We start from the raw sequence: 60,948 nt of genomic DNA on the forward strand, positions 1-60,948 counted from the left end.
GGACTGGCTGACTCCAAAGTACAGGGCATTACAGTAATCGAGCCGGGATGTGACAAAGGCATGGATTACTGTCTCAAAGTGTTCATGTGAGAGGAAAGGTAAATTAAATGTAGGTACATTTCAACATTTTCCTCCTGCTGTTGTGCTTCGCTATATCAAAACAAAGGAAAGACTATATATTTTGTTTATTTATAGCAGATTATGGTATAATTTTAATGGTCTCGGCCCACTTGACATCGACCAAGGCCGTATGCGGCTTATAATATGAAATGAGTTTGACACCCCTGCTTTAGACCGTAGATTCTTCCTGTTGTTACTTCTTTCGGGCAGTTCCTCCCTTCAGTCTATTTACCAACTTAGGTACTTTGCGGAGGATTGAAGTCTGCTGATGGACTCAGCCAGTTAACAGCCTTCCCTTCCTTGCCCCTGATGAACTCCGTTGTTTTAGCGGTGTGTTTTTGGACATTATCTCATGGGGGCCCTAAAGTGCAAAACACAGCAGTAAGTAACTAAACACAACAACAAATTTGAAAAAAACACAACTGCAAATAACTATTTACCACAACAAATAACTAAACACGACAGCAAATCGAAACCACAACAACTAATAACGGAATAAAAAAATTCAAACAAAACACGCAGCAAATAGCTCATCACTTTGAAAAATCTTTCATGGACCGCTCCTTTAAAATCCCTAATCCGTGAATGGGACAGTTCAACCAAGACATGGTTGAAGAATCAAAACGGCATCAAGAGTCAGAAGGGGTATCATCTGTCCATCGGTCAGATGTCACCCTCCAAGTGCATGGAATTCCATCCATTATCTGATCCACTTAGCCTCACCAGGTTTGCGGGTGTGCTGCAGCCTATCCCAGCTCTCTTCGGGCAACAGCTGAGGTACACCCTGAACTGGTTGACAGCCAATCGCAGGGCACACAAAGACGAACAAACATTCATGCTCACAATCACACTGAGGGACAATTTTGAGCGGTCATTCAACCTACCTTTTGTGGGAGGAAACCGCAATACCCAGAGAAAACCCACACAGGCACAGAGAGAAAATGCAAACTCCACACACAAGACAGCTGGGGCTGGAATCGCACACACTGTGAGGTGGACATGCAAAGTCGTCCAAAGTGCCGCCCAACATGAATAAGTCGGTTCAATATGATCAAGTTGATTGTTGTTTGACAAATGGCACTGATGAAAGTGGCATATTTTTGAGTACCGGTAGCTCTGTGTGTGCCTTCAGTTTTTAAAACTTCAGTTTTACTTTGGTTGTTAGTTTCATCAGAAGATCTTATTTATGGAGTATCTAAAAAAACCCATCACCACCAACAACAAAGAGTGAATTTCTCTTTTGGGTCAACCAAAAATCCACGGTATGTAGCTATGTAAATGAACAGGCAAACCTCCACAAATGTGACACTTAACCTCTACAATAGCACGCAATTCATTGGATTGTTGACCTGCTTGGACCTAAATTTATGGACAAGATGACCGAGCATGAGACAACAAGATTTAGTATTCAGTGGCTTTGATAGAGCCTTTAATTGGCAAGATGGGAAGAATGCCCGGAATCTTTCTTTAATTGCTCCGTCGTGTCGCTGCGAGCTAGGTGGTCTCACAATATCTTCCAATGTGCTCTGTACATGCTGTGGCTAATTGCACACAAACAAAAAGCTTGATGACTTATGGCCAACCACTTCCCAAAGCATACATTTTCTTTTTTATTTCTCTTTCCTCCTTTAAAGGCATCTTGCGGTTACGTTCACTAAGAAAGATCCATTATCTTTTGGTCACACTTACATTATAATTTGTGTTAGAGCCGTAAATAACCCCATTTTACACACCAGATGGCGAAAAGTTCATTAGAATACATGAAAGAATTTGTTTCCAAAATTAAATTGCTTGTGACATGTGGACAAAAAGACAAAATGTTCCAGTTCCACAAACACTGCCGGTAGTGTCAAAGGATCAACACCATGACCACAGCAGACTTCTAAAACAGGAAATCATCTTAACAATTGAGGTAGTTTAATTACAGCGAGCAAGGTAGTTTCACTTGACGTTTTGCTTATGTTACAATAACAAATAGCGGTATCTGAACCTTTAATAAATAAAGTGCCGGTAAATGTTATAATGCTATTGCAAAAGTTGTTGGGCTCTAGGGAACCATGAGAGAAACAATTATACACAAACAGAGAAAACATGGAACAGTAGTAAACCTTCCCAGGTGTTGCCGGTTTACAAAAATTACCCCAATAGCACCCGCCCAACCCAAAAATAAAAGAATGATTCCCAACACATTTGGGAGGATATTCTATGCACTGACCAGATGACAATTGCAACCTTTCAGAAGGTTTGTGTCTAGTTATGTCTGGTGAAAATATAACTCATTATTTGAGAGAAAAAAATATCACATCTTCAGCCAAACGTGGTGATAACACTATTACCACTGGGGCTGCTTTATTTCTTCAGGACCCGGACGACTTTCTGTGATAGATGAATGAATTCTGCTCTCTACCAGAAAAATAATTTCCTGGCCTCACGTGGGATACTGGAGTGGCACAAGGATCCAAAACATACTAAGCAAGTCAACTTCTAAATATAAAAAAAGAAAGATAGGAATGTAGGTTTAGAGGCCGCCTAGTCAAAGTACAGACATGAATCCGATCGAAATGCTGTGGCATTATCTTAAAATGACCCTTCATGCTTAAAACCCCTTGAGCGCTGAATGGATGCCATTTTGCAAATAGTGGGACAATATCTCCACACAGATGTGAAAGACTCATTGCCAGTTACAGAAAATGCTTGTGTGTGTGTGTGTGTGTGTGTGTGTGTGTGTGTGTGTGTGGGTGTGTGCGGATATTTTTCTTCTGCAGGAGATTAGCGTAGGTCTTGGTTCCATTTGAAGTTTTTTCTCTCAAGCCAAGTGACAGCAGCAGATGTCTGCCGTGTTGAAGGTTTCTTTCCTGAATTTTCAAACCTTCTCTTGGAATAACAACTTAAGTTGTGGAGTAATATTTTAAGTTATCAACTCATTTTCCAAAGTGTTTTTTCCTCATTAGGGTTACGGGTGAACTGAAATTGATTCTAGTTGTCTTTGGGCAAGTGGTTGGGAACACTGTGGACTGGGCGCCAGTCAGTCGCTGTACATCAACTTATATTAGTAGTCATACTCATACAATTGAGAAGCAAGACTTCTCAACATTGAAGGATGACTTGCCAATCAGCTTTTAGCTTTGTTGAAAGCAGAGTTGACTGAGGACAACAAACAAGTGACAGCGGACTCAGAGGCTCCAATTCAGTCACCACACACTTGGCACATACGTTTTCTTGCGGCTGCTGCAACTATGCAGACTATGTCAAAAATCGTGCGCGCGCCTTTGTGCGTGTGTGAGTGCGTGTGTGTGTGGGGGGGGGGGGGGGGAGTGTGCACGCATGCATGTTTGTGTGTGAGGTCTACAAGGCTCGCATGCAAGTGCCCATGTATGAGACCCCACACTGAGTATATTATGTTCATGTTGATCTTGGTGGTTTTGTTTCACTCTTGCTATGTGTAACTGAAGGTCCATATGTGTGTGTGTGTAAAGCACACAGGAAAAAGTCTGGACTAGATGCCAGCCATTGCAGGGCACATAAAGATAATCATTCACACTCAATCATGCTCACATGTATTGGTAATTTGGAATGGGGATGGGAGACTGGATGGGGGGGGGGGGGGGATTAATAGACATTTGTCCACTTCGGAACTTGTGGATTCGCCTACGTTTCTTTTTCCCCCAATATTTTTTTCAATGTTGGGTTGGGGGTTACTTCTAGGGAGGGCCAACTTCCCTTTGTTTTGTCGAAAATGATCATTGGAGGTTTATCAGCGTTAATTGAAGATTTGGTTTTGGTGAGGATTTACCCCCCCCCCCAAAAAAAAAAAATAGTAAAAAAAAAGAAAACCCTCACTGCATTCCAAATGCAATCAATTGCAGGTTGTCATTCATTGGCAGGCCAATCCCTACACCAGCATACTCCATGAAATAATATTAAAGTTGCAGTTTCACCTAAACTATGTAATTTTTTTTAATGACTTTTGAATGAAATGCAGGATGAGTTACTTTATGTGGAAAAAAAGCACAAAATAAATTCATGTCTACTGTTCAGTAGTTTTTACCGTTTTTGAATGGGAATTTTTTTTGCACGAGATCCATTTACACATAAAAAAATCACAGTAGGTAATTGGGGAAGGTGGTAATTGTTCAAGCCTTTTTTTGGAGAAGGCTGGATCTGCTATACATGCTTCATGAGGTGTATTGTGAAAAATTAAATATACTAAGATACTATGATGTGCAGGGACTAAGGTTAAATTAAAAACAAAAAAGACAAACACATGTACCTTGTCCATATTGAAAATTGCATTTTTGTCGTACATCTGGTGAGGAAGTGCATATTGACCCGCATAGCACTGATGAAAAACATATCCCTCCCGCGTTTAAGTTGCCATTCCGTGATTTAGAGCCTTTAATAAACCTAACATGGATGTTTTTGGAATGCGGGAGGAAGCCAGAGTACTTTTGTTACTCTTGCAGTGTTTGCAGATAGTGAGGTAAATAGACAGACTGACCGATAACCAACTTTCCAAATGGTATTTGTAAAACAGTATGCAGTAAAGGTTCCGTTTAAGAAACAGCTGACAACAGCACTGCACCCGCACAAAAAACACACACATGCCCACACCGTACAAGCAATAATCCCTTCAGTGTGTGCCTGAGTGACAGAGGGTGTGCGCTCGCTGAACAATCACACACATTTTCTACATCCCAGCATTGTCTGGCTGCGCTTAGTTCGCGCCGTGTCAATACACTTAACAAGTCAACACACGTAAAACATGCGGCACTCCATCTGACAGAGTTAATACAAATCTAGAGTGTGCGGGTGTGTGTGCGTATGTTTTGTGGATGAAAGGCAGTTTCTGGGAATTGTGCTGCTGCCACAGTAAGGACCTGGAGGGTCGGGGAGGGTGGGGGGGGGGGGGTCGTGTGTACATGTCTGTGTGTGTACATATATTCTTTTTTACATGGAGATTCGACCAGTTTTTCAACACTGCGGGTTCCGCAAAGCGCACCCCCTCATTTGACCTATATGCAACTTTGCTTGCTAACACACACTCACACACAATAATGAGGGGCAGGCATGCTGAAAAGGGACAAAGACTGTTACTTCAAGACAAAGCTGATTGAAAGTGACATAGACTCGCCAGAGCTGCTGCATGATGTACAGTGAAACCTCCAAGGTCAAACGCATTTCATTCTGGGATGTTGGTCACCTTTTGATTTGTTCATATCTCAAAATAAATTTCCCAAAGGAAATGATACAAATAGAAATGATCTTTTCCGATCATAAAACCTTAAACTGTACAAGTAACGTTATAAATTATGGGATTTGAGAGATTTGTCTCAAAATTATTCACACAAATTCATCCGCGATTTTCACATTTTTCAGATCTACAAATATAATTATGATTTTCACATGTTTTTATTAAATTGTGTGTACATTTACTATTTGTAAATATTACATTTATAAACAAAGTGGATACGCGCATTCATTTTTGACACAAACGTCACAGTGTTTCAAGATATCCACGTCAGATATTCAGGTGTTGATATGCTATCTCTCTTTCGTTCACAAGAGGGCAGTGTTACGGTCTCCACTGAACAGGAACGAGTCATCTACCGCTTCTTGTTTAAAAAGTGGAAATTGAAAAACGGGAAACCACCGTTTTTGTTATCTGATTACGTGTTTATGGTCACTCCATGCCAAATCACAGAGTGGGTTTAACCAGGATTGTTTTGATTTGAATGAACCTTGCTGTACGTGTTGACGCCGATGGCACAAAACAACATCTCACATTTTCAAGCAATCAGAACAGGAGTTTCAGGGCAAAGTCCCACCTAATTTCAACAGGGGCATGGCCACCTTTTTTGAACCTTTCTATCTCAGGAACTACGAGGGCAATCTTCACAAAACAGGTATTGTTGGAAAGAGTTTTGGAAAAGGATTGCAACTATTCAGTCAAAGGATTGATCCCTACTTTTATATATTGCCATTTTGACCTATTATTTGACCATAAAATCGACCTTGTGGAGATTTTAGAGTAACGTGTTTCAGCAATGTGTTCCCGGCATCACTGGCCCTGAGTATTAGTGCACCCTTAATATGCATGTGGTCAAAATGGGTCACTTGCCTAAAGGTTTTCTCCCAGTCGCTTGTGATGAAACCTCTTATATGACATCCTAGCCAAGTCAGGAGTTGATCTTGAAGCACCTCTGTTTTGTTCTTGCAGTGATGTGAGGTCTTGCCAACAAACTGGTCACATGATATCCAGACTGAGATTACTGGACTCATTTACCATCAGAGGAAGAATGCAGCCCACAATGGCTAGAATGGCTCCATCCATCCTCCAGAGAGGACACTTCCTGTCTGACATCATCAGCTCCGCTCGCTGAATAGACTGGGGGGCAGGCAGCGGTGGGTGGAGGACAATTACTGGTGCCCAGGTTTTGGTCTCGCAGCGGTATATGAAGGACAGCAGACATTTCCTGCATGGGAGAGTCAATGGCAGAGACTCCATAGATCTAGTTGAAGTAGAGAAGCACTTCCTGGCGTCAGAGGTGAATTTGAATGACTCCATAGATCACAGGGAAAGTCCACTTCCTGAATTGTGCCACTGATAACTGGAACAAACACTTCCTGCTCCAGGTGGGTCTAATGTGCTAGCGCATTGTTCTCTGGTGATCTGATACGAATCAAAATGATGCAAGCATGGATATTTTTAAAAAGAAAAAAAAGCTTGATAAGCTCAGAAATGTATATACAGTACAAAAAAATATAAGACCAATTAAAAAAATGGTGAACAATGTGCAATAGTGTAAACAATGTTTTAATAAAAATCAGGTGCTATGCGTTCAGTTTTAAATGACAACGGTTTATTCAGTGTTCATGAGTCTGACAGCCGAGAAGCTGTTGTTCATGTGTTGGGAGGTTCTGGTCTGAATGTACAGTAGCTTTCTTCCTGAGGACAGAGGGTTGATCAGGCTGTGTCCAGGCTGAGGAGGGTCAGCTGTCATCCGACCTACACACACCTAAGTCATGGAGATGTACATGTCCTGGTAGAATGGGCGGTGACACTGATCACCTTCTGAGCAGTGCGCACAGTGCGCTGCAATCTGTGCCTGCACAAGCATGTCATGCTGTGATGTTGGAGGTGAGGTTACTGCACCAATATCTTGATTGGCAGCCTGAGTTTCCTCAACTCCCACTTGAGGTCCGGGGTGACGGTGGTGGCTGGGAAGTGGAAGGAGTCCATGATAGAGATGGCTCAGGGGTACTATGGGCTGCGAAACCTCCAATGAAACTCCAAATGAACTCTTTTGTTTTCTAATTTACTAGTATTTTTATTTTGCAATTTCGCATTTCATTCGAAATAATCAGGATAGATAAATAATTTTCAAAAATGTTCTTAGGCTTGTGGGTTTTTTTTATTTTTTATTGTCAATCTCAAGATGCCTGTAGTGTACTACATTTCAATGGTAATTTGTGAACTGGCCCTCAAATATTTGTTTTGGAGTAAATATTTCATGATGTCCACGTGAAATTCCTTGTGTGCATTTTCTAATTGCTCAGTACGATTAAAGTATATTTAGTACTTTTAGTAAAGACAGTAAACACAAAAAACAAGCACAAAGCAGGTAACACTGACATCCAGCGGAAATAGTGAGTATGTGCACATCTCAAACGTACTCCGTGTAGGCGTCATAATACAATAACGTAACTCGTAATAAATTAAGCATTTTTTGAAAACAACAACAACAATGCCAATACCACTACTGATGATGATTTGAATCTACCAATTTATCTTTAAATAGGGAAGTTGTCGAGAAGAAAACACAACAAAGCGATGCCATAAGCCGGAAATGAACGACAACTCCCGGCATGCACCTGCCGCTGACCAGATGACAAGGCCGCAGCTGGGCGCCAGGGAACCCGGGAAGCCAAAAGAGCAACCAGCATGATCAATTGTCCTCGTTCATGAAATTACAGGTGGATCACGCTTGACAGTCCACTCGACATGGCCACCCAACCAGATGTGGCGCGTATCGGCAGAAAACTTGACAAAATGGTCCACAAGAACAACACGGTGAGTGAGTGCCCAACATCTCTTCTGATAAAAGCTGACATCATCAACTGTTAAAGGCAACGAAAACATTCGTCATAATTAAGAACTAAATCAGACCATTGATTGGGCAAAATCGCTGAGTCCGAATCACTTCCACCTGGAATCAAACTACACTCAAAAAGCTTAAACGCATTGTATTTATACATTATTTCAATAAAACATAAATTCAAAGGTAGAAACTGAAAAACACGTGACATTTATAAAATGAAATGCGGGGAATATTTTGGTCATTTTTCATGGTCTGTATATAAATGTTTTAAATCAGTGCTTCACAGCCAGGGGGTTGCAGGGTTTATACGTGGAACATTTATTTCCAAGATAAGTAAACATCTTTCGTGATTTCAATTTCATCAGCCCGTCAATGAAATGCAATAAGTGCGCTACAACTTTATTTCCCTGGGAGACATTATCCTGTGACTCATCCGTACGTGGGTCAAAAGTATTTCATGAAATCTCAGATGACTGACAGGTTTTTTTGCCCCCCCCCCCCAGAAAAAAACAACAAAAACGAGTGGTAATCAAATGATCTATTCACAAACATAACAAATGTAACCTAATCCTGGTTGGTGACGTTTATTTGATTCGAACTGCGTTGTCATGGGAGTGCGTTTGCAGGCATTTCTCCCTCCAAAAAGGTATTTGGGTAAAACTTTAGCTCACATTTTCTAGCAAACATGTTTTATACAATACAATACAACACATCCTGATTTATATAATGCTTTCACAACAGCTGCAACAAAGTGCTTTACAAAACGGTTAACATAAAGTAAATGAACACAACACAGAACATAAAAACACGGACAGTCGTGCAATCTTAACCACTTTTACCTCATACGCTTTGTTGTTTGAAGCAGTTAGAGATGAAAAAGGAGAGAATCAAAGTGTCTTTTCACCAGTGGATGAAAGGCGTCATGCTGAAAATGTGTACACGTCGGCTATAAGCTAAGTTTCAAAGTAAACAAGAAGCTGTAGCGTCCGTCAAGTTAAAAAAAGAGATTGGTACACTTCTCCTGTCCCATGTAAATCCGTTTCAATTCCAAGCGGAGACTCTCAGACCCAAATACGTATCCGCGCTCCGTGCCGACGCTCCTCACTCATCATCCTCAACTTAAGCAGCCATCCATCCAGTCGCAGTAACGCAGACTGTCCAACAGCACAGACACCTCCATTGAATAAAATGGGTCTGTGAAAAATGCTGCCCATTACAGAGGCAAAAACACAAGTGGATGTGCAGCACCGACAGTCAAATTGCGCCAACATTCCTCCCAATCAAAATCTGTGCTGGTACAGGCGTGCTGCCGAGAAGGCGCAACCACCAACACAGTTTCTTCTCCTTTGACAAATGTCGCAACAAAAAAAAACCCCACTGAAATCAATCCCCATCAGATTCACACGACGTAACACCAAACGCCATGTGACAAAACAAAAGACAAAAACAACAATAACAACAAACAACCAACAAAAAAGTAAGGCTCTTGAAGAGCACTTGCTGACGGCTGCCGACTCGTACGCCATATTGGATTTTTTTTTAATAAATCACAAGGATTGGATTAGTCTACTTTCCTTTTACAGAAAATTAGCATTATCAAACATGAATTGAGTGACAGAATGCAACCACCCCCACCCTCATTTCCCTGACCTGACCTAACGTCCCCTGTTAGATGTGATCATCAAATTCCAAGTGGGATATTTTGAACATCCCAACAGTCTTGAGATACACGGCAGGTACATAAAATGTGGAATTCAGTGTCACAAATGTTGTCTTGCAGGATGGTGCTTTGGAACTGCTGAGCGAATTGAAGAGCATGACAATGTCTCTGGAAACTCTGCAGGTTGATTTTAATTTAACCCCCAATGATTCATTGGCGGTAGCACGAGTAGGTTCAGGCTTGAAATCTGAGCTCTGACCTTGTTGCTCTCGCACGTTCTCCCTGTCAAGTACTTAACAAACTAACAGGAGGCACTATAACCCCTGTCTATAAAAGCGTTTTCACTGAGGCGTGGAGCTGCTAATGTGGAGTGAAAATATTTTGATTGGCAAATGTACTACATACATTCAAAGATACTCTCAAACACGTTGAACATACTTGGAGGCTAAATGCTACAAATGTTTCCCAAAATACCACAGGGTATCGACTTTTGTATTTATTTATTTATGTATTTGACCTACATTATAGTAATATGTTAAAAAATTAAACAAGTAAATATGCTTCATTTGTAATTTTATAGTTTTATTATGTTTGCAGTGCATTGTTTACATTCGACATTTTATCCCCTTAATGCCACGGCTATTGACATGTGCATACCCTGTGGCATTATGGGATAAAAACTTTCTTTTCTAATAATACCAATACGCTAAGAAATGAAGTAAACATTGTTTTTTTTCTTAATTTTCTGGTTATATTATGGCTTTAGCGCATGATTTACGTTTGGCATTTTCCCCCTTGCATATGCAAGTTAATACCCTGTCGCATTATGGCAAAATGCTACATTTATAGTATTTAGCCTACAGGAACGTTGGATCGTATTTGTGAGGACGTTGGAACGTATGTCAATACGCACTTGAATACGTTTGAACATATGTGCCAGTGAAAGGTTTTTACTTCTCAATCTTTTTATATTGTCCCCCACTGTTGCCAATGCGATGTGCTGTTTCCAGATAAAAATGGGGCCGTTTTTAATCTCTTAATCTCTGCGTAAACTCATGAAACTTTGCACGCACATGAGGCTTGCGGCATTTATTTGAGTTGTTTATTGTCCTATGGGCCAGTACCCCAATGTGCTTGTACCAGCGTTCCTTTATAGCTACTTGGAGCTACAGTTATCAGTGGTGTTATTGGGGCGAAAGAAAAGTGTTCATATTGTAGTACGTACTGTAAATGACATTGAAAATTACATTTTGGAAAATCTTCACTCTGACCCAATCGAAACACTTCAATTTCATGTCATGTCATTTGTTCAGTCCACCAGAGTTGGAATGTCGGTGAATGCTGTGAGGAAAATAAGTTCAGATCAGGAAGTACAGAATCTGGCCAAAGTCCTCATCAAGTCCTGGAAGAAATTAATAGGTGTGTGTTTTTGTGTATGCAGCGGAACCTCTTGAGTCAAACAGAGTTCTTTCTTTCTCATACCTGTCAACTCATTAGGTTTAGCCATAGTTCATACGGATTTTGTGGTGAATCTTACGTATATGGCCGTATCGCACAAATCATACGGATTCTGAAAATTTCCGTTTCCCCCCCTCTGACAGGTAGTTCCGTTTGCTTTTTCCCAGAACGGCGCTCGTCTACTCGAATGCTTTCATTTCCGGAATACAACTCTGAACACAGTAATGCCACTAAGTAGAATGATGATTAGACATTAACCAGACATTCTATTATGGAGATCTACAATAAATATCATTGAACATTTCGTGGGTTTTTTTTCTCTGCCGTTAGTTTGACATAAAATGGTTTGGTATGTTATAAGGATTTTTTGCTCTTTATACTGATTTTTTTGGTAGTTTATACAGGTTGGCGCTCCGAAAAGTTGACAGGTATGCTTTCTATGAATCTGGACTCTCATCTTTAAGTGTGCAGGCTTTGTTTTAAGAAATGTGGGACGCGAAAAGGCCACACTTGCCCTCGAGGCAATTTCTTCCACAACATTTTGGTCAAATTCTGACGTGTGTGACCCCTGCAGCATTCAACTTTGGAGGTTCCTCTGTATTTATGGAGTTTATGAATAGTACATCTTCCCATGTTTAGAAGCTGTAGAATTATACTTGGTCATGTTATTTCTGGTTTTGTCAGATGGCTCTAAGGGTAAGTCAGAAAAAAAGGAGAAGAATGACACTTCTCCGGTGAGGACATCTTCCACATCCAAGGAGTTGTGCAACAGCGAGAAAAGGTGTGTCCTATAATCACCATAGGTTTAAAAAAAAATTTTGGATTGTGTTTTGACAAATGTTATTTATTTATTTATTTTAATACACGGTTACTTCTGTTCACTTGATCTGTTAATAAAAAAATATATATATTTCTCTGGGAGTTGATGCAAGTTAAAGCGGGGGCAAAAAATATTTTTGTGTCAAAGCTTCAAGTTAAAATTTTCAATGTTTTTTAAAAAAAAAAAGCTTTTTCTATATCAGCAGGCAAAAAAAGATTTTTCATCCAGATTTTATTTGAAGGCCATTTCGCCTGAGTTTTTTTTTCACATGTGTAAGACACCTCATTCTAATCTGAAGATTTGTAATGTCTTTTTTTTTTTTTTGTCTTCACCCTTTCATGAAGATTCCCGTTGCGCCATTATAGAGCAAGAAATTTGAATTTGTCTCTTGAACCATGCATTGTAATCCATCTTTATTGACATATATTCAGGGATGATGCGGTAGTGTGCGTTAAGTCGTTGAGCTACGAACATGTTTTTTTTGTTGTTGTTGTTTGTTCAATATGGTCACAGCAGCAAGATTGTTTCTCTGCCCTCTTCGGTTACATCCTTCCCAGCCATTCCCCTCACCACTGACATTGTTCGGAATAAATGTCGAGAGTTGCTGGTGGCAGCGCTGCAAACTGCTGGTGAGGCATAATGTTATTTGCAAATATTTTGTTCTTGGATTATGATCAGAATTCATTTTATTTGGTGAAAATAAATATAATTTATGACTGTGGATTTAGAAAGAAAAAAAAAGAAAAACGTTTCTGAATTCAAAACCATGTATCAAGGAGTAAAAATGTCAAAAGGGTCGAAGTGAAAGTTTAAATTAAATGAAATGGACAGACAAAGTAAAAAAAAAAAAAAAAAAGACAGCACAGTAACACAATACTCAGGCTTCCTCCCACATTTCAAAAACATGGACAGTGCCGTGGAAAAGTACTTAGTCCCTTCGTGATTCCTCATTTTTATTTGCATTTTCATTACATTTAAATATTTTGAAGTGTGATGGGATGGGGCCGCTTTTCTTCTGCAGGACCTGGACATCTTGAAAATAATACAGGCGAATGATGCGGCTATCAGTGTCTGCGAGCGCTTGCCTCCTGGTTTTGATAATTGGGCACATTTAAGCGTGATAAATATGCACAACATTGTGAAATCTCAAAGGTGAAAATAATTTTTCAGGGCACTGTATGTTAGTTTTACCTAAATCTAAATTGTCATGAGATAGTCTTGTACATCATCCTTCATTAGTCAGAAATACACGTGTCTAAAAATATATATATTTTTTCCTTAGATGACTACAAGACCTTTGGAGTCGACTGTAGCCTCCTTGCGGCACAAATTGAGGACCATATCCTTTCTTTTACTTGATTATATAACCAAAAGCTAAGCATTTAATAGTTCTGGTTTCATATATATGTTTTTTTAAAGGTTTGGAGCAAGGTACAGTGGAATGAGTGATGCTCGTAGACTGGTGATGTTCATAACACACCTGCCTTATTAATAGCCACTGCATGATTTAAATACAAAATATATGAAATGTAAAGCACTCAACGTGCATCACACAGCACTGCAAAAGTAGTTAAGTGACCAATGTACGTGAGGAATTTGATATCCTTGACAGCCGGTCGCGCTCACAGATCTTTGAGAATTTCAAGTCGACGGACATAAAGTACAAAGCGCGTCTACGGAGTCGAATCTCCAACCTGAAGGACCAGAAGAACCCGGACTTGCGGCGGAATGTCCTGTGTGGGAACATCTCCGCTCAGCGCATCGCCTCCATGACTTCTGAGGTCTGTTTGCCTTGCAACCACAGCTTTGGTTCACTCTCAGGTGACAAGTCACTGCCGTGCGTTTTTGGATGTGATGTTCTTGATGTGTTTGTGCTCGAGCAGGAGATGGCGAGTGCAGAGCTGAAGAAGATCAGAGAAACTCTGACCAAAGAGTCCATTCGAGAGCATCAGCTGTCCAAAGTGGGCGGGAGCAAGACTGACATGTTTGTGTGCAAAAAGTGTCAGGGGAGGGACTGCACGTACACACAGGTACGAGTACTGTACACACACACACACACACAAAATATGTAAGTCTGACTGTGTGGTGCGCCAATCACTACTGTGCATTTTTTAATTAATTTTTTTAGGTGCAAACTCGCAGTGCTGACGAGCCAATGACCACCTTCGTATTGTGTAACGAATGTGGCAACCGATGGAAGGTAAAGGCATCATATTCATGATTCTTCTCGCCTGGCCTTTTTCACTTGACTGTACAGAAAACCAAGCCTCAATTAGCGGTTAAGTGTGTGTTAGATATTTTTGCAAATTCAATTTTAGTTAAATAACTGATGTCGGGTTTAACTTTTTCTTTTCATAAACAATGATATGAAATTCAAATAATTTTACAATACAGAATGTGTGACAATAACTATTTTTTTAACAGACCTTAAAATGGGAACCTCAGTTTAATAAATTCCCTGTTCATAAATAAAAAAAATTAAGAAGATTATTATCCAAATTTTGCTACTGTTGAGGAACTCAAGCTCAGTTGTGCAGGAACAGTTGTTTGCCCTGTGTGCCACATACAGTGGCTTTAAAAAGTCTACACACCCCTGTTCAAATGCTCGGCTTGACCTATAACCTGTACAACTCACTTGGTAAGAAACAACATTAGAACATCTGAAAATTGTTTGCAGAGAATCATATAATGACTCCCATTGATCACGAGTTTGATTGTGATCGGCTATTTCTGAACACAACCCCATTCGCAGGTAGAAGAGGATGTGCAGACTTGTCCCACCACATTCTCAGCTCTTTTTACTTTGTCTCAATGGTGGAAAAGGTTTTAGAGCGACTTATGGTCACTTTTTTTTAAAGATCACAATAGCTTACTATTTCCTGAGCCAAAGTTCCACCATATTATAAATACGTAGGCTTGCGACCCTAATTGAGAAGAAATGTTTCCGAAAATGAATGGGTCAGAAAAAAACATTCTCCACCAGGTGGCAGCAGAGACCAAACTATTGTTTGTTTCTCTCCGTTATTTTAAGTCGTTCTCTTGTCTGGACTCTTTTTGTTGCAATTGCCCCCCTCAACTGCCAGAATTACATATCTCTCCATCCATTTTTACACGGCTTGGATTTAAGCCGTGAATACCACTCCAATCGATGCGCCACTTTACTGGGCAGTAACAGAATCATTTTTGGTCAACGCTGACGATGTTCACATTCACTGCAATGGACAATTTGGATCGTCTTTGCTGTGAAGCTTTATGCTTTAACATCGACTAATTCGTATGGAAAACTAAGTAAATAAGAACTCATAATGCAAAGCTAAAATGAATGAACTCAATTTCTTTTGAAATCGGACACATATCCATTTTTTTCAAAAAATCTTTTTGTCTTTCAGTTCTTCTGAGGAGTGCTGTTTTACTGTGACACCATGATGTAAAAACAACCAGCTGAATTTTGGTTTGAAGGTTAGCTTTTTTTTGTAACATTTGTAAAAAAAAAAAAAAAAAAACATGTACAAATATGCACAATATATTTATTTAAGAAAGTAATGATGGAGGAAAACTGACAAATTTGTATCTGTTGGTGTTATTTTGAAAAAATATTAAGTAGCACAATGATGAACATAACATTTCCTCCAGGTGTTAAGCTATGAGGGCTTTGTGGACTGAATATGTGTTCTTGTTTTGCAAACAATGTTGTGCCTAATAAAGTTGCTCTTGAATCATTGCAAAGTCTTGGTGCTGATACAGTGATCAGTAAATTCTTTTTTTATTTTTACTTTTGGCATCTGCCGGCATCATTTTTTAGTTCAAAATTACTACATTGACTAGTGGATGACACCTATTTGTTGTGGAAACTCGGCTCAGCTTCTTTCCATACATGAACATGGGGAAGAGGATGGTACTTGGGTCCTGTGTGATGATGTGAGGAATCTCGGAACAAAACACTGTGTGGTCAAACGGTCTGGATGGAACCCAGCAAACTGGTTGGGAGAAAAAGTTATCAGGAAAGTGGCTGCGTTGAAGTGCTTTCGTGTTCCGTATAATAAAAATATAAATATAAAATAGTTTGAGTGAAATGTTATTCATATAAGTATTCTTGTTGAATACTCTTATTCATTCGGTTTTCTGGAACAGGGTGCCGGAGGGACTGAATCTTGCGTGTTTGTGTGTTTTTTGCGAGCACACATACTTGTGTTTGAATAAGTGTATGTTTACGTGATGTGTGTGTGTGTGTGTGTGTGTGTGTGTCAGACAGACGATGAATCCCATACAAGGATCAGATTACAGTGGACTGCGGAAAGCAAAATATGAGGGAGAACTATAAATTGACTGTTGGACTGCGTGTTTAGTAAGTTAGTGTGTGAGTGTTGTGTCAACAACGAGCGTTTCCTCAAGTCATGTTCACTTTGGACTCAAAGCAACTGCAATAAGAACTTAGTTAGCAAGGATGGTAAAAGAGCAAATACCCATACATGCATTGAACGCGTTGAACATTTTTTTTCCCTAGAAGTCTTAGGAAAATATATGTAGTTGTTAATGATCAAGTTGCACAACTATGCTACATCACAGTTTTTGTGACAATTGTAATGCATTAAATCACATAACTGGTTTTGTAAGTTAGGTTTTGGTTTCTGGTATAGACTTCAGATGGGTAACTGTTGGTTTACGGGCAACCACATGCTCAGTGGCCCCTTGATACATTCCATCCATCCATTTTCTGATCCGCTTTATCCTCACAAGGGTTGCAGGGTGTGCTGGAGCCTATTCCAGCTGTCTTCGGGCAGTAGGCGAGGGGTACCCTGAAACGGTTGCCAGCCAATCGCAGGGCACACATTGACAAGCAACCATTCACACTCACAATTACGCCTTGGGACAATTTTGAGTGATCAATCAGCCTGTCATGCATGTTTTTGGAATGTGAGAGGAAACTGGAGTACCCGGAGAAAACCCACGCAGTCCTGGGGAGAACATGCAAACTGCACACAGGAAGGCCGGAGTTGAAATTGAACCTGGTACATTTGCACTGTGAGGTCGATGTGCTAACCACGTGTCCACTGGGCCGTAAATAATTACTTTTGTAATTGATTTTAAAAAAATTTTAATTATTACTTTTTTTGTACAAACGCCAAAACCAAGAATCACTGAAAATAGTATATGATTTAAAGTATATGATTTCGGGGAAGTAAATGAAGGTGTGTCTGGGGAATCCTGGAAATGCTCGGGAAAATCCAAAATATGAAGAAATATGGGGCAGGGGGGGAGACATCCACAAATATGTGGATCTGAGGTTGCTGAACTGCAATTATGCAGGAGTGGACTGTAGTTTTAAATTGGATGATGACAAATCATCACTAGATGGCAGAGATGTCTTTGTTGCACTTACTGTGTGATTGGACAACCAACTCGGCCGAACAATTTTGGGGCAGATTTGGAATGAGACAGCGGCCCAGGACAAACATTATCCCTCAATAATATAAAAATTTAGAGAGAGTTGATTTTTGTGGGGGGAAAAATGTACAAAATTAGTTCTTCTTATGGTTTATTGTTAAGCAGTTATGGTTTTCTGAATCAATATTGAAAAGGAAAGTAAATTTGAATCAAAATTTTTAAAACTCAGCCCTATATTTAGTTTTTTGTTTGTTTCAAACCCTTTGCTGTTGGGTTATGAGCTTTTATACATTCATTGAAAAATGTTTTGGAATTTATCAAGAGCAGATATGATTGTATTTTGTGCATATTGAAAACAGAATTTTTGTCATACATCTGGTTAGAAAGTGCGTGGACCTATGTGCCACCCAGTTGCACTGATGAAAAATCAGGGCTCCCATCATCATTTAAGTTGCAGATACCTGCCATAGTCACTCACAATGTTTCTTTCATTGACCATTAAATAGTAACAACTGAAAGAATCACAAAACGAAAACACCCCCAAAAAGAAGGCAACGTATTGGATATTCAAGACTTTGTTTATATATGTACAATTAAAATCACAGTTTTTCAACCAAATAAAAAATAAATAACATGAATAATAGCAAGATAAATGCATTTAGTGACCAGTTTCATTAAAAACAAGGCTTTTTTTTTCATATTTGCTTCCATAGACTGATTCTAACTCAGTTTCTCCACAAAGCATCACTAACCAGCCACAAGAAGTTTGACTAATGGCAAAATACAATACAGGCACAGTCTTAAACATTCGGATTTACAAAGACACGAATGCTCACAGAGAGCTCTGCCTCAATGAAGAAACAGAAATAACGGACACAGCTCTCATGGTGATGCAGTTATCCACGACAAACGAAATGATAAAACATTAAATGGCGAAATGAAAACCTCCATGAGGGTGTAAATGGCAATCCTTATATTTGTGAAAACACAATATTTGAGACAGCTATGGCATGAGATATCATATTGTGCAAGTGTTCAAAATGCTGTCACTGGTTTTGCACTTGGGAATGTCCCTCCCACCTCACCCGTGAATCCACCAACCACAGTTGAGCCCGGAGGCTGGCGGCAGCCAATCAGGAGCCGGCGGCAAACAGTGGGGAGGTCAAAGGTGAGAAGTCGCAGAGGCAGGGATCAGCAGTAGCAACCTGGGAGACCACCCGGGTGTGTGCGCGTGTGTGTATTTGCATCACTATACTGATAAATCCGGTAAAACAATTTTGACTTTGGCTGTTGGGAAATGTTTGTTTGTTAGGACATCCTAAGACACTTCCTAACATGTTTTAACAGTAAGACATTGCTGGGCTTGAGACACAAATGGTTCCCGTGGAACCTCAAAAGTCGAACGTTTCAGAGGTTGTACAATTTCAGAACATGCGTCAAACTTCAAACCGCCAACAAGCATGGCTTTACGCGTCAATGAACTTTACAGGGAAGTCAAGTCAAATATTGGCCTTACGATAATCTGTTGAATGAGCACCCACCAGGTGTGGACACAGCATTCTGATTAATATTGCGTTTGTGCGATGTTAATTCAGCAGTGAAATCCACCTGTTTCGATCCATCGCAGGGGGCGGCCATTTTGACTTGTGCCATTTTAGATCCCCTCCCAGAGCTGGATAAAAATGGTTGAATTGTACTGCTGAAGATACACAATATTAATGCAGTGTTTAGACTTGTGGGGTCGCACAGAACATTTTTGACTGGACTTGTTCTGAAATAAACTCAATTCTACAAGCCTCAAAGGATTGACTGCATGTATTGTTCGTTTGGCGTTGCTTGAGACACTTGGTGTTTCTTTGAACACATATTCCATTAGTAGAAGTATCCTAAACAAGAAGTGCTAAGAGAAGAAGAACACAAGAAAAAAAAGGAAAAATTGGAAGTTACGTCAAGTCAGCGGCCTCATATTTATGTTCTCATATTTATGCCGTTGCAATATAAGCAAATGAAGTCACTTGTTTTTCCCAATTTAAGGCAGACATTGTTTTTACATTTTGCCATTAGAATTACCATTTACACTGATGTGTAGGTAATTGTAAAAAATACATGAAACTTAAATTTATTCCACCTTTTTCATTCATCATTGCTATTTTTGCATTTGAATAAAGTGGTGCCTTGAAATACGAGCGGCACGACATGTAACGTTTTTGAGACAACCAGCTATCATTCGGCTATTTTTATTAAATTTTTTTTGTTTTCTTGCCATGTCTTACAAGCAAAAACTTGAGGTCCGAGCGCTGTTAGCTGGCAGTGAACTCATTTTACAATAAGCAGCAGTTTGATAAACAGTGAACAATTTGTCAATGTTAGGCTGCAAGCTGTTTAACGTTGAAGTTCAGCGTCAAACTCCACAAATTAATGACAATTACACATCGTGTATTTAACATAACATTCCTTCAAAAAGGCATGTTAGCTAAACGCTAACATATAGTGGGAAACGACATTGACATGCTAACGGCTAGCATCGACAGCTGCGGTTTTAGAAACCCCAATTCCCATGAAGCTCGGAAGTAAAATGCAAATAAAAATTGAATACGATGATTTGCAAATCCTTTTCAACCTAAATTCCAATAAATACACTACGAAGATGATATTTCATGTCCAAACTGATAAACCTGATTGGTATCAGGGTTTGTAGAAGCAAGAGAGAGCCGAGTACAAAGGTAGAGCAACACGTATAAAGATTGTCACAATACTCACGAGCATATATTCTTTTCCTTCTACGAAAAACGATAATAGTAAGGCATCTTACTGTGTCACCTTAGTAGAAATACTAGATTTCTTCATTTGTGTTTGCCTGACTGTATTCTACTTTCTCCCAGTGTCCAAGGCACACCAGAAGGAGCAGCACAATTAATTAAATTGCATCACGAAAACATGACGTACGGTTTAATTATTTACATTTGGTTTCATCACGTTATTACTCTATGATTTTATAAAGTGCCACTATTTATCTCTATTCACAAAAAAAAAAAACATTTTATTTTGTCTTTTTTTTGCAGAGGCTGGAACAGATTCATGGCAATTTGAGATGTGTGTTTGGAGTTACGAGCGCGGTCACGGAATGAATTCAATTCATATCTCAAGGCACCACTCCTAACAGTGGTTAATATTTTCTTGAAGTTGTGTAACAGTTGAGAATATTAAAATGTCATGCAAAACACTGTTGATTCAGTTAAGAGGTTTTATAATGGAAATAATAATAAAATTGGAGGTTGACCAGCATCTCAGAATAGATTGTATTCGACCCAAGAGGTTCCAGTGTACTTATAAATAAATAAATATACTACAGTCGAATCTCATAAAGCATAGGTGTCAAAGTCAAGGCCCGTGGACCAAATCCAGTCCCCTACGTCATTTTATGTGGCCCGCGGGAGCAAATCATGTGTGTCAACTATCATGATTCTTGCTGAAATCTGAAACAAAATGTCAAATTGTCATGGGTCATAAATAACTTTGAGACTTTGCACCGGCCCCCTGAGGGAAGTCATATCTCTGAAATGGCCCGCGATAAAAAATTAGTTCGACACCCCTGTCCTAAAGGATGGTGATATACATAGTAAGCATGTGTATCTGCATCACCCCACTTAAGGTTTCGGAGAAAAAAAACATCGATATACAGTATATTTTCTATTTTGAACATGAGCTGTTCAGACAGTTTTACTTGTATGAAACACATGTTCACTTTCATGTTAGTCACAGAATAACATTATACCATCCGAAGTAAGGTGATATAAATACTGTGTGTGTGTGTATTTGTGTGTTGGTGCATGTTTGGACTCCAGTTTTTATTGCAGCTTAAGTGTGTTGCATCCCAAAAAGGAATTGCCTCTTTTTCATTAAAAAATAAAAATAAAAATCCCAGAGTGTGACAAGTGTGAGTGACCAGGAACAAAATCTAAATAGATGAACAAGGGTACAAAAGCCCTTGTCGTTACTTTTCAGGGAATAAAACAACAACAACTCTTCTTTGAGTTTGTAAATCGGTAGTCAGCGTCCATCATGAGTCTATCACAGCAGTGAGAAGTGGAGAAATGGTCCTGTGCTTTCCAGTTGGGAAAGAGGGAGAAAGATCACTCCTGAAAGAAGGCAAACAAGGCAATGGGGTGGGCGGAGTCTTGCTCTCAGCTCAGTAGCTCTTAAAGGTGATTGGCTGGTTAACTAGCTCAGCGATTTGAACTTCTGCAGTCTTCGGGCCGCCTAAAATATCAGGTGGCTGGGAACACTAGCGATGAGGAAGGAGTTGGGCAAAGACAAGGAGGTACTGTGAATGGAAAAAAAAATCAACATAAATAATGACCATTTCTTGTTTTTTTGTAGATTTGTGAGGTCGTTTTTTTTTTTAAAACAGCAAAATTAATTTATTTGAGTGGTGTGTTGATGTGAGTGTGCTGTGTATTTCACAACAATGAGATATTGAATAAAGCGCTGTCACGGCAACACAAGCAAGATGGCGTATTGGGGAGGATTTCCTGAAAAGTTGTCATTTTGAGAGTACGAAGATTTCGCCCGGCAGTGACGATATGTTGTTAACGCCCTGTACATTCATCGGACGAAAAGGAGTCATAAAGGACCAAAACGATGGTGATAAACTGGAGCCAATATATTGGTTCATGTAAACGTATTAATTAGACAATCAAATTATGTCCTATCAATTTACAGTATTGACTCAGAGTCGCAGTTGGAGGCTAGTATTTGCATAGCGTATAATAAGAGATAGTACTTTAACAATACCAGTAGTAGTTTTTACATTGTAATTGTACATTATCCAAATCTCTGGATTGCCCTGTGCATTGCAGTAACTTTGCCTGCTTCAGTCTTTAAAAAAAGTGAAGCTCATTAAAAAAAAAAAACGTGCACTCGTCAAGAGCGCTATGATGACATCACACAGCAGTTGTCATACAATGACCTCATTAAAGACCCCGCATCCAGAAAATGCAGACGTATTTCTCTGTTGAAGGCACACATGCATGTTCGCTTTAGGTTTAATGATTTCTTTTCAGTTTGAAGTTATTTTTATTTCATATTTATTTATTTAAGTTGAATTTATTTGATTACTGCAATTAATTGGTTCCTGGTTAAAAAAAAAATAGATTGTCAAATGGCATCTTGTGGTATGGTCATTTTGTACCACATTTGGGATAGGAAGGGAAAAATGTTTTCCTCATTTGACAAAGCTGGAGCCTATACCAGGAGATTTTGAACAAGAGGTGAGGTGCACCCTGGACAGGTCGCCGGGGCACAACCAGTAACACTGACATTCATACATATGAAGAATTTTGAGTCTTTGATGAACCTAACATGCACTGCATGCCTTCGGAATGTAGGAGAAAACTAAGTACATCCGTGGCTGTTGTCCGTATTGAATAACACTAATCAAAATCGAAATATTATAGTGCCAATATTGTTCTAGGGTTTCTGGTGGGATTTTAAGATCTGTTACTGTACACATCGTAGCGACATACATTTTAGTCTCCGCGCGTTCTTGTGAGGGAATTGAATTGCTTCGGTTGGTGAAAGTGATTCAGCGCTACTTGCAGTCCTCTTTGGATTTTGAGGGAAATATGAAGCCCTAGTTCATTACGGATTGTCGAATATGTTCTGTGCGATTTTCAAATGGACCCAAAAAAAAATTGTGTCGGATGATAATCATCTCTAATTAGCAGTTTCACTTCTAAAATGAATAAATAAATCCTGTAAAATCCCATGAATAACGCACCCCCATGTAGAATACAAATGACCCATAGCTACTGCCTAGGTACTGGTAAACATCTAAACATTGTGAACATTTTTCTCATCAAGTCGCTTGATTTGGGGTGTTTTTGTTTTGTTTTGTTTTTCAAGCAAATGCGTGTCATTCGTGGGTTTTTACAGTATGTTGGATAGAAAATGAGCAGAGATATTTAAAGAATGAAAAGACTGATTAAAAAGGAAGGTGGAGAAAAGGGGGAAGTACACAAGAGGGCAGTTGAGACAAAAGTGGACTGAAGGTGTTTTAGCCACTGTCAAGTCTTGGCAGTCACGGCATAAATTTGGGGTAAGGGCAGTTTCACCTGAAGGGTCTGAAATGGTCGGAGGGGAGGCGTGTCGACAGGGCAGGACTAGGACTCAGAGGAGCTGCGTGAGTTGCCGTGAAGGAGCGACTTGTAGATGCTGGAGGAGAGGAATCGTGGGTAGGAGTCCCTATGCATCAGCGTGTAGATCTGCAACTGGGCGTCCTCGAAAGTGTGAGGCGTCGGGTCCTGCATCTTCTTGTTGATCACCTCTCGTACGCGAGCGTCCAGACTCACCTGGAAGGAAAACCAACAAGGTCAGGGAGGAAGATCCCTCCTCAAGATTGCTCACCTCAAGTCCATATATCTTTTCTCACGTCAAATTGTTTATATCTACGGTATATTGTATCATCATTCCACCCTGCAAAAATAGAATCGTTCAAAATTATGAATGTAGTATTGATCCCCATGTTGTCTAACCATCAATGTAAATTTCACACCAAAGATCAAATTCACTATGATAAATAAAATTACAGGTCATTTTCTTTTTGTGGTCAAGTACCCATCTTTGCCAATATTATGCAAATGTCTCAGTCTAACATCGGATTTTATTTACTCATGCCATTTTATCGATGAACATCTACAATGTCACCCATTAATGTCACAAAAGGAATTTATGTTATTATTTTTTAAAGTCCTCGCATACACAGCGGGCCACGGGAGCAGACTGGCACTTGGCCCAGTTAACATTCATCCACCTAAGGAAAGTGAGGTGTTATCTGTAGATGTAGTGCTACTTATCACATTTTACTGTAAAAAAAGTCAACTGGGCTGTGTGTTTTTGTGTCTCTGCGCACAGCGGGGACTATTCAAGTACCGTATTTTCCGCACTATAATAATTCCCTTTTTTCACCAGCCGACTGTGCACTTTACAATCCGATGCAGCTTAAATATGTTTCAATATTCTGATTTCTTGGATGCAGTATTTTAAATGTTCTGTGCTTGGTTGTTCCAGCTGCAGCGGTTTTGAAAGCACCATATAAATAAAGCTGTATTCTATTGTATTCTTTAGCATAACTCCATCTAGTGGACGCATAAAGCAACAGCAGCCACTATTATAGCTTCTATTCTATGCACCTTATAATGCAGTGTGCCCTATCGATGAAAACAGTTTTAAAATAGGCCATTCATTGAAGGTGCGCCTTATACTCCAAAGTGTCTTATAGTACAGAAAATACGGTAATCGGTGGAATGATCAATTGGCTAAACAATTGCAAAAAGATTTGTTTGTGACAGCCCTATTGCTAACACATACCATTGTACTGACAAAAACATTTACTTATCATCTTATAAGTAAATTATTCACTGTTTCTACACCCCCCCTCCCTCACTCCCCGATTGTGGAACTGCCTTACATTGTGTTCTCATGCTATCACTACTTGACACGTCTGGGTTTACCCTCCCAGTCCTTCAAATGAACTGGACCGCTGAGTACAAACATGGCGAATAGAACCATCTAAATGGATTTCACTTCCACACCAAAGCACACGGGACACAGTGGCTATGACTCACACACGCGTTCAAGTTTGATGTTGAAGCTTTGCCATGAAAATCTCTCATCGGTGCATGAATGCTTCCATTTACCATTCACATACTCAGAGACACTCCCCTCTTCCAGTCAGCCTATATTTATAGAACAATCTTATGTTCTTATGTTTTCTCTTTGCTCCAATTTAGGAATGGGATGAACACACACACACACACACACACGCACGCACACACACACACACACACACATAATTCAAAAGTACAACTCTAAAATGCTAACTGATGTGAGTTCCCTCTGTTTTACTCAAAAATAAACAACTATATGCTAGTTTAAACTATTTTAATCATGTCATCAACAAAAATCAAGTCCCGTATTTTCCGCACTATAAGGCGCTTTGGAGTATAAGCCGCACCTTCAATGAATGGCCTATTTTAAAACTGTTTTCATCTATAGGGATCGCCACATTACAAGGCACATAGAACAGAAACTACAATAGTGGCTACCGCTGCGTTATGCATCCACTAGATAGAGCTACGCTAAAGGAATACAATATAATGCAGCTTTATTTCTATAGCGTTGTCAGAACCACTGCAGATGTAACAAAGCACTTTGCAGAACATTTAAAATACTGTGTCCAAGAAATCAGAATATTGAACCATATTTAATACTCAAGGATTAAAGTAAATCACTGGACCTTAACCCAATGAAGCATGCATTTCACCTCATGTAGAGGAGACAGAAGGGAGTAACCCCCAGGAACAAACAAGAACTGAAAGATGCTACAGTAAAAGCCTAAAAAAGCATTTCGAATGAATTCCACAGTCTCCTGAGGTCAGTGGGTTGCAGGCTTGATGGCAGTTATTGCAAGTAAGGGTTATGACACCAAATATTACATGTTACTCTAAGTTAATTTCAGAATGTCCGTTCCACTACTTTTGATCCCATGGCTCCAAACAAAAAGCGCTCTGTCCCGAGTTGTTGAACACATTTTGACATAAATACTATGATGTAAAAGCTGGAATTTCTGTCTGATATTCATGGTTTTCCATCAGCGGCCTTTAAGCAGGTTGTAAAAAGTTTCTCAGTCAGCCACATGTATTCCTCTTTGCGTTTTCAACACAGCATGAGCTCTTTTACAGGGTGTAACATTCCAAACATTTGGTTTTATGATTTCGTGCACCGGCTGTAAACCAAACAGCTATTTTTAAATGTTTCTATAATTAAAATTAAAACCGAAATAGCAGTGGTTTTCCATCAATTTGATTAAATTTCAATTCATTTGGACATAGTATATCATGCTCTTTAATGCCATTGCAGGACTTTTTGCACAATACATTTAATGGCGAATGCTTTTTAGTCAACTGGGGAAACTGTTTAACATTCAAACAGAACTTTATTCTCAACTGCTGGTTCGGTCCACTCACGTTTCCTTTCCTACAGATTTCACGATAGTTACTAGGAACACATTGAAATCAAAATTGTAGGTTGTTTTTGTTGTTGTTTTTTTAAGATGACAAATAAATTGCATCCGTTTTGCCTGTGAGTAGTGCCCGATCTGAGTGCAGCTTCCCAACACTGAAAAAACACGGTAAGTCAACAATATTAAGTGAACGGTTGTGACATTTAGCCGTGCTTGGTGTGCGAAGACACTATTGACCTAGATACTTTTCTTAAAATGTTTTGTTTGATCATGGTGGTCACCACCATCTTGAATTATTGATACATAACCTACTAGGCCTGAGTCAGTGTTCAGCGTGCTATGTGTTTCACTCGAACTTGAAATGTGTGTGTGCATGTGTACACGTGCGGGGAGGGGGTGGTTATATCCTCCACTAAGTGAACCTTGTGAAACTTTCTTGATCTGCCACCTTCTGTGAAGACGTTTTGTGGAGAACACCCACAATCCCATAGAAAACATGCAAACTCCATAATGAAAGGTCCAAGACCAGATTTGACTAGACTATGACTATTTTTTTTAAACAATATTACAAATGGTTGCCGAAAATGAGGCGAACTGGTCTATTTCACGATCGTTCCTACCTCTTTTGGTGACAGTATGGAAATATAGTCCTCATAGATGGAGCGCGACTTCTCCTCAATGGATTTCTTGTTCTTTTCCTGCTTGAGGTCTTCACAGGCCAGCCAGAACAGCATGTTCTCCTCACTGTACTCTGTGCGCAAAAACTCCCGAAAAACATTGCGTCCCGCCGGGTTCCTCATCAGCTTGTCAAAGGACTGAGACCAGAGCTGCATTTCCTCCGCTGAAGGTTTAGTGCTAGTGGAGAGGGGGGGAAGCAGTCAGAAAAACCACTTGATTATCTACTTTTTCAAAAGCTAACTGTCACACCTCTCGTTTCAGGTCACTTGGCCTTCTTCCTGAGCCAGTCTGATTGTCAGTCCAGCCCTGACTATTTCCACCTGTAGTCCCTGACCTTGTGTTTAAATGGTCCTTGTCTCCCTTTATCCTGTGCCAGTGTGTTTCGTCTTTGTGCGTACATTCCAGTCTTTTGGCCACAGTTCTGTCTAGCCCTTGCCTTGTTTTTGCAGTCATGCCTATTTTGAGTTTTCAAAGCGTTGAAGCTCGAAAAAATCTTCCCTTTGCTCTGAAGCCTGCAACAGTGTCCTGTATCCAAGTTTGGCACTGATGGCTGATGTTTAGTATTTTGTATTCAATTGTTCAAAACTATTTCAAAATATTCCAAATGTTTTTTGTGTTTGTTTCTTTGCTGTGCTGACAAACCTGTACGCCACACTTCAGCCCATCTATCAGTAATGAGTGGACTGAACATTTACCTTGCAAGTCGACTAACAGTGCAGCCCTAAATTTTAGATCTGCGCACGTAAACTTTCAAGTTAGGGGCCACTATGCTCATTTAAAAAAGAAAAAAACAAAACAAAACATAGTCTGGAGCCCAGCAAAGAACTTGACAATGACTCTGTGGAACACTGACTTCCACTAAAGCCAAACCTCTACTTAACTTGTCAGCCATCATATTTGTGTTTATTAGTTAGCACACCTTTTCATGATTTGTGAAATGATGATCATGCAGACAGTGCCAGGATAAGAGGTGCTTCCGCAAAAGAGTCAAATGGTGAAATTAAATTCATGAACATTTATCCAGTCAAATGGAATGACTTCTTTGTCAGCCCAAGTGCAGGCCATCCAAAAAATGATTTTGTAAGTTGATGTGCCACATGAGCATGTTAGGTGTGGACTCACCAAGCTTCAAAGTTTGGTATTGTTTCCATCTTGTTGTCCTGTGATATCCTCTTCCTCCTTCGTCTCCTCCTCTCATCTTCATTCCTGATATTAAGACTGACATGATAAGACGGCTTACAGAAAGGTAACACACACACACACACACACACACATGCACACACACACACACACACACGCACACACACACACACACACACACACACACACACACAAGAAAAACGTACAGTACATACACTTTTTGAATGAACCAATCAGACATGAGTGACTAAATGAATGTTGAACATTCACGTTTTATTGTTTAACTCGGTGGCAATGATGGCTCCCTCTAGTGGGCCACAAATAAACTTCAATTGAAACTTTACACTTATCAACAAATGTTTGCTAATTATTTTAATCAGCGATGCAATGAAACTTTTCGAGATGATTTTTTTTGCGCTGATTCTGAATCTTCCCTCTTTTTTTTCTCTAGGGCATCAGATTTTTTATAATAATCATAATATTCGTAATATAGGAACAATATATAATTTGTAGTATAGTCATATGTAGTGATGGGAAAATGAAGCGTACGTTGAGGGACACATGAAGCCATGTCTGATTCAAATCAGTGTTATTTAAGTACAGCTTCTTTATTTTCCTAACCTTCCGCAATGTTAAAGTTCAAAATGCACATTATGTTCCAATGGTTTACGAAAATATTGATTGTATATTTGAAGAATAAAACCTTAAAAATAATAAATAAAAGTCTCATTTTTAATGTCCGCTTAGGCCTGTTACATTACTGTGTTTTAATGTTGGGCACGATGGTAGTACATGGAGACAGAAGAATTTTCAAGGTTGTACTGCAGTGAAAAAAAAAATCAAATAACTACTAATTCAGCTGATTCAAAATTGTGGATCAGAAATTGGACACCTGTGTATTGTGTAGCCTTTTTTTATGTCATTCATTTTTTTCCTGTGGAAGTTTCTCTCACACACACCCTGCTGTTAACACAACTGCAGGGGTGTTGTCATTGCATGGTGAAGTAAGATCCGTGTGTGTGTGGTTGAGTGTTTAAAAAGTTCTTTCATCAGTGTGTGGCTGTTTGAGTGTGTGTGTGTGCGCGTGTGTGTGTGTGTGTGTGTGTGTGTGTGTGTGTGTGTGTGTGTGTGTGTGTGTGTGTGTGTGTGTGTGTGTGTGTGTGTGTGTGTGTGTGTGTGTGTGTGTGTGTGTGTGTGTGTGTGTGTGCGTGTGTGTGCATGTGTCCTACCATGAGCAGCTGCAACAGCAGCACCAGCAGAAGCAGCAAGTGCTCGGCCGCTGAGAATTTTGGGTCGTGTTCAGGCCTTGCACCGCTGGCCCGCTCAGCGGAGAGGTTTCGCTGCGACCCACCCCCATGGCCAGCTCACCCTCTCGCTCGGCCGGGATCGGACCTGTGTACTTTAGAAAAAGAGAGGTTGTCATACATTTGGACTTTTTGTGAACAGCCGACTTTCTACAATGAGTATGTTGATCAGTGAAATTTGATTTCCCTTCCAGACTCTCAATAGTTGTGTGTTTTGTTCTAAATGTTCTTTCGTGGTGCTTGTTACGGCAATCAATCCTTGTGTGGCTCATTCCTCCGGTGATAAATTCCTTTTGTGTCTTTACATGCCTAGCCAGTGAAGACGATTCTGATTCTGATCCCAGTTAGGAATGAAATGGCATTTAAAAGAAAAAAAAAAACAACGACAACACCACAGGTAATTTAACAAGAAGGTTTTTTAAATGTTATTCTACAAAGCAAAGCCCATTGGACAAAGTTTGCTGCGAAATGTACATCTAACCTTTGTAAATCACAATTCAATTTACTGAGAATATATAATCTAAAAGGCAGTTGTAAACAGGAAAGTCCATTCGTTGAGTGGCTCTTATTACTTACTCCATAGTATCGCAAAACATGCATGGATAACAGTGTTTTCAGCAAAAACCATAACAGAAGTTGTCAGAACAGTGGCAACGTAAGATGGTCGCCAGGGGTCAAGTGTTAGTCTAGTCATTTACAGTGATCCCTCGCTATTTCGCGGTTCATTTATCGTGGCTTCAGTGCATTTTTTTTTCAGATTTTTTCAAACATATTCATAAAAAATAATAATAAAATTCGTATCCATGGAGTACAGTACTGTATATGTTGCTCTATGTGACTTGCTGTTGTTTTGCTGACTTTCACAGCTTCTCGCGGACCGTTTGCGGACGTAAAAATAAATAAATAAATAAATAAATAAATAAATAATGTGTTAATTGGTCGCTACTTCGTGGATACTCTCGTTTATCGCGGGTGGTTTTGGTCCCCATTAACCGCGATAAACGAGGAATTACTGTACAAATCAGTGACTACACTGCAACATGGAGTAGGCCTAATATTCTTTTGCGGCTTTGGAGTGACCTGCAGGACAAGTCCCGTAATAACATTAAAATCTTGAGTGAGTAGATTCGATTTTTTTTTTTCTGAAGAAATTTAAACAATTAGTTTGCACTTTCTGCTCCTTAGTTTTGTGCTGTCCTTGAATGCTAAGTTTTATGCACGAGATCCCATTGGAAATGACAGTTTGTGGTTTTTACATAAAATTTCACCTCTACCACGAATAACATGGTGTAGAGTAAAACATAAGAAAGATTAACAGTAGAACACTGGGAGAAATGATGAGGAAGAGGGAGACATGTTGAGAAGAGGAAGTGAGAGGCAGACAGTGTGATGCATCATGTGATTGAGCTGTGATCACACACAAGCAAACACGCGCATACAGACACACAGACAAATGTTCAAAGGGTTTTTATGCGTATGTTTGACTCTTTTGTGTGTGTTTGTGGTGTGCGAGCATTTGCGTTTAGCAGGCAGCTTTGGGTGATACCAACGAGAAAGTGGATTTAACATTAAGATTCCACTTCCCAAGATTCAATAACTCCAAATTTAACAGCTTTCACTTAACAAACAAGTTTAATGCTGATTTTCTGTGTCCACCTTTTGTGGAGTGACTAAATGTGTCTGGGGTGGCCCGGTAGTCCAGAAGTTAGCACGTTGGCTTCACAGTGTAGAGGTACCGGGTTCGATTCCAGCTCCGGACACCCTGTGTGGAGTTTGCATGTTCTCCCCGGGTCTGCGTGGGTTTTCTCCGGGTGCTCCGGTTTCCTCCCACATTCCAAAAACATGCGTGGCAGGCTGTTGAACACTCTAAATTGTCCCTAGGTGTGAGTGTGAGCGTGAATGGTTGTTCGTCTCTGTGTGCCCTGCGATTAGCTGGCAACCGATTCAGGGTGTCCCCCGCCTACTGCCCGGAGACAGCTGGGATCGGTTCCAGCACCCCCCGCGACCCTAGTGAGGATCAAGCGGTTCGGAAGATGAATGAATGAATGAATGAATGAATAAATGTGTGTGTGTGTGTGTGTGTGTGTGTGTGTGTGTGTGTGTAACAGGATTTGGTTGCGCAAAATCACCTGATTAAGTGTGATTACATTAGAAAGCATTTGTAATCGCACACGTTCAAGCACTTAGTCGTTCACCAAACGACTTGTCAGTTCGAGTCCATTGCTGTCATGATTGATTTTTGAAACCATTACAACCTGTTGTTGACGATCTCGTTTCATTCATTCATTCATTCATCTTCCGTACCGCTTGATCCTCATTAGGGTCGCGGGGGGTGCTGGAGCCTATCCCAGCCGTCTCCGGGCAGTAGGCGGGGGACACCCTGAATCGGTTGCCGGCCAATCGCAGGGCACACAGAGACGAACAACCATTCGCACTCACACTCATACCTAGGGACAATTTTGGGTGTTCAATCAGCCTGCTATGCATGTTTTTGGAATGTGGGAGGAAACCCAAGTGCCCGGAGAAAACCCATGCTGGCCCGGGGAGAACATGCAAACTCCACACAGGGAGGCCGGAGCTGGAATCGAACCCGGTACCTCAGCACTGTGAAGCCGACGTGCTAACCACTGGACTACCGGGCCGCCCACGATCTCGTTTGTGCACGCACAAATCAGTTACAAGCATGTGATAGCAGAGGTGGCAAATCCAGGTCCAGGAAGTAAAAACTCTTTCAGCTACAGGTGCTCATTTACCCCCTGGTTGTGTAGAAGGACCTGTGGCTAAAGCCAAACATTGGCAGGGTTTGAGACCTGAATTTGCCAACTCTGTTATAGTCTCTAGATCAGGGCCCATTAGGTAGATCCGGATCTCCCGGTAGATCTAAGACAGGTCGAGGAGAAAAAAACAATCTACCATTTGTGTCTTTGTACATGTTAGTAATATATTATTTTGTGTTAATATACACTGCACACTAATCATCTTATCAGTCTCATTTTCACACACAAAAAAAATAAAAAATAAATAAAACAAAGCAGGTGAATCTTAAATTTACGGTGGCGCGTGATTACGTCACCGGAAGTTGTTAGCGCTCAGCAGTTTGCAATTGCAGCTTGTGATCAGAGCTGTTGCGCTCTATCTTTTATCGTCATGATTCTCATTCAGAGTTTGCTTCGTGTACAATTCACCGAGGGCACGAGCAAAGAATAGGAATCTTGGAGGGCCCAGGGAAGCACTTTAAAACAGTACGTGTGAGCTACGATAGTTAACAGGCTGCAAAAGTGTGTCGCATGATTCAGTTTCAGGCTGTTTCTTATCATGCCGTACGCGCTTGTGCGTGTGTGCGCGTGCCGGTAAGGGTAGATCCCGGGAGGTTAGTTGATCGAAAAGTAGATCTTCGGTCCAAAAAGTTGGGGCATCCCTGCTCTAGATCATAGCCTCACGAAAACTTCTCATAGTTGGCATACATTTTATTGCACCTAGATCTGACATAAAATAGAAATTGCTGAACAATTGCCGTGGGGAATGTGTTCTGGACGGCAAAAAGACTTTTTGCAATCTGAGTGCTACTACTTGTGAACTGATTAGTGCGAACCAATCCTGATGGTTCTAAACGTTTTCTATTTATGTATGATGGAGGCTACCCCCCATTGTGGGACAAATAAAGGATATCTTATCTTATCTTATCTTACTGGACTCAACGAGACCTTCAAAGCAGCTTTTTTTTTCTGTAACCTTCCTTGATGTTGCATCGGGACAATCCTGTCTGAGAGGCCTCGCCACTATTCAATTGACTTCACATTTGCCGTGTGCTCTGACCTGCAGCTCTGTCGATTGTGGGTGGCGGCCTTTCAAAATTGTGTTCAATCAAATAAGGTAACCACCGGCGGGTTCCAATTGAGCAGCGTTAATTAAGTGGACAGCTTATCATGTTATCATGTTACAGGGTGCATAAAAGGATTCAAGAGAGAGCGGCATAATTCAGGACAATATATTTGTCTTTTTGTAATGTCTTGAGCAATGATCTTCCAACAAAATGTTCAGAAACAAATCTCTGAACTCACATTACAGGGTCCTTTGATTGTAATTCATATAATTCTTTTTTCTATTTTCAAAAGCAAACAATATTCATGGATCAGCTAGTACACATTTCAGTGGTTTTCTTGGCCCTCGCTCAAACCTCCCAGAGGTGACACTGAACCTAAGTGGTTCAGACCCCCGGATTAGTTGAAGAACTTGTGCAAAAACCTGCCCAAGCATGTCAAACACTGCTTTAGATCTGATTTACCCTTTTCCTCACGCACACACACACACGCACACACACACACACACCTCGGCGCAGTCAGTTACCGTTTTTATCTCCTGAAAACGGCACAATGAGTACACGAAAAAGCATTTCCAAGGATTGAGCAGAGGACGAAATGTTTCGTCATTTTTCACAATGAATGAAAAACGGATGAAATGTCTGCCAGGAAAAAGAACTGATCAAAAATGAGGGGAAGGAATTGACAAAATAACAAATCAGATTGATGTGGTAAGGAAGAGACGAAAACAAAAATGAGAGCTCTTCTTCAGGGCTGATTTAGCTGAAGGGCTACCAATTTGATATGCACTTCTGACATAACAAATCTGCTCAAATTGATTAATATTATTAGCCATCAATGACATTCATTTATGTGAAGACACTGATCGTAGAATGACATGGAAACGGATGAATATCAATTGACTACACTTCATTTCGATAAATCCGTGCTTGCATTTCAAATGATCACACACTTCGGCAACAGGAAATCACAATGTCCCATCAGCGGTGAGCTATTTTTAGACCAGGCCCGCAGGAGATTCATGTGGTCCTTAGGAGCTACGTGGCGCCCACGGGCACCAGTGTTGGTGACCTCAGATTTAGCATTTCTGCTCGTCCCGTGACTGTCTTGCTATTTTGTTAACCTTTTGCATTTGCTTTCAATGAAGGCTCTGATAAATCACAGTGCCAGACTCGAAAATGTGTTCTATATTTTTTCTTTTCAATAATTGAGTTTCACTGATTCATAAAGAGCAGGCCTGATGGCATTACGGCTTTGCACTCACTGGTTTTTATTTCTACACAAAAGGCACTGTTGATTTTACAATGTTATGGGTAGACAAATTTGATCCGAAAAACAAGTGATACCGATGTCTTAACATTTTTGAACACATTCATTCAGTTTTTCATCTCGGTCGGTGCTTCCAAGTGCCACCTCTAAAAAAAAACATGGCTAGTGTGTATTCCTAAAAGTGAGATTTGAAAACAGTTTTAACATTACAGGAACTACAAATGTATTGAATATCTTAAATAAAATGTAAGGTCCTGGTACTGGATTACCAGCCCACTCCCCTCCCCCCAAAAAAACAACAACAACAAAAAACTGCTGAATCTGTTTTCAATCGCCTTAGTTGGAGAAATAGAGGTCAAATAAATAAATGCATAAACAAATAAATATACCACAACAGCTAGCCTGCTTATCACCGGTGTACCACACTTTGAGAACTGCTAGTCTCGGGTGAACCTTACAGACTTTCAGAGTGAAACAAAAGTTTACAGTTTTATTGTTTTTCCAATTAAATTTAAAAGGGGTTGAAAATGAGATTCAATGTGATGCAAATCACCATTGCAAATGACCGTTAATTGTCACTGAAGTAAAGAATGAGTATGTCATTGTTTTACATCTTCAAATTAACAGTTGTTATCCATCTGTTACACCTGTATAACAGTTCAGAATATTCAAATCGTACTTTTATTGAAAATTTTATGATGGCCTTGGAATGGATTATTTCCATTATTTACAGGGAAAATGTGAAATTGAAATTGGCATTGGATCTAGCACACCTGCAACTCTCATGAGGATAAGAAAATGACCGGATGGATGGATGCTCATTTCTGCCCCTTCGTGGTCAGCCAGGTTATCAATTGTATCTCAACTTGCCAAATGTCCCCTCGCCCCACCCCCTCCTCATTTCAAATATTATACTGTTTTATTAGTGGTGGCTCATCTTGCGGCATGCTTGCCAACAAGTGTCTGTGCACAAGCGTCGATCAGTCTCAAAGATTCTGAGGGGCAGTTACTTTGTCATGTTGCCAAATCAAGGAAAAAGTAGGAAGCAAACCGATTTGTGTCGTATTTGGTCGTGATGACTGTAGAAACGTACTTCAGTAGATATGTGATCACTTCCAGTGATGTCAAATTAAAATACAAAAAATAAATGCCAAGAGTTGCTCACCGACATCAGAGGGTGAAATACAGGCTGAAAGTTTGACATTGAACTGAGGCTAGGCATACACCGTATGATTTTTAAAGTGTTAGTTTTAAAAGGCAAAATTCAGTTTGCGTTTCTCACCGGTTTTAGTCTCATTCTATGGACTGACTGAGAACCCCAATTGTCTTGTTGATGTTGGGATGGATGCCTTTCACGTTTAAATTGGACGCAATACCGATTCCCAGTACCTGCAGATTGAAACGGGTACTCAACCAGACCAATTTTTTGTGTTTTTAGTGTGTTTGTGACAAGAAATGATAATTCGTTGAATCATTTAAAATGTAAATGTTCAATATGTAGACTTTGACAAACACAACTAAACCAAATGATAAGTTGAAAACAAATCCGCAAAACTGAATTGAATCAAAGTGCAATGTTTAACAAACTAATAAAGTACAAACAACAAAATCAAGAAAAACACCTATTTCAGAATATAAAGTATAGTAATCATATTCGTGATTCTCGTCATTCCTTGTGCAGTTGCTTTTCAAGAACACCAATGCTGACCGCTGAGTACAAGTCCCCCGATTCCCAGGTACCAGGATTCGGTATTTTATCAGTTTAAATGTGAAAGGTACCAGTGTTTCACTGGACATGTCTCAAAAACTTGGAAAAATGAAAAGGTGAAAAATAGTTTAACCCTTTCAGGGACACCGGTGACTACAGTGGACAGCTTATCATGTTATCATGTTACAGGGTGCATAAAAGGATTCAAGAGAGAGCGGCATAATTCAGGACAATATATTTGTCCGTTTTGTAATGTTTTGAGCAATGATCTTCCAACAAAATCTCTGAACTCACATTACAGGGTCCTTTGATTGTAATTCATATAATTCTTTTTTCTAATTTCAAAAGGAAACAATATTCATGGATCAGCTAGTACACATTTCAGTGGTTTTCTTGGCCCTCGCTCAAACCTCCCAGAGGTGCCTTCTAAGTGGTTCAGACCCCCGGATTAGTTGAAGAACTTGTGCAAAAACCTGCCCAAGCATGTCAAACACTGCTTTAGATCTGATTTACCCTTTTCCTCACACACACGCACACGCGCACGCACACGCACGCGCACACACGTGCACCAATGCACGCACACACTAATCATTATATACAAATCCAACTCTAAAAAAACGAAACTATAACCAGCTACAGCTATAAATACACTTACAGGATCCTTACAGGAACACTCTCCCCCTCCAAAAGTGTGTTGATCTCCTTTGCGTTTTTAAAGTAAATTTATAGTACATTCAACCACTTGATGAAAAAAAAAAAATCAATAAAGACTTTCTGCAGTGTACATTGAAAAAAATGGTGTGTTGAATTTGGTGTACTCAGTTTTATTTCATCAAATAGCTCCACACAATAGAATCATCTGGATTTTGATGCATTATTTCAATAGATCCGTAGTCTACTTAGAAAACAACATCTGGATCCAGATGATTATATTTCATTCAACCCAATAAAATGGAATAAAATGTTGTAAATTCAACACACCATTTTTTTTCAGTGTTACGTCTTTGCATGTCAAAATCATGAATGATATAACTAAAAGATGAAATGAAATGGCATCTTGTGTTGATAAAACTAACTAAAACTAAGTCTAATTATAGGGGAAATGTCATCATTTTAGTCTTTGTCAATAATATCAAATACGAACTTTGGGGTTCCTTTTAAATTTATATTTTAGGTAGTATTGCTGTATGGCCGTACAAAAGAAGAACAGCTAAACAGTCATTTGAGAAGTGTAGTTTCCTTAACTTTTTTACACAACACTTAACGCCCCCTTTTTTTAAATCTTCCACTCAAAAGGTACTCCATACATTTAAATAAATAAATCAATAAATATTACGCTTATACTAAAACTAATCAAATCCTAGCCAAAACAAAGCATTGGGGTGAGGGTGAAAATAAAAACTAACACACTTAATTTAAAACTGATTACAGCGAACTGAAAAAAAAAAAACAAACAAACAACAAAACAGAGGTCAAAACAAAATAAAAACTAACTACCGGTATCATGAAAAATCCAAAACTATTATAAATAACCCTGTTGCATGTGGATCACGTTAACCCCCCACCCCGCCACCCCCAAAAAAACGTTTCTGCTTCATTTCTGCTATTGTAGAAATACAAAACTTTACCATTAGAATAAAATTCGAATGAAAGCAATTCAGGCAATGAGATCACATTGTTGCTAAAATTTGCATGTTCACCGATGCTGGTGAAAGAAAAAAAGAAATCCTGGTAAAGTCGTTCAACAACACTTTGGACACAATCTTTGCTGTGCACCTGTGTCAGCATGCAGGATGGCACAGTCAGCCCTCATTCAGAGCGGGAAATAAACCGGTCTGGACCAAAGTCAGAATTTCAAGTCTTACAGTTACACAAATAATGAACGGGAGAGCTCACCAAAGACAAGATGAGTCAACGTGAACCATGGAACCCACAAACAGAAATCTTCTTCGCAGCTGTCACCAAAGACTTCTAACAGTCAACATGTCTTCATTGAGCGAAGGAGGAAGGGAAGTCGTGAAAAAGTGTTGATAGATGGCAGACAGGAAATAGAGTCTGGGGGAGGGAGGTGCACAGAGGATGGCGTTGATTGTGACACTTCTTGGTTTCGCTGTGAAACTTGATGAATCAGACACGGCATCTGCACCCTGACAACTCTAGCCAATTCAAGTCTTGACTTGTTCCCCGCTCTTTTGAAACATCTCAAAGCTGATTTGAACTCACACTTGCGGGCATCATAATGACGTTAAAAAGATGACAGTATCAGCAGGTTAAAAACCCCCCGTTTACAATAAGCGATACATCTGGCCCAGTTTAGCACAGTATAGTTTGCGAAAGTGTTCAGTTTTTATTTTTTATTTATTTAGGGCAGGTTGGTTGACAGGAGCTGTGTCCAATACCTAAATGGCAAGACATCACAAGATGGTGATTTCTTGTAAAGCACCAATCAATTGAACAAAGAGGAAGGCCACAGATAAAAGTTGTGGCAAGTTTTATTGGAGCGGATGTTCAGGTGCTGGATTGAATAAAAGTGAAGAAAAAGTGAAGTTTTTTTTTTTTTAAATTTGAAAGTAATAAAATGAAACAATGTTTTAAAAGTTTTAAAGTATAAAGTATTGCGGACATAAAGGCATTAGAATAATCGTATGTTGTCCAACTCTGTCAAGAATGTCTTTGGCCTTCATAGAATTTCAATTCCAATCCCTGCAATTTGAATTTCAATGGCAATTTTGCTTCCTGTTTCCCCACCACCTCAATTCAAATTAAAATTCTAGAATACAATTGGAATTTAGGGGTCATTCTAAAGTGAATTGTGATTGTTGTAGAGCCCTGATAGAAAAACCACAAAAGAATAGAAAGAAATGGGCAGTGGGGTTCTTTTTTTTTTTTTTTTAATAGCAAATGGCTGAAGATAGGTTCCATAGACAAAAAGTGTATTGATGAATTTTGGAATACGAAATTGTGAATTTGCTGGGGTTAATACATGTGTTTTTGAGAACTTTGAGACAACAAAACATTTTGTCATGGGTGCCGCAGGAAACTGTCCAATTTCATTTAACTTGTCTGAAAATGATCCATTAAATACAAACCTATCTTTGCTCATGTATCTATGTCAGCAACATATTGTGACATGGATAACTATAAAATGCTCTCCAATTGCATGACATTTGGAACACTAAATCCCATTTGTTGCTATTTGTTCAACAAGATAAGTCATCGCTTCCTGCGAGTTTACCAGCTTTGTTTCATTACCGTATTTTCCACACTATAAGGCACACCTGAAACTATTCAATTTTGTCAAAAGCCGAGAGTGTGCCTTATAATCCATTGCGTCTTATGTATGGATCAATATTCTGATTTCTTGGACGTAGTATTTTAAATGTTCTGTCAAGGGCTGTTACAGCTGCAGCAGTTGTGAAAGCCAAACAAAAATAAAGCTGTCTTGTATTCCCTTTAGCGTAGCTCCATCTAGTGGATGCACCAGGCAACCGCAGCCACTAGTGTAGCTTCTATTCTATGTGCCTTATAATGTGGTACGCACTATATATGAAAAGAGTTTTAAAATAGGCCATTCTTTGAAGGTACACACGCATTATACTCAGTGTAAGTGCCTTATAGTGCGGAAAATACGGTACATTGGGCTCACACTCCGAGTGAGTCATTTATTTGTAAATTGAGATCATCTTTATTTGTTTACTTTTTTAAACGGTGAGATTTTTGTCAGGCAAAATGGGTTCCTTGACTCAACAAAGATCGAGGAACACTGGCAATATTGTAGCAGTGCACCATTTCGCCAATATCTCCTCTACTTCATTTTGTTTGCCTTCCTTTGGTAGGATAATTAAAATGCCAGTGTGACCGAATGTCCGCAGCAAATACGTCTACTTTGGTCGGAACCAAACCAACCTACCATCCGTGTTGTGAAACAGTTCTACCCTTGAGGGCTGGCACTTGGATCTGGAAGAAGTGGTCCCAAAACGTAGTACAGTGCAGCACAAACAGCCACCAGACTTCACTGAACAGTTCTGATTGGTGGGCTTATAGATGGAAAATAATGGCCGCATCCAGCATAAGAGAGCGCATGCATTGACATACACAGTAAAGTTTCTGATAATCCACATGGCCATAAGGCCCATTTTTCGATTGATCATCTTTGTGATGAATCGAAACAAAATATTTGCTTTTACTTTGGAAAACAATGATCAACATTTTTCCTGATTTTCTGACATTTTAGGGGTCAAACCCAAAACAGAATCATAAATGATGTATTTGTGCATTTTCTACACTGGGAGCCCCACCCCTAGTTCTCATGCATCTTAAAGCTCCTGCAAGATATGCATGAGCACTACAGTCAAGTCAAGTCAAGTCAAGTCAACAGTATTTATAGAGCACTTTCAAACAGCCATCGCTGCATACAAAGTGCTGTACATGGAGCGATTTAACATATACAATAAACAGTAAGACGAATCAGTAATAAGTAATAAGTAATAAGGCGGTAGAAAGCACCAAGCAGTAAAACCAATAGCAAATCTAAGTCATGCTGAGTCAAACGCCAAAGAATACAAGTGAGTTTTGAGGAGGGATTTAAAGATGGGCAGCGAGGAGGCTTGCCGAATGTTCAGTGGGAGGTCATTCCAGAGAGATGGACCAGCAACAGAAAAGGCTCGATCCCCTCTGAGCCTCAGTTTAGTTCTTGGTACGTCTAGCAAAGACTGGTCGACAGACCTGAGGCGCCGGGCAGGGGTGTAGGGGCGTATGAGCTCAGAGAGGTAAGGTGGCGCGAGATTATTCAGAGATTTGAAAACAAAGAGGAGGATCTTAAAAATAATTCTAAAATGAATGGGGAGCCAGTGAAGGGATGCCAAAGTAGGAGTTATATGCTCCCTCTTACGAGTACCAGTCAAGAGGCGAGCAGCGGCATTCTGTACCAGCTGAAGGCGCTTGATGGAGGACTGGCTGACTCCAAAGTACAGGGCGTTGCAGTAATCGAGCCGGGATGTGACAAAGGCATGAATTACTGTCTCAAAGTGTTCATGTGAGAGGAAAGGTTTTATTTTGGCCAGCTGTCTAAGGTGAAAGAAGCTGGATTTAACAACGGCACCAATTTGCCGATCGAGTTTGAAATCACTGTCCAGTTTAAGTCCCAAGTTTGAGACCGTTGATTTCAGATAAGGAGATAGGGGGCCCAAGTCTACAGGATGGAATGTACAAGGTCCACTGGGGCCAAACAATATCACCTCTGTCTTCTTTTCGTTGAACTTCAAGAAATTTTGTGCCATCCAGGTTTTGATTTCTTCCAGACAGGATAGGAGTGGCCTTAATGAGAAGGTGTCTTTCTTGCTCAGTGGGACATAGATCTGGCAGTCATCTGCATAGCAGTGGAAAGGAATACCATGTTTCCTTAAGATGGAACCCAATGGGAGCAGATACAGCGAGAACAGCAGAGGCCCCAGAATTGAGCCCTGTGGAACACCACATGACAGGGGAGCAGTGCGTGATTCAGAGCAGCCAAGGCTGACACAAAAGGTCCTGTCAGCTAGATAGGACCTAAACCAATCAAGAACACTCCCGCCAATGCCCACCAAGTGCTGCAAACGAGTCAGCAGAATACTGTGATCCACTGTATCAAATGCTGCAGTTAAGTCCAATAACACCAGACACACGTGGTCTCCAGAGTCATTTGCCAGGAAGATGTCATTAGAAACGCGTAACAGGGCTGACTCCGTGCTATGCATCGTCTTGAAACCTGACTGGAAGTACAGTACAGTAGTGGCCCTACAGTTCCAATTCTACATATACAGTATGTACTGTACATGTGATGTGTTTTCACACAATCAGGACTTTGTTGTGCAGAAAAAAAGTACCGGTACTTCGCTTGGTAGAAATTTTGAGATTTGTCCAAAAATATTCTCCTTCAGGTCTACATTTTCATTACCAGCATAAGTATAGTATTATGTATATTATGTATATTATAGTATTAACATAAGTTAAGTATTATGGTCTTAACTTAGCAGCAGCAGCAAGATTTTAAAATTTAGTTGAAGTTTGTGGGAAATAAGTGATTAGTAGACAAAGTGGATTGGTAACTCAATAAATTGTTGTTAAAATTGAAATTATTTGTGTATGTACTTCATGTATTTTACACTAGGCAACTTTTGGGAAGCTAAGAGGTTTAATTATTTACACAATACTTACTGATTACTTCCTGCTTCAGAAACACAAAATATGTTGAGTTAGCTTTTTACACACTGGAGAAAAGGGGCCACGCTTCATCAAGCACAAGGAAAAATGCGTCAGTTCTGGTCCCTCATTTCCACTATTCATTCTTGGTCCACCATCAAGTGGGCCAGAGTAGGAATGGGACGACACGAAAACTTAAAAGATAAAATACTGAAAAATCCAGCAAGATGCTCGAAGAGCTGATCAACTTCATCAGCATTGTGTCATCTACTGTAGTAGTGGCTAGGATGTAAATGACTTTTTTTTTGTTGATAAATAAAAAGTGAAATACGTTAATTGATCATGAGTTATGACAGATCAGATCAGAAGACAGATCATGTCTGGAACTTGTGCCCTCAGCAGTCCATTTCATATACTTGACCCTATGGGGTTAATTTTTACAAAACACATTTATTGAGCAGATTCTATAGTTGTTGGGTTTTTTAAATTCAGAAATATCTTGCTAAATTTTTCAAGGTGACACTAGTTACTAATATAAAGTAGCGCAATGTAGGTTTTATATCACCTTTACAACCTAAAATAATCAGGTACATTTTTTATGCCATGTAATTTTGACCACGCTGCAAAAGCGTTTTTTTTTTTTTTTTTTTTTTTACAGTGTAGAAACTTATCAAAAGGTATGGTGCTATTGTGTTATGATTAAGATTAGACAACTTGTCATTAAGGTCGATGCCCTACTAGATGGAGGTGTTTCTTCCTTTTTACTCCAAATGTGTAATTCATAGTTATGACAGAAAGAGGTTTTACTGGAAAATAAATGTGTGAATAGAAAAACACACTAATAAAAGCAGTCTTTTACACCACATCTGTCTCTGCTTTACATGTGTGTGTGTGTGTGTGTGTGTACATATGGATAGAAATGTCAAAAAAAAAAAAAAACCAAGACACCTTAAAAGAAAAAAATGTTTACCAGCATGTCCATCATGTCGTGAGGGCAGCCGTCGGGGCAGTGTGCGAATCGTCAGCGATGTTAGCAGGCCGGGCACATGCATGTCATCCCCCTTTTGGTCTCGAACCTCTTCTTTATAAATTCACAGCCACGCACACCACACAAAAAATGTAAGTATGTCAAAGCATGTATTGGTGCAAACCGACATGGACGTGTCAAATTAAACAGATATGAAAATGAAAAGAACATGAGTTGACAAACATGGCTCCCCAACTAAATGCAACACGCAAACACATGCACACAAACAGAGAGAAAGGGCAAAGTGAGTGTGAGCAAAATCATCCATCTACTATAAACTATCTACTCTATAAGTAGACTTCATATTACAGTTTCACATCTCCTTATGAATACAAATGCGTTGACCACTGTTAATACTTAAAACAACAAGTAACAGCCTATATTATGTGCTTCCGATTTCAACTGATCAGGCTTCCACTGTACTACAAAAGCATGCATTTAAACATTCTTAAGAAAGAAAAGACCAGACAAATGTGCAAAAAACCCAAATGTATACAGTATATAAAAAAAAAATCCTCGTCTCATCCCTCGGGTGGTGTCCGTCCCTCATTCAGCTCGGGTCCTCTACCAGAGGCCAGGAAGCTTGAGGGTTCTGCGCAGTATCCTTGCTGTTCCCAGCACTGCACATTTCTGGACTGAGATGTCCGATGTTGCTCCCGGGATCTGTTGTAACCACTCATCTAGTTTGGGGGTCACTGCCCTGAGTGCTCTGACCACCACAGGCACGACTGTCACCTTTACCTTCCAGGCTCTCTCCAGCTTCTCTCTGAGCCCTTGGTTTTTCTCGAGTTTCTCATGTTCCTTCTTCCTGATGTTTCCATCACTTGGGACCGCTACATCCACTACAACGGCTTTCCTCACCCCTTTATCTATGATCACGATATCTGGTTGGTTCGCCATTACCATCTTGTCAGTCTGGATCTGGAAGTCCCACAAGATCTTCGCTCTGTCATTCTCCACCACCTTCGGAGGTGTTTCCCATTTTGACTTTGGGGTTTCCAGTCCATACTCTGCACAGATGTTTCGGTAGACTATGCCAGCCACCTGGTTATGGCGTTCCATGTAGGCTTTCCCTGCCAGCATCTTACACCCTGCAGTTATGTTATATTTGTCCTCCCGTGATGGTCCCTCTTCCAGCTCTTACTTATATACTTACTAGTCCCCGTCCTCCTTCCTTTCGGCTTGCATACAGTCTCAGGGTGCTGGATTTGGGATGGAACCCTCCATGCATGGTTAGGAGCTTCCGGGTCTTAACATCCGTGGTCTGAATCTCTTCCTATGGCCACCTTATTATTCCTGCAGGGTATCTGATCCCTGGCAGGGCATAGCTGTTTATTGCCAGTTATTCTTGCCATTGAGCTGGCTTCTTAGGACTTGCCTCACTCGCTGGAGGTATTTGGCCGTAGCCGCTTTCCTTGTTGCCAGTTCGAGGTTGCCATTGGCTTGTGGTATACCAAGGTACTTGTAGTTTTCCTCAATGTCTGCTATTGTTCCTTCAGGGAGTGAGACCCCTTCAGTGCGGACTACCTTTCCTCTCTTAGTCACCATCCGACTACATTTCTCAAGCCCGAATGACAATGCTATAGATCCCGATGTCGCTGCTATAGATCCTGGTTGTGTGGATCAGGAATCTATGTCCCTTTCGCTCTTAGCATACAGCTTTATGTCATCCATGTAGAGGAGGTGACTGATCGTAGCTCCATTTCTGAGGCGGTATGAATAGCCTGTCTTGGTGATTACTTGGCTTAGGGGGTTCAGTCCTATGCAGAACAGCAGTGGGGAGAGTGCATCACCTTGGTATATGCCACATTTGATGGACACTTGGGTAAGTGGCTTGCCATTGGCTTCAAGTGTGGTTTTCCACATCCTCATTGAGTTTGCAACGAAGGCTCTTAGCGTCCTGTTCACCTTATACAACTCCAAGCATTCAGTGATCCATGTATGTGGCATCGAGTCATAGGCTATCTTGTAATCAATCCAGGCTGTGCACAGGTTGGTATGTCGAGACCTGCAGTATTGTGCGACTGTTCTGTCAACCAGGAGCTGATGTTTGGCTCCTCTGGTATCTCTACCAATGCCCTTCTGTGCTTCGTTCATGTATTGATCCATGTGTCCACTTATCTTAGCCGCAATGATGTATGACATGTTGTGGAGAGACAGGTTATTGGCCGATAATTGGATGGGACTGCACTCATGATCAGGATCATTCGCCCTTCGGTTAGCCATTCTGGGTGAGTCCCATCCCTCAGCAGCTGGTTCATTTGTGCTGCTAGGCGCTCATGGAGTGCTGTGAGTTTCTTTAGCAAGTAGGTGTGAACCATGTCCGGGCCTGGTGCTGTCCAGTTCTTCATATGTGAGACTCTTTCCTGTATGTCTGCCACTGTTATGGTAACTAGGTTCTGTTCAGGGAGGTTGCTGTGCTCCTCTCTCAGGGTCACCAGCCATTGTGCAATGCTGTTATGTGCAACCTCCTTCTCCCATATGCCTTTCCAGTAGCTTTCAGTTGCCAGTCTTGGTGGGTCAGCTCTGTTGTTAGGACCCTGCCACTGAGAGTACACTTTCGCAGGTTGTGCTGCGAACAGCCTGTTTATTCGTCTGGCCTCATTCACTTTTGTGTACCGCTTTAGGTGGCTGGACAGGGTGGCTTGGAGCCTTAGTTTGGCAGTTTCGAGTGCTTCAGGTATGGTCATCTGGATGTACCTCTCGGGTTTCGGCCTTTTCATCACACCGCTCTGGGCCTCCGTCAATTGACTCACATCTTTCCGGGCCGCCTTGATCTTAACCTCCTCTTGGATCACTGATGCTGAAGCGTATATCAGCTCATTGGTTTCTGTGATCGTGACGGTAGGGATCACCCTCAGTGCTGCATTCACACTTTCTATGAGACGTTCAGATGGTACTTCACATAGCCGTTGTAATCGGTTTCTAGGTTGCCCAGCTTTCATTATCGCCATGATCTTAGCTTTCAGATCAGTTGCTGCCTCGCTCAGCATTTCATTCATTGGGGCTGGCCTCCTAATCTCATCATCTGCATTCATTGGGGCTTGCCTCCCAATCTCTGGTATGACCTCCTCCTCTGATCTGGCAGCCTTGGGCCCTTCACCATGGAACCTGCATTGTAACTCATCAATCTCAAGTTGTGACAGCAGTTGCCGTTTGTGGATGTTGGAACACTGAGCTACTAGTTGTTTCGTGGTCAACCGTGACTGTGGGTTTCGAAGTAACCATTTAGCCCAGATTCTCTGCATGTAACCCCTCTGACTAGGGTTGCTTGAGTAGTAGCATTCCAACAGAGCTATGTTATCGCATCTCGCCCATCTCCGCTTTGTTCCAGTAGCCCATTTTTCATCAAGGTGCTCTGGTTCCCCAGGACCTGACGCAGACCTTGTTTGGCCGGGCAACGTCGAAGCCGGCATGTCATTCGTTTTATTGTCTCTCATCATTGCATGAGGTAGGCATTAGCGTGAAGGATCTTGCCCAAGGACCCACACTGGATGGTGTTATGTGCTCATTTTTGCCCCAAGTATGCCAAACCGATGCCTTACCAACTGAGCTATCCAGCCGCTTATATATATATATATATATATATATATATATATATATATATATATATATATATATATTATATATTAGATATAAGGTGTAGGTTGTGCAAAGAGGCACCTGAGACGATCCAACACATAACTGCAGGGTGTAAGATGCTGGCAGGGAAAGCCTACATGGAACGCCATAACCAGGTGGCTGGCATAGTCTACCGAAACATCTGTGCGGAGTATGGACTGGAAACCCCAAGGTCAAAATAGGAAACACCTCCAAAGGTGGTGGAGAATGACAGAGCGAAGATCCTGTGGGACTTCCACATCCAGACTGACAAGATGGTAATGGCGAACCAACCAGATATCGTGATAATAGATAAAGGGCAGAAGAAAGCCGTTGTAGTGGATGTAGCGGTCCCAAGTGATGGAAACATCAGGAAGAAGGAACATGAGAAACTCGAGAAATACCAAGGGCTCAGAGAGGAGCTGGAGAGAGCCTTGAAGGTAAAGGTGACAGTCGTGCCTGTGGTGGTCGGAGCACTCGGGGCAGTGACCCCCAAACTAGATGAGTGGTTGCAACAGATCCCGGGAACAACATCGGACATCTCAGTCCAGAAATGTGCAGTGCTGGGAACAGCAAGGATACTGCGCAGAACCCTCAAGCTTCCTGGCCTCTGGTAGAGGACCCGAGCTGAATGAGGGACGGACACCACCCGAGGGGGGGTGAGACGAGGAATTTTATATATATTAGAGCTGTCAAACGATTAAAATATTTAATCTAATTAAAAATGCAACTGTCAAAATTAACTCAAATGGACTAAAAAATTAATTGTGATTACTCACACATTTTTTATCGTTTCTGAATTTCCTTTTACATTTTTTGTCCTATTTTTTCTCCCATTTTAATGCTCCCATCAACATGGAATCATGAATCAGTTTTCTATGTGCCAAGTGCAAATATTTACTGAAATAACAATTTCGATTTTCAATTTTACATGAACATTTTTCACTTGGAGCAGTTAGTCACACATATTTCTATCTCACACAATATTACTGTCCATCAACAACAGTGAAAACAATATTTTGTCACACAACAGCTGCTTTAACAGCTTTCTTTATAAAATCAAAACACAGCAATATAACATTATAAAGTGCACATCTAAGGTAAACTAGTACTCAGCCTATAGTAGATTTAAACCATGGTTGCATACTTCGTTTTTCTCAAGTTTACTTTGAACACAGCAGTCTGTTTCTGTATGTTCGTTGAAAAATAACGAGACACCGGACACCTATGCTCATTATGGTATCTCCTTATCTGAAATCAACGGTCTCAAACTTGGGACTTAAACTGGACAGTGATTTCAAACTCGATCGGCAAATTGGTGCCGTTGTTAAATCCAGCTTCTTTCACCTTAGACAGCTGGCCAAAATAAAACCTTTCCTCTCACATGAACACTTTGAGACAGTAATTCATGCCTTTGTCACATCCCGGCTCGATTACTGCAACGCCCTGTACTTTGGAGTCAGCCAGTCCTCCATCAAGCGCCTTCAGCTGGTACAGAATGCCGCTGCTCGCCTCTTGACTGGTACTCGTAAGAGGGAGCATATAACTCCTACTTTGGCATCCCTTCACTGGCTCCCCATTCATTTTAGAATTATTTTTAAGATCCTCCTCTTTGTTTTCAAATCTCTGAATAATCTCGCGCCACCTTACCTCTCTGAGCTCATACGCCCCTACACCCCTGCCCGGCGCCTCAGGTCTGTGGACCAGTCTTTGCTAGACGTACCAAGAACTAAACTGAGGCTCAGAGGGGATCGAGCCTTTTCTGTTGCTGGTCCATCTCTCTGGAATGACCTCCCACTGAACATTCGGCAAGCCTCCTCGCTGCCCATCTTTAAAGCCCTCCTCAAAACTCACTTGTATTCTTTGGCGTTTGACTCAGCATGACTTAGATTTGCTATTGGTTTTACTGCTTGGTGCTTTCTACCGCCTTATTACTTATTACTTATTACTTATTACTGATTCGTCTTACCGTTTATTGTATATGTTAAATCGCTCCATGTACAGCACTTTGTATGCAGCGATGGCTGTTTGAAAGTGCTCTATAAATACTGTTGACTTGACTTGACTTGACTTATGTGCCGCTGTATTCAAAACTGCCCGCCTTACAAGAAAGCGCACGCACTTCCCCCGTGCTGCTGGGGCAAACCATTCTGAAAGGTGGGGGTGGGGGTCACTCCCCTAACACAGTCAGGCTATGTTGATTGTGTTGGTCCTTCTTGTGCGGCAGTCTCTCTACAGTTTTTGTGTAGACCTCATTTCGAATGACTATACTTGATTCGATGACAACACTGGAGACGTTTTATTTTCGCTAGGTCGCTACCACTGTCAGACAAACACAGAGAAGCTCCACCCGCTCTATTTATATGGACGCAGAACACTGTAACCTTCCACACAAAATATTTCCAAACAAGTAACAATCGTGTCAGTGGCATACATCGTATACCTGTATGATACAGAGAGAGAGAAGAACAGATAACTTTGGTCTTGTCAGTGGAGCAATCGGGCAAATTTTTAAAAGTACACTTTCCATTCATAAACTCTTTAAGTATCCGTTTTCGGTGTCTCGTGCTGCCGTGGCTGGCAAAACAGACATGGGCGTGGACTTCTGCAGCGCGCTTGTTGTTTTGTTCTGGTGTATTTATAGAGCAATGTAACATCCGCTTGTGACGTGTGCCGCGTTAATCTCACGAGAAAAAATTTAATCCCGTTAAAATTCATTTAAATGTATGCCAATAAAAACGTGCTAAACTGACAGCTCTAATATATATATATATATATATATATATATATATATATATATATATATATATATATATACACACACACACACATGTGCGTGTGTGTGTGTGTGTGTGTTGGAGTAATCAAATATCATCAGTGTCATACATACATGTACAATCTCATTGGATACAGTTCAAGAGCTGAGACAATTATTGTGCTTTCAGAAAGATAATATCACATTCATTATTGTAGTTTGCACCTCATACCAGGTGCTGTTTCTTATAATGTGGGAACATTATTTTGCGAAAATAACAACAGTCAAAATATTAAGAGGACCAAATTTTGTAGATGCAGCGCTGTTCAACAGCGTTTTTCCTGCGGTGATAGTGATACTCTTCACTTTTCTTGGAATGTTCACTCAAGTTTGATTACCTCGACTTCCACACCGAGACCATGAGACTAAGATTAGCAGAATATTTGTCCCTCATCAAGTCAATTAGTTGACACAAAGAAACAATGCAGGGACATCTTGTTGCGGAACATTTTGTGTGACAAATTGTAACTAGATGTCCCTGTCCTAAACCACAGGAATGGCTGCTAGGTTTGTTTAACATGTCAAAAACTTCACCAACTAGGAAAGAAACTTGTTGTTATTACTGTACTATACATACGCATAATCAAATGAGACGTACTGTACGTGCAATGTCTCGTGCACTGCAATATACTGTCTACACACTTCGTCCAGAGAGAGATGCCATATTCGCTGTTTGCAGTTGCTTTTGTCAATGTGCAGGATTGCACAAAACCTATTTCAAAAATGTACCTCCTGCAACAGACAATAACCCAATATGTGAAGACGTCAGCGCATTGCTTCTGGTGTGACGTATCAAATAAACAGCCGTTAAGTCATTGCTTTCAATAGAACACCATTTCTCCCAGCATTCGCAGACATCATCACAGCGCGAATATTACAGCAATGGCGGAATATTTGAGACACCCCCCTATTTCAACTTGGCCCTGCTTCGACAGAAGAGAGAACAGACTGTGTAAAATCAATGAAGGAGTGACTGACAAAGGAACCGGCAACCAAGGCATTCATGACCTGTAACTCTGCCTGGCTGACCGACCTGACCTGAGGCATTCTTGGGAGTGGAATGGCAGAAAGAAACAACTCACAAAAGTCGCAGCAGAATTCATTCTTAGGGTCTACAAAACCATTCCGTCTCTAAATTTCCATAAAAATGCATCCAAAACTAATGACGAGAGGCTTCATCCTCAACAAGTTAATGGCCCAAAACACACTGCCAACACAGCAAAGGACTTCATCAAGGGGAAAAGGTGGAACGCCTTAAACTGGCCATGTCAGTCACAGGACCTTAACCCAATAGAGCCTGCATTTTCCATCCTTAAGAGGAGATTGAAGGGTGAAACCTCCGGAAAGAAATTAGAACTGAAAGGTGCAGCAGTAAAGGCCTGGAAAAGCATTTGAAATGAAGAATGCAACAATGTATCATGAAGTCAATAGGTCGCAGGCTTAATGCAGATATTGTAACCAAGGCTTTTGCTCCCAAAATACAGTATTGAAATGTTCTTCACTTTAAGTTGATTTCATGTCTGTTCCAGTACTTTTGATCACATGAAAGCGGGTACCATACCGCAAATCGGGGCAATATATTTTTCGAAGGGGCCATGTGCGAAACAGCTGTTCAGGGCCACACAAACATATGATCCTAAATTGTGACCAATTGAATTTTATGTGTTTTTATACAGCAGTAAATTGCTTTGTCTTAAAAAGGGGCCCCACGTGTCAATATGGAATATGCGTTTGTAATTAGGAAATAAACACTGAAATACAAATTTCGAGCAGTATAAAGATTTGTCTTATTCAGTTAGCTCGTTTAAGCTTATAAACACACAACAGTGAATTATGTGTTTTTATGCTCAAGTGAAGGTTAGCATTTATTTTTTTTAAAGTTACATTTTCAGTAGCAACCTTGAATATTGAAACATTTAATAGCTGCAGTTCTACATTAAGACTTGTTTAATAAAACCCTTGCTTCGGGTCCCTTGTATTAACTTGCAACAAGTTTCTCTCCAAAATGTGTCAATTGCTCCTCAAACAAAGTCCCTGATTTGAAAATTTGCTCCTAAAAGAACAAAAAAAAAAAAGCATGCTATTTCGAGCCTTGTCTGATGACTGGGCAATTGTGATGAGGAACCCACAAGCGCTTCATAGTGATATTCACCCTCAAGGTGTCATTTGAACAAATGAGTGCCTTCAGACAGATCTCATCGAAGCGGGACAATGGCTTGTCTGTACTTTGCGTTCACATAGATGTTAATGCTTCAAGCGTAATTAGTAGCAAACCTTTTGTGTGGTCACAGACGCCTGATAGTGATGTTTCTGTTCTGTTATGCCTCTGAGTGTCCCAAGTGGCAAATTTGCTGGCTAACTTCAGCCCTCCCACGCCGCATGGCCACCATAGGACAGCAACCGAGAAAAAGCATTAATGAGCCAAATCTTGAAGTGTTCTTGAATGTGAATTGTTTCACATCCCAAGATCACAGGAATTCTACTTCTGATGTCTCAAAGTCTACAATGGATACATTTGGATGTGTGGATTGGCAAGACGGAGTGGGACAGACACAAGAAATACAAAAGTGAAGCAGAAAAAGGCAGAGACAGATGTAGCAAGAGCCGGAGGGAAGGGACGATGACAACTTGAGAAAAAGAGGAAGCAGAGACTGAGTGGCACAATGAAGAAAGATTCAGGAACAGGAAGTGTGTATCAACAGGAAGCGGGAAAACAAAAACACCACTTGTGAATTAATGAACACAACAGGTCTGAGTGGTGCTACTGTACCAATTTTAGTTAATACGTCCAGATGTGTGGTGATGGATATGAAATGTTCTTCATTTGAGTCTTAGTCCACAAGCATTGGAACACAACAATAACAGCAGCATTAGCAATGATGCTAGTAATACAACAAGAACTGAATTCATACTGCAGTATAATGGCTAATTAGGCAAACAAATTTGACTTGATTAGGCAAAATTACAATAAGTAACCAACTAACAACGTTTGGGATCGCTTTCTTGACAGGAAAGGAACAAAGTACAGAGAAGCTGTCTACTGCAAAATGTAGCAAAGCATCATTTTACATGGAGGTGCATAGCCAGAGTCACATTCAGTGACACTCTCTATTAACTGCACCATGTAAATCACACGGCAGCAGTCATTATTTTGATGTTAAACTGGCACAATGTAGATTTTTCGCAATATCAATATTTCGTCCCACCACAAACTTAGACCACTAGACCAGGTAATCTGGAAACTGTCGTGAGCGATGAATGTAACAGCACTTGGATAAATAATTGTAAAAAAAAAAATAGTGCTGATTGTGTGGGGTTCAATATTGATGTTTGGATTGATACTGGAATTCCCATACCTCCGAAACCTTGCATATCTTTATGCTTTAATATGGGAATATCTATACTTGCTTCAGTCATTTGTGCAGTTTTTTTGGTTTCGAGCCTGTCACGTTTTGTTTACAGTTGTGGTGTGTTTTGTTGTTACTTTGACTTTTGGGGGTTTTCAGGACTTGTTTGTATTGTGTTTGTTTACGTTTTTGTGTTTTGGTAGACACCTTGGGCTGCCCCGTCGTCCAGTGGTTAGCGCGTCGACCTCACAGAGCAGAGGTACCGGGGTCGATTCCAGCTCCGTCCTCGCTGTGTGGAGTTTGCATGTTCTCCCCGGGCCAGCATGGGTTTTCTCCGGGCACTTCGGTTTCCTCCCACATTCCAAAAACATGCATAGCAGGCTGATTGAACACCCAAAATTGTCCCTAGATATGAGTGTGAGTGCGGAAGGTTGTTCGTCTCTGTGTGCCCTGTGATTGGCTGGCAACTGGTTCAGGCTGTCTCCCACCTACTGCCCGAAGACAGCTGGGATAAGCTCCAGAACACCCCCCGCAAACCTTGTGAGGATAATAAATGAATGAATGAATGGTTTAGTACACCCTGCTTCCCTGCATTTTGGGTCCATTGCCGTCTTGCACTCATGACATATCTAAATTATATGTGATTCGTAGAAAGGACAGTATGGAACGCAAAAATGCAGCAGCGCCCTATTCAGTAAATTCAGTCGGTAAGTCACTCAATAGACAACGGCAAAGCGTATTCTGAGTCATGAGAGGAGCCATTTCAACTCCATAAACAGCCAAGCTGCGCTTTGCATTGTTTGTAGGGAGTTGTGGCAACACAACAAACCTTGTGAAAGCCTAAGTTTATACCACAACAAAGAATATGAGGCATTCATCACAAGGTGGACAGAAGAGCAGAGCATAGCGTCAGGTGCTAAAGCAGGGGCAAAAAAAACAGATGTCACTGGTCGTGCAAGCAGACAGTATCCAGGTACAGAGGAAAAAAAAGGTCAAACTTGAAGTGATGCTCAGCGCTATTTCTGGTGGAGTTGTTCAAAAGTATAAATACAGTTAGGTCTGTCACGATTATTACTGTATCGAGAGTTGATGAGCAAAAATGAACACGATAGTTTTCTTCTGACCCGATAAATGGTTATTTACATGCATTTGTTTACAAACGTCAACATTGAGTCACGGTGCTTGGTTCCCTCTTCTGGATAGTTATGAGTTTGGCTCTTGAAACCCTGTTGAAACCATTTAGCTCGACTATTTCAGTTCAATCCACATGTGTCGCATCACTTCATAAGCACTCACAAATTTTTCTCATTACTTAATGAGGCACATCTGTTCAAAGTAACCCTATTAATAGCCAAGTAGCAATAATGCTAGCCGCTGCAACCGTACTTTCGGCTAACAACGCAACGGTTCTCTTTTCGTCTTATTTCATTGCTTGTTTCTGCAATTCTACTGTTCAGCGAACTTAAAGAGACTGGAGACCGGCTACAGATACACGTTTCAAGTGCCAGAATTGACAGCGAGACCAGCATACCGAGTCTGTATCTGTCCATTACAATAAAAGTCGCACACTGTAGCTTTTACCGAGTGAATACAAACAAGTCAGTGGTAGATATATAAATTAAATCCGACTACATACAGATTGAGTCTAGAGGGTGTGTTTCATGGAATATATGAACATCTCCGATAATGATTGAAGTTTATGCTCTGAAGTCTTTTTATTTTCCAATTCGAAAGAGGTTTATAATAACTGAATCTGTCCAATGTGAGAAGTCTTGTGCTACGAAGAACACCATCACAATTGTTGTTGCATTCCCTTTTACATACAAAACTAAGGCCACAGCTGTGAGCTTCAGTGTCAGTTTATACATAAACATGCCATCAACCACCTGCAAGGTTATTATAAAGTCAAAACCTACACTTAAAGCAGGGGTCAGGAACCTATGGCTCGCGAGCCAGATATGGCTCTTTTGATGATTGCATCTGGTTCGCAGATAAAACAAAATATTGTTGCTTGTTTAATCCATCCATCGGCTTTTCACTGCTCGTGTCCTGTTCAGGGCTGCGTCGGATAATAGGTAAACACCCCCTTTCGAATAAGCCCGCTCGGTCATTAGCTCAAAGCTAATCCTTCGACGAATAAAATGGCAAAAAGAAAAAAAGATGACATGTATGGTACACTTCAAAATCATCCGTAATATCAAACGGATTAATATTTGGTGCGAGACTCTCATTGAAAAAAAAAAGAAAAAAAAAAAAGATTCAACCTATCTCGATAAATGGGGCACGTACGATTCAAGGATGCAAAGATTAAAAAATTAAACAATACGATTCATCAAACCAAAAACGATTTTCTGATGCAAATCGCTTTCTGTTACACCCATATCTTAAAACCGACAAAAACAATTTCCTTCATACATTATTATAACAAAGATCAACTGTAATGTAATTTTGAGAGTGTTGATTCAGTAATATCTCCAATATGAGAGCAGAAACATGGTCTTAAAACAATTTCAATGATTATAATTTCACGTAATATTTGAATTAAAAAGAAAAACGTACAGTACATCATCCATCTTTTTTTACTGCATGTTCAGAGAAGTAAGTGAATTTGGGATTATGTTGGGAGCTGGGCCGACTATTTTGCTCTCCAATGCAATGAGCGGTGTCAAGCGTGCCACTGTATTTATAGTCAGCCGCAAAGCCAAACTGATTAAACGTAATGCGACGCTCTATGACAAGGCTCGTCAGCTTTGCTTGAGATCATTCATGATTTGCCATGATCTGTTCTCTGGTTTGATTTACAAACCCAAAAGAAACAGCGTCAGCCCTTTTGGGAATGCTGATGCTAGGATGTCTCTCTAGGTACCAACTCAAAGTGAGGGAACCTTTTAACAATCGCAAAGGTTATTTAGTTAATATAATCTTTTGAACATATCCTCCTGACTACCAGGAAAAAAAAATGTTGTCCAATCACATTTATTTTTGAAATTCCCCAATCTATGTGAAGTAATTGGACTACTCCAAAAGAAATTTGTGAAATTCCACAACATTTTTTTAAACACTTGAATACTAGGCTCAAATACACTTAAAACAACTCAACGTGTTCATAAGAGTCTTATAAATAAAATGCCAACAGCATTTCAAGACAAAATGCGTTTGATAAAAAGTATTACCGTATTTTCACGACTATAAGGCGCCATTAAAAGTCTAAAATTTTCTCCAAAATGGACAGGACGCCTTATAATGCGGAGCGTCTTTTATATGAGCTGAGTTCCAAAATCTGGCTGAGACCCGACAGGCTGTTTATATAGAGAAAAGGCGGAAGTGAGGTCGACCAATCAGTGAAGCACGTCCGTGCACTTATATGTAAATATATGGAGAGAGAGAAAATGTGTACGTGAGTCACGACACGCACGCATGCGGAGAAGAGGTCGGCCAATCAGTGAAGTGCGGAGAAGAGGTCGGCCAATCAGTGAAGTGCGTCCGTGCACTTATATGTAAATTATGGAGAGAGAGAAAATGTGTACGTGAGTGACGACACGCACGCATGTGGAGAAGAGGTCGGCCAATCAGTGAAGTGCGGAGAAGAGGTCGGCCAATCAGTGAAGCACGTCCGTGCACTTATATGTAAATTATGGAGAGAGAGAAAATGTGTACGTGAGTGACGACACGCACGCATGCGGAGAAGAGGTCGGCCAATCAGTGAAGTGCGGAGAAGAGGTCGGCCAATCAGTGAAGCGCGTCCGTGCACTTATATGTAAATTATGGAGAGAGAGAAAATGTGTACGTGACCTTGTAAATAAAATACACCCGAACTCAGTTCTGCTTTCGTTGCCTTTTTAAAAACGTGTTTCAGCTTTGAGCTTCAGTGTATGCTTCAAGCTAACGTGTTAGCATGCATGCATGCCGTATGTTTAAGCGTATGTTTTACCACTGTAAAACTGCGCCCATTAGTACAGTGCGTCCTGTGTATGTGTAAAATACAGAAATGTCACCGATTAATGAGACTGCGCCCAACCGTACGGTGCGTCGAATAGTCGTGAAAATACGGTACTTTTCCTCTTCCCATTAAAGGTGCTTGCACGAAGGGAATCCATTTTCTTACTTTTTCTAACCCCTACAAATTTGGTATCATTGGAAAGCACTGAATGTCCTCTTTAGAGTAACAAAGGGAGTTAATGCTTTTGGATGCACTGGTTGGGAGATATTTAGGTTCACAAATGTCCTCTACAAAGGACAAATTTGAACTACTGGTAGTCAGGGGGATAAGAAGACTGGTTGGATATTTTTCATCAGGAATGTTGTTCAAATTTCAGTGTACTTTATTATGAATATAAAGGGCCGGGCGGTAAACAAATCTTGAGGCTCCAAGCTGAACATTACATTTAATTAGATAAACCAAATGTGCAAAAATAAATTCATGATTCTCGTACAGAAAGGAGCATGTCAAAACATGAAAGCAGTCTGGTGACAGTCAGACCAGCATTTGATAATAAATGCTAACAAGGTACCCGAGTTAGCAAAGCACTAACTTCATGACTCTGTGGTGTTGCTGTTGTATTTAATTGATTAGATTTGACTTTATTCTTATTGCACCTCACAAGAAAAAGGCACAGAAATGCAGGCATACAATATTATGCTCATTCTTTCTCACAGTATCTTTGACACATTAGGTAGCCTCACTGTAGTGAAAACCAGTACATCTCCATCTCTCCGAGACTTGCGACTACACAACATCACCTTGTTGCGACAAATCTCAGGTTTGTTTGACCCATCTAAAATTAAAAAATCAGAAACATTGTTATTTCTTGTGGGGTATCTCTTCTCTCGGTCCGCCCCCTTGCAAACCAAGGACCAACAGTTGTTTGGGTGGCTATTGTTTTCCTTTGCTACTGTTGGCTTTGTTCCCTCTTTTTTTCTGCCTACTCCTTCTGAAACCACAAACAGTATATTTTCAGGTTTTATTGCTTTCTTGACCTCTTCTATTGCATTTCTTCTCGTAATTCTTGTTCTCCCTCTCAACCACATAAGGTCCTGTGACATTCCTAATACAGTACTGTAAATTCCAACACTACGACAAGTAGAGTATGCGTCTGGCATACAACAAAACTGTTGTCACAATAAGACATACGGACCACCTGCACTGCATGAGCAAGTTGCTGAACAGCACAAGTCAAAACAACCCATTACTCAACATGGCAAGTTTTGACGCTGTTGAACTCAGGTTGTTTGTTTTGAAACTTTGGTAACTGTGTTCTAAGTTGTTAATACTAAGAGGGAAACCATATTCAAAGATGAGTTAATGAGTAACTAACCAGGCAGCAACTAACTAGGCTTAAGAAGGTCGGCAAGTAACAAGCTTGAATTGATTAATTGCATTTTAAGTGAATTAAGTGATTAACTTGAGTTCATGGCTCCGAATAATTTTTATTTTTACCTCTTCTTGACTGCCTTCCATAGCGCATCCTCGCTTATGTGCACTGCTGATATAACAACATGGCTGCGAACAGAGCAGCTAGTTTACAAAAGCACAGTCAGTTTCACCAAGTTAGTGTCTTTATTGATCCTTCTGGCAAGTATGTTTCAAATAACAAAGAGCGACTTTAATTCCCCTGAAAAAACGTTAACGGCATGTTTCAACAAAAGGCATACTTTTTCCAAGAAGCACTTCACACAGCACACCAAAAATCTTGTCGGCAACCCGCCATTGAAAAATATTTTTCAGGAACAAGCTTCACCCACCATTGGACGTAACCATCCCATTAAGCGGCTAATTTCCTCATTCTCCATTAGTAACCCCTAAAGAGAGGGTTATTGTTTTGATATTTTCAGAGGTTAAAGTGGAACTAAGTATAGATGTTCACATAAATTTACCAGAAAATTGAGCATAGTTTTGGGGCATTATAAACTGCATTTTGCCATTTACTAATATCGCCAGCTCCTTCGCTGATGTTACAAGACATGGGGAAAGGAGGCAAATACATATTACCAATTAAAAAGGGGCATTTCAAGATAATTTATTTATGAACTTATTTCTCCAAAACACAATGACAGAATAGAAAATGCAGGCTTGCTTAATTTTCCTGATAAAAACATGTCTTACTTACATGAAATAAAACGTAGTGAATAGTTGATACGTGTGCAGCCATATCCTTCCTGTACATATCCGCCAGAATCAGGTGTGACAAAAAACAGCAAAGACGTCACGGATTCCACGTTAAGTTTTGGACAACATTGAGAAATCCTTCATGCTAGTTTGACTGGAACATCTGCATAAACGTGACCAAAACTGTCACTTAACTAGTGTGACAACTTCAGATGCCTTTCTCTTCTGTGTGCTGTCTGTCCAGGTAACCTCAACATGTTCAATCAATGACAACACCTGGAAGAAGGACACAGAAAGTCTACAAAGGCTTGCTTGGGTCGCCATTGCTCCCGCCTTCTTTGGAAGGAATCAAGGAAGCAAAAGTGGGCGAGGAATCACTTCAACGCGACCTTTTCGTGCACGCGCCACACACCGCAGCATTGATACGAAACCACCGCGCCCCCTCCCCGACCGGGAGCCCGTCCTGGCCCCGCACCGCTCGCCTCTGGCTGCCCTTCCCGCACCGCTCGCTCGCCTCTCTCTCAGCAGATCACATACTTACAATCTTGGCATTAAGGGGGTCCGGAGGGCGGCATCCGCGGCGCGTTCGGAGGCACATCCGCCTTTTCCTTCTTCTCTTCCGCAGCGCGTGTGGACTTTTATTATTATTATTATTATTATTTCCTTTTTGCTTAATATATTTCTCCAAATGGCTCTGCTACCGTCTCCTAAGCGGAGGAAGGACCTCCTTTTTCTGGATACCGGTTCTCCTCCAGCTCGGGTTTTTCCCGACCAGAGAAAGAGAGACAGTGTGTGTATGCGCGCGCGCGTGTGAGTGCGTGTTCGTGTGTGTGTGTGTGTGTTTGTGCGCGCGTGCGTACGGGCGCGTGTGAGCGAGAGAGAGAGAGAGAGAGGGAGAGGTAGAGAGAGAGAGAGGTAGAGAGAGAGAGAGAGAGAGAATCATGCGCATGCGCAGAATGGTCTGTCTCGTCCCGAGAGTAGAAGTTCCTCTGTACTGTACAGTATTTAAAAATAGTCCTATGTTTATGTCAGATTTAAGAACAGTTTACATTTATTTAAAAGTTTAAATTCATTTAAAAGTAACTGCGTGTGCTTCAATGTCTTCAAACTGCTAAACTTTAAAAATTATGGTGCGGAATCATTTGGTTTTGTAATTACAGCATCCTCTCGAATAATATTAATAATAATAATAATAACATGAATTGACTATCTATCTGTCTATCTATAGATCTCTCTCTCTCTCTCTCTCTCTCTCTCTCTCTCTCTCTCTATATATATATATATATATATATATATATATATATAAGACAAGATAAGATATCCTTTATTTGTCCCACAATGGGGAAATTTACAGCCTCCAGCAGCAAGAATGTATGTAGAAAGAAGAAG

The 60,948-nt window shown here is 40.5% G+C and overlaps 2 protein-coding genes and 1 long non-coding RNA gene across 13 annotated transcripts; 2 read left to right on the forward strand and 1 right to left on the reverse strand.

Annotated features, from left to right (window-relative positions):
- Nucleotides 1-6,951: 6,951 nt before the first annotated feature.
- Nucleotides 6,952-16,282, forward strand: tcea2 (transcription elongation factor A (SII), 2). 2 transcript variants are annotated; one of them, XM_052059537.1, is made up of 10 exons: nt 6,952-8,191; nt 10,000-10,062; nt 11,193-11,298; nt 12,022-12,118; nt 12,671-12,786; nt 13,440-13,495; nt 13,783-13,938; nt 14,041-14,187; nt 14,286-14,357; nt 15,547-16,277. In XM_052059537.1, exons 1-10 carry the CDS (start codon nt 8,123-8,125, stop codon nt 15,553-15,555), a joined length of 891 nt encoding a protein of 296 aa, XP_051915497.1. In that variant the 5' UTR covers nt 6,952-8,122; the 3' UTR covers nt 15,556-16,277. The 2 variants fall into 2 exon arrangements, with proteins under 2 accessions (XP_051915497.1, XP_051915498.1); XM_052059538.1 differs by lacking the exon at nt 10,000-10,062 and having other exon boundaries at nt 15,547-16,282.
- Nucleotides 16,283-19,929: 3,647 nt separating this feature from the next.
- Nucleotides 19,930-20,312, forward strand: LOC127596768 (uncharacterized). Its single transcript, XR_007961558.1, has 2 exons — nt 19,930-20,078; nt 20,248-20,312. It is a non-coding gene; the product is annotated as an uncharacterized LOC127596768 (long non-coding RNA).
- Nucleotides 20,313-20,580: 268 nt separating this feature from the next.
- Nucleotides 20,581-60,387, reverse strand: LOC127596728 (regulator of G-protein signaling 17-like). Of its 10 annotated transcripts, none has more exons than XM_052059564.1 (8): nt 60,101-60,384; nt 59,561-59,835; nt 43,635-43,742; nt 29,612-29,781; nt 28,365-28,460; nt 27,185-27,419; nt 23,656-23,892; nt 20,581-21,866 (listed from the first exon to the last, which is right to left on the reverse strand). In XM_052059564.1, exons 3-7 carry the CDS (start codon nt 43,647-43,649, stop codon nt 23,704-23,706), a joined length of 705 nt encoding a protein of 234 aa, XP_051915524.1. In that variant the 5' UTR covers nt 43,650-43,742; nt 59,561-59,835; nt 60,101-60,384; the 3' UTR covers nt 20,581-21,866; nt 23,656-23,703. The 10 variants fall into 10 exon arrangements, with proteins under 10 accessions (XP_051915524.1, XP_051915523.1, XP_051915516.1 ...); XM_052059563.1 differs by having other exon boundaries at nt 43,635-43,745; XM_052059556.1 differs by lacking the exon at nt 43,635-43,742 and having other exon boundaries at nt 60,101-60,386.
- Between the last annotated feature and the right edge of the window lie 561 nt (nt 60,388-60,948).

This window comes from Hippocampus zosterae, chromosome 2 (genome assembly GCF_025434085.1).
Source record: "Hippocampus zosterae strain Florida chromosome 2, ASM2543408v3, whole genome shotgun sequence".
NCBI lineage: Eukaryota > Metazoa > Chordata > Actinopteri > Syngnathiformes > Syngnathidae > Hippocampus > Hippocampus zosterae.

Bases quoted from the DNA above. Each gene is read 5' to 3' on its own strand.
- tcea2 (XM_052059537.1), top strand. From the start codon at position 8,123: ATGGCCACCCAACCAGATGTGGCGCGTATCGGCAGAAAACTTGACAAA. The intron at 12,787-13,439 runs GTGAGGCATAAT...TTTTTTCCTTAG, and splicing joins GGCAGCGCTGCAAACTGCTG to ATGACTACAAGACCTTTGGA. The intron at 14,188-14,285 runs GTACGAGTACTG...TAATTTTTTTAG, and splicing joins GGGACTGCACGTACACACAG to GTGCAAACTCGCAGTGCTGA.
- LOC127596728 (XM_052059559.1), bottom strand. From the start codon at position 59,617: ATGTACAGGAAGGATATGGCTGCACACGTATCAACTATTCACTACGTT. The intron at 29,782-59,560 runs GTAAGTAAGACA...CTTTTTCTAAAG, and splicing joins TTCACTACGTTTTATTTCAT to TACACAGGTCCGATCCCGGC. The intron at 27,420-28,364 runs GTGAGTCCACAC...CCTCTCCACTAG, and splicing joins ATACCAAACTTTGAAGCTTG to CACTAAACCTTCAGCGGAGG.